This window comes from Dasypus novemcinctus, chromosome 22 (assembly GCF_030445035.2).
Source record: "Dasypus novemcinctus isolate mDasNov1 chromosome 22, mDasNov1.1.hap2, whole genome shotgun sequence".
Classification (NCBI taxonomy): domain Eukaryota; kingdom Metazoa; phylum Chordata; class Mammalia; order Cingulata; family Dasypodidae; genus Dasypus; species Dasypus novemcinctus.
Genome location: NC_080694.1, coordinates 63,780,652 through 63,851,377, shown reverse-complemented (window position 1 = coordinate 63,851,377; position 70,726 = coordinate 63,780,652). Strand labels below are relative to the sequence as shown.

The 70,726-nt window shown below is 42.3% G+C and overlaps 3 protein-coding genes, 1 long non-coding RNA gene and 1 other non-coding gene across 16 annotated transcripts in view; 3 read left to right on the top strand and 2 right to left on the bottom strand.

The window, feature by feature from the left end:
* Positions 1-16,325, top strand: part of ZSCAN23 (zinc finger and SCAN domain containing 23) — a 19,041-nt gene extending 2,716 nt beyond the window's left edge. For 2 of the 7 annotated variants that reach the window (XM_071211022.1, XM_071211023.1), the window contains exon 5: positions 14,269-16,325. The gene's annotated coding sequence lies outside the window, so the exon portion shown is untranslated. Of the gene's footprint in view, positions 1-9,444; positions 10,385-14,255 lie in introns of all 7 variants that reach the window. The other 5 variants (XM_058285390.1, XM_058285391.1, XR_011647082.1 and 2 more) reach the window with 4 other exon arrangements.
* LOC111759340 (small nucleolar RNA SNORA38) lies at positions 11,725-11,854 on the bottom strand. The gene has a single exon (XR_002793361.2). It is a non-coding gene; the product is annotated as a small nucleolar RNA SNORA38 (small nucleolar RNA).
* Positions 16,326-25,773: 9,448 nt separating the features above from the next.
* On the top strand, positions 25,774-43,567 carry ZSCAN12 (zinc finger and SCAN domain containing 12). 4 transcript variants are annotated; one of them, XM_058285385.2, is made up of 5 exons: positions 25,776-27,186; positions 27,278-27,770; positions 29,669-29,813; positions 31,911-33,063; positions 37,375-43,567. In XM_058285385.2, exons 2-5 carry the CDS (start codon positions 27,348-27,350, stop codon positions 37,490-37,492), a joined length of 1,839 nt encoding a protein of 612 aa, XP_058141368.1. In that variant the 5' UTR covers positions 25,776-27,186; positions 27,278-27,347; the 3' UTR covers positions 37,493-43,567. The 4 variants fall into 4 exon arrangements, with proteins under 4 accessions (XP_058141366.1, XP_058141365.1, XP_058141368.1 ...); XM_058285383.2 differs by lacking the exon at positions 37,375-43,567 and having other exon boundaries at positions 25,774-27,186; positions 31,911-37,070; XM_058285384.2 differs by having other exon boundaries at positions 25,776-27,770.
* Positions 43,568-53,232: 9,665 nt separating this feature from the next.
* LOC131275357 (uncharacterized) lies at positions 53,233-63,319 on the top strand. Its single transcript, XR_009182800.1, has 2 exons — positions 53,233-53,370; positions 63,124-63,319. It is a non-coding gene; the product is annotated as an uncharacterized lncRNA (long non-coding RNA).
* Positions 56,247-70,447, bottom strand: LOC101418125 (zinc finger protein with KRAB and SCAN domains 3). 3 transcript variants are annotated; one of them, XM_004474172.4, is made up of 6 exons: positions 70,394-70,447; positions 64,530-65,014; positions 63,187-63,334; positions 61,965-62,047; positions 60,486-60,609; positions 56,247-59,520 (listed from the first exon to the last, which is right to left on the bottom strand). In XM_004474172.4, the coding sequence occupies exons 2-6, from the start codon at positions 64,953-64,955 to the stop codon at positions 58,655-58,657; spliced, it is 1,647 nt and encodes a 548-aa protein (XP_004474229.1). In that variant the 5' UTR covers positions 64,956-65,014; positions 70,394-70,447; the 3' UTR covers positions 56,247-58,654. The 3 variants fall into 3 exon arrangements, with proteins under 3 accessions (XP_004474229.1, XP_023439155.1, XP_058141369.1); XM_023583387.3 differs by lacking the exon at positions 70,394-70,447 and adding an exon at positions 68,416-68,659; XM_058285386.2 differs by lacking the exon at positions 70,394-70,447 and adding an exon at positions 66,189-66,873.
* Between the last annotated feature and the right edge of the window lie 279 nt (positions 70,448-70,726).

Sequence of the window (70,726 nt, the reverse complement as noted above, 5' to 3'; positions counted from 1 at the left end):
GAGAGAATAGTAATAGTATAATCTCTAGCATAGAAGGCTCCAGGGAAGCTAGTGAAAATGCCATAAGTTTTATGCAGGAAGAAGTTTAATAATACCTTAAATGCAGTTGTTTGTCAGTGATAGCCATAGCTTTGCAATATCAAATATTCTTGTTTTGATTTGATCATAATATTTACTGTAGACATTATCACACACACACACACGTGCAAGAAGTTTTCTAAGTGTATTTCAGGAAACTGTTCTTCAACCAATTTTTTTAAACTTTACAAAAAATGCTTTTAAAAAATTACACGCAACCTGCTTATAATGTCAAAGTCTGAGAATTTTGAAGTTAATCTTAAAATAATTTTAGTAAAATCTCTAATTAAACGTCCTGACCTCTTTCCACTCTCATAAGATTTGACAGTATGCTTTATAACCTATAAAAGGAAGCAGATGAATCTTCCCATGTAAATGTACAAGAGGCTTCCCTTCTACAGCGTTTTGTAACTCAGCCTTCAGTCAGGAACCCAGGGGTTGAAGCAGCCATGTTATTAGCAGCTCAGTGACTAGTTACAACAAATATTGTTCATTATTTCAAATCTGTGCAGACTAAAACTTGGTTAAAAATCTTATATCTCACTTCAGATCTTTGTTATGAAAATATAGCCCTCTTTACATATTTCCTGTGACACAAAATGAGCATTTTTGGCTTTTATTTTTTCTTCTTCATTTAACTTTATTATGAAAAAAGTAGAGAATGGAGTTTGATGACTCTCCCATGTTAATTCCTTTTTATAAGCCCCACCCTTCTCAGCATTACTGATTGATCACCAGGGTCATACATACAAAAATTTCTTTCACTTAATATTGATTGAGACTGGTTACAAAGCGTCATACTGGGTCCAGGAGACAAAGAAATGGAAAACTGATGGTGATAGCAATCTGGTTTGAACCAAATACGTAGCAGATAAGTTAGGAATAATAGAAGAACTGTAATGACTTTATTATTTATTTTTACTTTTTTCTTTTATTAAGGGTATTTATTTGGGGTAGGAGCTTACAGATACCAGGCCATAAAGCATAAGTTACTTCCCTTACCACAGTCTATTTCCATGTATTGGAGCAAGATGGCTGCTGACATCTGCCAGCGTTCAGGCTTCTTGGCTTCCTCTCTTCCCAGGGCTGGCTTCTCTCCAGGCTCAGGGCTCCTCTTCCTGGGACTCCAGGTCAAGACTCCAGCAGCAAAACTCCAACAGCAAAACTCCAACATCCTGTAATGACTTTAGAGGTCACTTTCCCATGCCCTTATCTGACAGAAAGGGAAAGAGAGGCTCTGGAAAGTAACTATCTACCATCATGCAGCTAGTTAATAGCAGAGCTGAAAATAGAACCCTGTCTTCTAATTCCCAGTGCAATGTTCTTTCTACCAAACCACTAGAAACATTATATCACTAAATAGAAATCATAAGTATATGGACTATATAGGATTTATAAGTCATTGAGGGTTTGCTTTTTATAGTTGAATAAGCCCTCTCATCTCTGTTTTGATAAATGCACAGCCCTGTTTCATTTACAGCGGAGTTCTAGGAGACTCCCTCCTGCCACTTATCCCTCATTTGAGGTATTTTATTTACTTTTATAGTTACCATTACTGTTGTTTTTTTGTTTTTTTTTTTCCTTTTTGTTATTTCTACTTGACTTGTAAAATTTAATTTACTTAGAGAAACTTTCCTTTTTTTTTTCTTTTAGAAGGAACTAGGGATTGAACCCAGGACCTTGTCCATGGGAAGCAGGCACTCAAACCACTGAGCTACACCCCCTCCCCCTTAGAGGAACTTGAAAAAATATATATTCTTCATGTGATTCAAAAGTCAAAAGAATATTTTAAAAAGTCCCACCTTTATAGGTATACCCTGCTTACAGGCAGTCATTTTAGTAGTTTTTTAATGTATATTTCATTGTTTCTTTATATAAAGACAAGAAAATATGAATATATGATCTTATTTCCCCCATTACACAGAAATAAATAGTATACTATTTATACTCTTCTATACCTTGCTTTTCTTCACAAATCCATATAATCTGGAAAGATTTCAGCATCATTACATAGAGAGTTTCTTTGTTCTTTTTACAAGTGAACATTGTTTCTCTTGCTGATAACCTTATGGTTTAACATACCCCTATAGATACAAAATAACTTTTTAAATTTTATATTTTGTTTCATTTTTCTCCCCAATTTAGTGGAGTCAAGCTCATCTATTTAAAAGCTAACTCGTCTACATGAGATAGGAAATAGAGTTTGGCAACTAGAATTGTACGTAATTCCTATAGAGAAATGTAGAAATGATACAACTGGGTTATATTTTTCAGTTTAATGTACTTGGTTCTATTATATATTCTTTGACCTAATTTTTCAAACTATTTGTGTAAGTGCTTTTGGCTAACTGTGGATATTATAAAAAATCCTAAGTTTCCTCAAGAATATAACTATAATTTTATTGTCTCTTGAGGTTAAAATATCCCCAAGGGAAATACACAGTAACTTTATAGTGAAGTTAAGGGGGAAAATATAGATTTAAGTTTGAAAATCAACTTTTCAAGTCAATATACATTTTTTTTTTTAAAGATTTATTCCCCCTCCGCCTCCCCTTTGTCTGCTCTCTGTGTCCATTTGCTTTGTGTTCTTCTGTGTCCACTTTCATTCTTGTCAGGCAGCACCAGGAATCTGGGTTTCTTTTTTGTTGAGTCATCTTGCTGCTCTCCATGTGTGCAGTGCCACACGTGGGCAGGCTGCATTTTTCACATGGGGTGGCTCTCCTTGTGGGGTGCACTCCTTGTGCGTGGGGCACCCCTACATGGGGGGCACTCCTGTGTGGTATGGCACTCTGCTCTTTGCGCATGGCAGCACTGTGCGTGGGCCAGCTCACCATATGGTACAGGAGGCCCTGGGTATTGAACCCTGGGCCTCCCATATGGTAGGCGGACGCTCTATCAGTTGAGCTACATCTGTTTCCCTCATATACATTCTTTACAGTGATATAATACTAATACTATAATAATCTGAGTTCATAAGTATCTTAAATACCTCTCCATGTGCTGAAGAACATGTTTGGATAATTCTATTACATCAGTTCTTAAAAGATTTAAAATAAAATATGAACAGATCAAGCTTTTTAAAGGAATCCCTTATAATAGAGTGAGTTCTTGACTCCTGCAATTGAAGGCTGAAATTTTGGTTTGATTTCTGCTTGATGTTTTATAGCTTCTCAAAAACTCTGTTTTCTCAATAACTGGTAAAACATTAAGAAATAAAAGGTGTTATCTATGTTGTAGACACAGATGTATCACTTAGACTATAACAGTGATTAACATGATTTAAATAATTGACAGCTCACCAAATTTTCCATGTTATCTGTTACTAATTGTGTCAGTTCTCTTATGCTAAATTACTTTATCTGGGATACAGACTCCTCATTAGTTGAGGAATCATATTTGACCCAAGATAAACAATGGCATGTAGACCTTGCCTTTTCTATGATTATTCTAATTCTTCCTTCCCAGAAGTTCTTAATGGCCTCTCTTTCATATTTCTAAATTTTGCTCATGTCTCTCTTGTCTTTTTTCTAACCCAGCTCCTTTTATTCATCTCATGAAGTCTAGCCTTCATCTCCTTTAATGTAGTCTCTGAACCAGTATCCTCCTTGTCCTCTTGAGAAGGAGAATCAGAAAGTGTCCTTTCATGAAAGCTAAGCCTTATTCAGCAGGCCTTTAGAAACTCAGGTGTGAGGAGTGCCTTAGATGTGGTACTTAGGTGTGAGGTAGTCACCACCTCCTGGTTTGAAATAGTCTGTATTAACAGAGCTGTTGGATTGGGTTAAAAAAAAAAAAAAAAAAAGTTGAATGGCAGGGAGGATGACAGTATGCCTACAAATAAATGAAACCCGCCCCCCCACCACCACCAAAAACAAACAAACCCAGTTAACGTAGCTAGTCAACTAATGTGAAGCTGTTGTGAATGTTTCACCAGACAAAATGGATGCCATCTTGGGAGCAAAGGAGTGTTTCAATGGTATAGGGAGGGATAGAATAGTGTGGAATGCCTGTTTCTATATTGTAGAGGAAAGTGGGAAGATAGGGCACTGGATCAAAAGCTTACAGGGATAAGGCAAAGAGTGAGACCAGACATTATGCCAGTTAGTTTCATAAATATATTTAATCCACATAATTCATTGACTGTAGAGCCAGAATCTTCTTATCACTGCATGATACCAAAGAAAACTGCTAGAGCTGTCACTGCAGCCACATTTAGCAGTTATTTCAAGATGATTCATGAGGTCATTCACAAAGTAGGGGTGCATGACCACCTGTTACCATCCCTACATTCTTTCGGCTTTTTGCTAATTTAGCACCAAAGAGTATGTAGTCTGGGATCTACAAGCCCAAAATTTGCTGACTGGGCTATTCAGAGGCACCTGATTTATTTAAGGAAAGATTTAAAACAGTGAAGAACAAGCCAACACCAGCCCCTGACAAACTTTTTTTCTTTCTTTGAAGGCCCTTGATCTTCAGGTGGGGGTAGGGGACAGATTTGAGTATGCCTGTGCCGTCCCCCATCCTAGGGACTTGATTGGGCTCACATGTCCCTGTAGGGGCTGAAATGTGGAATCACCCATAAGGCCAGACAGAGACCCTGAACCATAAGGGAGGGTCTGGTGGGATAGGTCACTGTCCTCAGGAGGAGAGAAAAGATAAGCCTGAACTGATCTCTAGGTGGAGGCCCCTTTCTCCAAGCAGTCTTCACTTAGAAGAACTCCCCAACTCTGAGGAGGTATAGGCAGGTACCTTGGATATCCTGGACAGGATGCCCTATACCCCCACCCCTCCCGAGAGATCACAGGACCTGAGAGGGTCTGGCTAAGGTTCCCCTCCCGGACAAAGAACCTGTCTCTGGATCCAGACCCTTTTCCATGTCAGCCCCTTCAGACGCTTCAGAGATGCAGAGAACTGGACACAAACACTTAAAAAGCCCTGTCTAGGGAAGAGGACTTGGCCCAATGGATGGGGCGCCCGTCTACCACATGGGAGGTCCGCAATTCAAACCGCGGGCCTCCTTGACCCGTGTGGAGCTGGCCCATGTGCAGTGCTGATGCGTACAAGGAGTGCCATGCCATGCAGGGGTGTCCCTCACATAGGGGAGCCCCAAACACAAGGAATGCACCCAGTAAGGAGAGCCACGCAGCACGAAAGAAAGTGCAGCCTGCCCAAGAACGGCGCCACTTACATGGAGAGCTGACACAACAAAAAAAGAAACAGATTCCCAGTGTTGCTAATAAGGATGGAAGCAGTCACAGAAAGAGTATGCAGCGAATGGACACAGAGAGCAGACAACTGGGGGAGAAAGGGGAGAGAAATTTTTTAAAAAGCCCTGTCTATGTGGACTACCCACTTCTCAGATGCAGACACAAACTTAGCTGCGGGGAAGACCTATATGAGGTCCATCTGCAGATGAGTTCTTGGGATTAAAAGGTGGTTCCCCAGCAACAATCTGCCAAGTGCAAGGGCAAAGACTAGTGAAGAAGGATGGTCCAATGATGGGCCCTTAATTCTGATGACTATGCTTGTGAGCCCATGTGCTTGAAATTTCAACTGGGCCTAGAGCTGTAGAGTGCTTAAGAGTTACCTCCTGAGAGCCTCCATGTTGCGCAGATGTGGCCACTCTCTGGGCCAGACTCGGCATGTGACTGCATTGCCTTCCCCCTGGTGTAGGACATAGCTCCTGGGGATGAGCCTCCCTGGTGCTGAGGGATTACTACCAGTCATCAGCTGGTGATGCAACTGGAAAGAGACCTTGAATGGGGGGGGGGGGGGATGGTAAAGACAAATGAGTTTATATGGCTGGGAGACTTCAGGATGAGTTGGGAGGTCATCAGAGGGGTCACACTTGCACACGTCTCAGCGGGATCCCAGAGACAGCCAAAGTAGGTACAATCCCAGGTACTGGTGCTCCTGAGCAGTATGGAGACACACAGGTTGTATGGTCATGGCAGACGGCTCTGGAGGTCAGTGCTTTGCTGGTGGGCCCTACTTTGGAATTCATGCTCCCGAGTGTGATGGAGTTGGGACTCAGATGTGACCTTTCTACACATGCCTCTTCTGTCACATTTACTGAACCTGTGGTTGGCACTGGGGTTGTTGTATACTCAGGAGACTTGAATCTCTGGACTGCCCATGTGCCAGCTGGGCCCTGACCCTCAGCAGAGTTGCAACACCTACTCTCTGGCTCGTTGAACTTACCCAGGTCAGCTAACTGGGGTGAAGATGGTCAACCACCACACCAGGGAACCAGGAGTGTCTACAGTTGCAAGCAGGAGAATCATATCCAACAGCCATGTGGGATCTAAGCCCCCTCTCAATTCAGAGGTGCAGTGGACATCACCATCCCAGGGTCCACAGGATGGAGGAATAAAATATGGATTAGGGTGGACTTACTGGTATTCTACTATAGAATTATTGTGACTCTAGCAATGGAAAAAAAATGTGTCATTGATATGGAGACAGTGGCTATGGGAGTTACTGAAGGCAGGGAGAGGGAAGAAGAGGTGAGATGGAGGGCACTTTTGGAACTTGGAGTTGTTCTGAATGATATTACAGGGACAAATGTGGGACATTATATACCCTGCCATAACCCACTGAATGTACTGGGGGAGAGTGTAAACTATAACCCAATGGTATAGCAGTGCTCCAAAATGTATTCACCAAATGCAATGAATGTGCCACACTGATGAATGAGGTGGTTGATGTGGGAGGAGTGGAGGCAGGTGGGGGGTGGGGTATATGGGAACCTCTTATATTTTTTAATTTTGTGTGATCTATGTATCCTTAAAATAAAAGTTAAATTAAAAAACTAACAATACTATGGAGAATAATAAAAAATGATAGCATGAGAATCAAAAAGGAAAAAAGGTAGTTCCCTCATACTTTTCAAGGCCGTTTATTCTAACCAGTTTATCAGTCTTCATAAACTCCTATGAATGATCCTGATATGGCATGTTTGTACTGCAAAGGCTTAGCACTTTTTAAAAGTACTTTACCGTAAGGTGATCCTCACAGTTGCAAAGCAAAGGGAATAACTATGGCTAATAGGGTCAGAAGTTAGCACATTCATCAAATGTTTCTTGAGTACCAAATGTGTGCCAGGCTCTATGTCAGAAAAGTGGGAATAAATCAGATAAAGAGATACTCCCTACCTCCAAAATACCTTATAGTGTAATGGGGAAGACATAAGTACAGTGTAGTGTGATAAGTGCCTTCAGGAAAATTAACTGTACATAGGGGAGCCTTTAGGAAAGAGAACATGGGGAGTTGGTTTCCCTGAGTAGGCAACAGTAGAGCTGTCTCAGTGTGACTATTAGGAGTTGGGAAGCAAAGAAGAAATGGACTTTGGGTAATAGATATAATATGCGACAAAGGGATGAGAAAACAGTTTAAGAAAACTGGAAGTAGATGAAAGTGGGTGCATTGGAACTCTGGGGCAAAGAGTAAAAGTAGACAGTAACTGAAATGTGCCAAGGAATTTAGACTTTTTAGGGCAGTGTGCTTCTCCATCTTTATGTCACAGCATATAGAAGAAAGGTTTGTGTGCACAGTTATACAGAAGCGACCAGGTCAAGGGATTCAGCTGTCCTAGGTCTGCCTGGCTATGCCATAAGCCAATGAGATTAGTACTACTGGCACTTTGGTAAGCCATTTGAGGCACCCAATGAACTGTGGCATTGCACATAGATGGGAAGGAATGATCTACTGAGTGGGGATTCTCTGGATTTAAGCAGGGAAGTAATCTTACAGCTTTCTAGAAATAATGCAGAAGGAGTATGGTGAATGAATTGGAAGGGGTCAAGACTGAAAGACAAGAGTCCAGGGGGGAAAAAAAAAAAAGAACCAATACCATAAATTGGAAGTAAGGCAGTGACTATGGAAATGAAGAAAGGATGGAATGGAGCTATGTTAATGAGGTAGCTTTACCGAAAGTTGATGACTAATTTCATGGAAGAAAGGGAGAGAGAAATCAGGTAAGTGCTGAGAGCATGGCCTGGCACATACTAGGTAATAAACTGTTTTTAAAATAAAATAAATGTCAGGGGTAATTAGGCAGGTTTTTGGATTGGATGGTTAGGTGAATGTGGTGCCATTTTATAAGAGATGGGTAATATTGGAAGAGGGATTGGTTAAGAGGGAAAATTGATGAATTATCAGTTGTTTTGAGTTGATCATATGACATACAAGTGGAAAGGTCTAATATACTGCTAGATATAAAGGTCTGGACTTACAGAGAAAGACTGAGGTGAGAGATTTAGATTTCTCAGAAGAGAGCTGATGCCATAGAATGGATGAAATTGTCCAGAATGAATGGTGCATGAGAAGAAGGCTGGATCTCAACTTTGGATAACCAGACATTTCTTAGTAGGCAGAAGAAAAAGAGCCATAAATGAGGCTTAAGAAATTGTGAGACAGAAAACGGACTTTGGCCCAGTGGTTAGGGCGTCCGTCTACCATATGGGAGGTCCGCGGTTCAAGCCGCGGGCCTCCTTGACCCGTGTGGAGCTGGCCATGTGCAGCGCTGATGCGCGCAAGGAGTGCCGTGCCACGCAAGGGTGTCCCCCGCGTGGGGGAGCCCCACGCGCAAGGAGTGCGCCCGTGAGGAAAGCCGCCCAGCGTGAAAAGAAAGAGCAGCCTGCCCAGGAATGGCGCCGCCCACACTTCCCGTGCCGCTGACGACAACAGAAGCGGACAAAGAAACAAGACGCAGCAAAAAGACACAGAAAACAGACAACCAGGGGAGGGGGGGAAATTAAATAAATAAATAAATCTTTAAAAAAAAAAAAAAAAGAAATTGTGAGAGATATATATTTATTTAACAAGCACATATATAACACTTCCTTAGTGCCAACTCCTGGTCTAAGTACTTTACAAATACTAACTCACGGGAAAACAGCCAGAAGAGCGTAGTGTTCTGTGAAAGGTAGGGAATAATTAGCAGTGTTAGGTGTTGCAGGGACACCTAGTAAAAAAAACAAACTGGAAAGTACCCACTGAGTTTGTGTGCTGAGGGGGCCTTGATGGATTGACTTGGGGGCCCGTGATTTAAATGCAGGACCCCCAAATGACATGCACAGTCTTCTCTTCTAAAATTAAAATGCCTTTGAAAACACCTGGCACAGTTCTTGGCACAGAGAAGTTGAGTTGTAACTATTAATTAACTAAACTTTTGATGTACAATACAAGCAAGCAAAGCTTTTGTATTGCTGTTTGCAACTCTTCATCGTCTGAATATTTTACTGAAGTTTCTAGATCTAAAAGCTAATAGAGTCTTGTGTAATCCCAAAGTAACTGAATTATCTTGTCTTTTAATTAATTTTGTGTCATTATTCTTACGCCATTTTTTGCTTGTTTTATCTTTTGTAGAGTTTCTTTACCTTCAAATCATTGCCTGGATCCCAGCCATTCACTCTGAGTAAATATGTTCTTAGTTTGGAGGTGATCTCTGTTGTCAGTGATCTGGTACACCTTAGCATCAGCCTGAAACAGGCTCACTGCTGCACTCAGCCAGTCTTCTGGGCTGTTCCACCCATGAATGGATTCATTCGGACCCTTCTGGGCTGCAGAAAAATGGAAGGAATGTCAAATAGTTAAAGAATCTAGCCTGCACAGAAACGGAGCTTCCAGCCAGGTGTTCTTCAGATGTAATTTCCAGCAGTTCTGCTATTAGGAGTCCTCTGGGCCTTGAGGGGCCCTGAGCTGGTCCCAGGCTCTATCCGTCAGTGGCTGAGGCCAGACATACACCCCAAGGAGCACATCTTGGTACAGCTGGTGGAGTAGTTCCTGAGCATCCATTCTGAGGACTCCAGGCCTGGGTGTAGAAGCAGCCCATAATGTGGGGAGGAGGCTGATACTATACTGGAGAACTTGGAGAAGGAGCTGGCTCATCCAGGAGGAAAGGTGAGGTGAGGAAGAGATGGTCTATTATCAGAAAGCTGGCAGTATCTCCCGAGAGCCATAAGAGAGTTGATATCTTCTCACATGTAATGAGAGGAAACTGGCCAACATATGCGGACCAGAGTTATGCTCCCCTGTGTGTGTTTCCTCCTCTGTCTTTTTATTCCCTGCCCTTGCAGATTGAGATCCTTTCTGCTCTCCCATGCTGTGTCCCATGGTAATATTGAGATCTTAAGCTCCAAAACTCTCAGCAAATACCACCCAGTCAAACTGAATCTAATTGTCCCCAGGTGCCACCTGCAAATATTTTATCTGGCAGCAGCAGAGAACTCAACTGGGATCTAGCTCCAGCCAGGAAAGGCTCAGCTCAGCTCTGAATCTTGGGAGCTACACCCTGTTCAGGAGAAAGGTGAAGAGATTCCACTGGGGAGAAGTTAGGAAATGCTGGTATCTTTTTGCATTTTTCAAAATGAACTTCATCAGTAAAACCTTTGCATACTTTTCACTTCATCTCTGATGTCTGTTCCAATTTTAACCTGTTCCTCTAAGCATTTTGTTTTAACCTTGATCATAATTCTTTTCTCCCTTCACCTCTTTACATTAAAATTGTTGAAAATCCTGCTACTCTCTATCTCGTATCACGATTCAGTTTTTCCATTCTAACTACCAACTTTCTTGACCACCTATCCCAGAGGCAGCAGAACATTTTTTTATAATGAAGCCAATAGAAAACTATCCAAAAGCTACTTCATGCGATAGATAAATTTAAAATGTTCAAATGTCTCATTTTTAAAAAATGAGTTTAGAAAACATAAAAACTTAGTTTTCCATGCTCATTGGGAAAGCACACACACATACCCAAATGGAATTATACAGTACATATTGTTTACCACTTTTTTTTTTAATATATCATGGACATCTTTCCAGGACATTTATATGTAATATATACATATAACTGTCGTACATTTCACTGTATAGATATCAAATTATTATTTTTTAAAGATTTATTTATTTCTCTCCCCTACCCCCTGTTGTCTGCTCTTTGCTGTATGTTCTTCTGTATCCGCTTGCATTCTTGTCATGCAGCACTGGGAAACTGTGTCACTTTTGTTGTTGCGTCATCTTGCTGTGTCAGCTCTCCATGTGTGTGGCACCACTCCTGGGTGGGCTGTGCTTTTTTTTTAGCACAGGGCAGCTCTCCATGCGGGGCACACTCCTTGCGCATGGGGCACCCCTGTGCGGGGGACACCCCTGTGTGGCACGGCACTCCTTGAGCGCGGCAGCACTGCACATGGGCCAGCTCACCACATGGGTCAGGAGGCTCTGGGTATCAAACCGTGGACCCTCCATATGGTAGACAGACGTTCTTATCAGCTGAGCCACAACCTCTTCCCTCAAATTATTTTTAACTAGTCCTAGAGGGCTTTTAAGTTGCTCCTTGTTTTGTGTGTGTGTGTGTGTGTGTTTTAGTACTACCAACTAAAATCCACAAACTCTTTTATCATTCTTTTTTTCTTGTTTTTATTATGAGAAACAAAGTTCATATGAAAGGAGAACTGTGTAATGAACCTGTCATGCAACTTCAACATTATCAAACATGGTCAATCTTGTTTTACATATAAATACTCATTCCCCGTATCATTTTTCCATGTGATTTTGAAACTTATCTCAGGCATCATCTTTTTTAACTATAAATCTTTTTGTATAGCCCTAGAGGCACTCCTAAAATAAATGTTTTTTTTTTTTTTCCTGTGAGGGAAGGGGTGATCTTGAGCCTGTGGGGAGCAAGCCGGCTCCAGACTTCTCCAAGCCCACATCTCTTTGGCTCCAGTTTTTATGTCCAAGGATAGGAAACCACAGACATGCCTTTGTAGGAGGGTTGTATTCTTTTTTTTTAAACGTAGCCATAATGCTATTATCACACCTAAAAATTGTTAATTCCTTAATATCATCAAATTTACACTGGTCTCAAACATATCATGAAGTTTTTGGCTGTAGTTTTAGCCTATTTGAGTTAGGATCCAAAGAAGAAAACACTTTATGATTGGTTGATATGTCTCTTAGGTTTCCTTTAATATATATTTTCTCACCATCTTTTCTTTCTCACCCTTGCAATTTACTTGTAAGAAATAAGGTTGTTTGTCCTATAGAATTTCCTGCAGTCTAAATGTTGCCGCTTGCATCCTTCGATGTTGTTTATTATGTTCCATTGTCCTATTTTCTGTAAATTATAGTAAACCTAGAGGTTTAACCGAGATCAAATTGTTGTGGTTTTTTTGTTTATTCATTTGTTTTTTTACTAAGACAAATGCACTTATTTTGGCAAGGTGGCATGTTCTATCAGAAGTTTATTATTATCTAGTTGTCTCTATTTCCTGTGATGTTAGCAGCTCTTGATGGTCAATACCTAGATCTAGTAATCCATTAGGGGTTCCCCAAATGGTGATATTGTAATTTAGTCATTCTTTCTTCATTTAATCATGCTGGAATATTTCTGTAAAGAGCTACTTCCCCTGATCTACTCTTTGGTTACCCAGTATTTTTTTAAATAGAAAAGACCAGGTAAGTACTTGACTCCCTCCATTTACCCTTGTTTTTTTTTTAAATCAGTTTTCCAAAACAATGAATTAGTTTGCTATCCTCTAACAAAACAGCGGTCAATTATTAATAGTAATAGTAATATCGTTAGGAGCTCATGAACTTTTAAAGTATCTTTATTGAAGCCCATATTGTCTCATCTGTGGGCAGAAGGAATCTCTTCAGTTTGGCTCCTGAATCTTTATGATTGAGGATAGTAGTCTGATAGCTTTCTTATTCTATGGTTTGACAAGATATACCAGGCCTGTCTTAAGATTTTCCTTCCCCAGTTCTGGAGTCAGTCATTTTTCCAAGGAGCCCTGACCTGGTAAGTGGAAAATGGTATTTGAAGACCAAAAATAGGGCAATTGGAGTATTCATTGTTTAGTTGGTCATTGTTCCTAGGTCTCAGTGTTAAAATTTAAGAAAAAATATGTATCATAGGTTCACATGGTTAGTTCCAATTCAAATTCAATACTACATGGTCTTTACTTAATCTCTTATTTTTCATCTTTCTCTCTTTTTGGAGAATTCTCCTCTCTATGACACCAGAAATGAAAGAGTATCAACTAATTGGTCATTTGTTTTATCTCACAATATATGTACAATAGCCTAAGAATAATCATCTCAATATAGCCATTAACAATATGATTACTATAAACAACACAATGGTGGTGTGTGTGTGTGTGTGTGTGTGTGTGTGTGTGTGTGCTTTGCCCCATTCTTTTTTTAAGGTATGTCTCACTAAGGATATACAAAAAAATTACTGTTAAATACAATTCCTCTTTTGTGTGATTATGCCACCACATGGATACACATTTTCAACATTTAAGTTTAATTTGTTTCATTTTCAGTGCTTAGAGATGACTTTTTATGTTATTTTTTATTTTTGTTTTAAAGAGATGACTTTTTAAATTTCATTTTAATTTTATAAAATATTAAGTTGGTTTTAAATGTTAAATCTTTAAAGATATTTTCAGAGAATTTAATTCTGTTCCTGTTCCCTTCTTTCTCTTCCTGCCCATCCCCATAGGTAACCTGTTCTTGCTCTTTTTTGGTTTACCCTTTCATTGTTTGTTTTTTTAATATAATCTTACATATACGCAACCCTCCCTTTCTTAAATATCTTAAATAGATGCAAACTATAATATAAAGTCATAAGTTCTTAATATACATCTATTTTATGTAAAACATTTTTTCTTTTTTTTTTTAAGATTTATTTATTTATTCCCCCCCACCCCGTGTCTATTTGCTGACGTCTTCTTTCTCCACTTTTGTTGTTGTCAGCGGCATGGGAATCTGTGTTTCTTTTTGTTGCCTCATCTTGTTGTGTCAGCTCTCCATGTGTGCAGCACCATTCCTGGGCAGGCTGCACTTTCTTTTGCACTGGGCGGCTCTCCTTACGGGGCGCACTCCTTGCGCATGGGGCTCCCCTTCGCGGGAGACACCCCTGCGTGGCAGGGCACTCCTTGCGTGCATCAGCACTGCACATGGGCCAGCTCCACATGGGTCAAGGAGGCCCAGAGTTTGAACCGCGGACTTCCCATGTGGTAGACAGATGCCCTAACCACTGGGCCAAGTCTGCCGTCTAAAACATTTCTGTTCTCTTTATTCTAGCATGTACTTCCAGTAAGTGCTTATTGAATGAGCAATGAATGAGTGAGAGATACATGGATTGGTGAATTATGCTGACATTTTCACAGTCTCTTTTTTCAGATGATTTGTCCAAAATGGGGAATGAGAAGGTGCTTCCAAAACAGAAGAAATCTGAAGAAATAACATGCCAATCGGGAAACACTGTCAGATTTGATGTCAATACTCTGCAGAACTCTGGATAGAAGTCCAAATATATCAAGGAAGACAGAAATATATCCAGAAAAATACCACAGAGAGAGATGGCATTAAGTGTGATAAATGTGGAATGAATTTTATTCGGAATTCTGTCCTTATTCAGCATTAGAGAGCTATGCTGGTGAGAAATCCTATGAATGTGATACATCTGGGAAAGCATTTACTGAGCCTTCAGACTTCATTGGAAATATGAGAATTCACACTGGAGTTAGACCCTACAAATGTAAAAATATGGGAAAGCTTTCAGTGCAAGCACTGGGCTTATTCATTATTCTCAAGAGACCCTGAAATAAATGTGATGAGTGTGGAAATGCCCTTGGTCAGTGGTCAGACTTTAACCAGCAACAAAGACTTCACACCAGAGAAATGTTACTGGTGGAACAAATGTGGTAAAGCTTTCGGTCAGAACACAGAATATTTTTTTTATCTCATAATCTATATTGGAGAGAAACCTTTTCAGTATAATCAGTGTAGGATGAGTTTTCATCCAAACTTACTCCTTCTTAAATACTGAGAACCCATTCAAGAAAGAAGTTAGGAAGTCTTTAGCACTTCATCTGACATTGAAAACTCATAAGTGGTTAACATCCAAAATTGGCAAGACAGAATTTCTTCATACCTGACCACTGGATGGATTTGATGAAAATCGGTCTTTCATAATGTCCCAGAAAATCCTGTCAGATTTAACAGAGCAAGTCATTCACTGTTTCCTTAATAGTCTGATCAAATAAGCTGCATTATTTTAGTGAATCAAAGGGTGGCCGGTGGACCTGTTTAACAGTTCAAGTATCCAGATGTTTTCCCAGTTTCTCCAAAATACAATTCTTAGAAAAGTTTGGACTATTTAATATTTTCTAGTGAAAACTTAAGTTGTATATAAAATATAGGTAGGAATGTTAGAATATTTCAAATGTTGCTGCAGTGTATTTTGTCAAGTCAAAAAATTAATTCAACATCTTTTTAGTGACACCACAATGAATCTTTGGGCCAGTCCTAGCTATGTTTTAATATAGCAGAATAAGTAGTCCCCTAGTGAGACTACAAACAAGAAAATGCTTCTTTTTTTTTTTTTGAGGAATCTTTAGGGTAGGAGGGTAGCAAACTCAAATGCTCGGGCTAAGCAAGTAATTCTAAATGAGTGAAGCAGTCCTAGAGTCAAAAACAAAAAAAAATTATTTTGCACTGCATTAAGGATTCAAAAAAGTTGCCAGAAAATGAGCGATTTAATTGTTCGTTTTGGCCACCAAAACATACTGATCTTTTCAAATTTTTGAGTATAGTCTATTTCAAGGAAAAGTTTAGTAAACTTTACTGCTGAATCATTTAAATTGTTATCAATTCTAATATGCTTAAATCATCATGAATTTTCATATTGGTCATTAAATTGTGGCTTATGCCGTTACATAATCAGTGTTTCACAACTTGGAACCAACTCTAGCATGGAGGATCTTTAAAGTATATAAAAGGAAAAGTAAACAAGTTTCATTACCATTAGGAAGATGTTATTTTCTTAGGTGTCAGGAGCTTAAGGGAATGGAATCCTGATTTAAACAGAACATGTATTGGCTGTGAGACTAATTTTCCCTCAACTTAACAAATCTAGCCAAAGAGTAAATTTCTGATTAAAACAGGCTCCCTCTTGGTTCTTTCCAGTCCTCTGTCTTCAAACTACATCAGTGCTACAATATCGAATTTGTGAAGCCCAGGATACATTCTGTAATTATATTCTTAAACGCTTTCAGTTCATCAGTTATAATGAGAAACTCTATACTAATCTCAAAATAAAACCAAACTCATTAATTATATCCAAGTTGAAATCAATTAAAAATGAGATGTATAATTTTAAGTTTAATTTTTGAGTTGATAAAACGTGATTGCTCTTATATGGTAAACTTATTGCAAAGAAAAAGCCTATACTGAAATTTACTTCTATGTGTCAATTACTGTCTTGCAAGTAGAGCATAGGAGGGCAGAAAGTGATACAGTGGATGGAATAGGAGCACCTATGAGTTGGTGGTGGTTGGGACTGGGAGGTTCATTATACTATTCTATCTACTTTTGTGTATATTTCAAAATTCTCCATAATTCACCATTCATCAAGCATATAATATGCACTAGGTGGTGGGCATATTTAGTGTCAGGTTGGGGTATACACAGAACACACATTATTTTTCTGTTTTGAAAAAACAAATATCAAAAAAATTTTCCAACTCTGTATTTCAAAACAATCCTTACTGAATTATCACCCACATTCTATGAATACCCATCAACATGTTTGCATCCGGGGAACTGATGGACTTAAATGAGAGTAGGAAGCATGGACATGGACTTAATGGTCAAATTCATAACTTGAGTAGATACCAAACCTCAAAATCTTTTACTTTAGAAAGGAGCTCAAGGTCAGAGAGATTGGATGATTTGTTTCTCAAGGCCTCTGCACTTATGAAATGAAAATGGGTTTCTTAGCCCAGTTCCAGCTCTTAAGATGCCGTGATAATTTCTCTATCAACCCTATGAGGTAGGTACTATCATCCCTATTATACTGATGAGGAAACTAAAGCACCGAGATTAAATAACTTGCCCAAGGTCATACACCTTAAGTTATGGATCCTGGTTCTGAACCCAGGAACTTTGGATCCCAAGCCATTACTCTCAACAGGATGGACTGATGTAGGACTGTAATGGGTGATTTGGTTAATATGTCTCTCACTCTTCCTCTATATATATGTTTGGGGTGTATATGTGTGTGATGTACTGTCTAGTCTTTTAGTATCATTGTTTATAAAACTATATATATATATATATATTTTTTTTTTTAAGATACCAGGGATTGAACCTGGGATCTCATACATGAGAAGCAGGCACTCGACCACTGAACTACACCTGCTCCCCTGTTTCTAATATTTTAATGTCTAGTTGCTGATTTTTCTAGTTTTCATTTTTAGTTTGCCTAATACAGGTGATTTGTTTGCTTCTTTTACTACTATTTATGCTATTTTCTATTTCTAATTGTGTTTGAAGATGAAGCTTTCCCCTTAAAATTTTTTATTTTCAATCACTCCTTTAGAACCTCAGATTTTAAAATTTCTCTTTGCAAGATACTAACCTTTTTGTTCTCTGAGCCATAGCCTTAAAATGATGAGCCCAGTCTCCAGAAAATGTTGAAAAAAATTAGTCTCATAAAGAGCTCATTTCTCCAAATGCTTTGAATAACTTTCCTCAGGTTTACCTTAAATCGCTGCACTCTACCTCCTACCACCACCTCTTCTTAGGAACACTTTTATATGTGGGACTCGGAGAACTATTCAGTTGCAAAATTCTTCAAGATTCCTAGGAAAGGACCTAACAGTAAGCTTGAGGTTTATTTCCAGTGGAACTAAAGTTGTTGTCCAAGACTTGCCCTGCATCTGCTGCTTTCTTTTTTAAGATTTTTATTTATTTCTCTCCCCTTCCCCACCCCCCATTGTCTGCTGTGTCCATTCGCTGTGTGTTCTTCTTTGTCCGCTTGCATTTTTGTCAGCAGCACTGGGAATCTGTGTCTATTTTTGTTGTGTCATTTCTCTGTGTGTGCGTTGCCTCTCCTGGTCAGGCTGCACTTTTTTCGCACCAGGCAGCTTTCCTTGAGGGGCGAACTTCCTGCGTGTGGGGCTCTATGCGGGAGACACCCCTGTGTGGTAGGGCACTCCTTGTGCACATCAGCACTGTGCGTGGGCCAGCTCACCACACAGGCCAGGAGGCCCTGGGTTTGAACCCTGGACCTCCCATATGGTAGGTGGAGGCTGTATCAGTTGAGCAAAATCCTCTTCCCTTGTTGCTTTCTGTTAGTGAGATACTGGCCCTTGCAAGGTGTGGTGGAAGATCCCCCTCTCCTCTCTCCACAGATCCTGGAAGAAGGATCTGGATGAAGTGGCTGGGAAAGGGGAGGAGAAATGATCAAGGAAATTGCCCTATGCTTTTATTACTACACATTTCATGAGAGATCTCAAGCAGTTAATAATTACTGAGAGGCCTCAGAGGGAGCAGCCAGAAGCAGAAATCAGTGAAACCCAGAAGAGAAGGGAGAGATCAAGAGATGCCGCCATGTGACGAGCTAAGGAACAAGGATTACCAGCAGCCAGTCCCAGAGCGCCAGGCTTTGGGAAGAAAGCACCGCCTTGATAAGGCCCAGATAGCCTCAAAACGATGAGCAAACCCCAACGTAATGATTGCCAACTTCCCTGCCTCAGAGCTGTGGACTCTTTTTTTTTTTTTTTCAGTTCTGGGACTCTGGAGCAGAGAAATCAATCCTAGAAGTTATGCAGTCCCCTTAGGCCAGAAAGGATCTAATTACCCCATGATTGTAGTAATTCCACTTCATCCAATTGATCAGTAATCGCTGTAATTCCTAAACATGATTTTACATGAATACTTCATAATGCATTTGTTGTTTATACTTGAATAACCCAGGCCAATAATAAAAAAAACAACAGTAAGCAAATAAATTTCCATTGCTTAGGCTGACCCACTGCATGGTATTTGCTTAAGCAGCCAAGGAAACTAAAATGTACATGAAAATTGTTTGGTAAACTACAAAGCACAGTGAAATATTAGTGGTGAATCACAGAATGAAATAGTCAACCCAGTGGACGTGTGGTAGACAATTATTACTATTTGTTTTCTGTTCATCCTCTCTTCCTTGGGGATCTGCCCTTTCCCCATTCCATGGGATTATATTGTGCCTTCCCCATCCACCATCCTAGCGTAGACCCATGACTAAGGCTAGGAATCATGAGCAGACACCTGGATGCTGAAGGCCACTGGGGCCATGATAGTGCCCCAGAGGGTCCACTGGTTCTTGTGTACAATGTCTGAGCTACCTGGTTCCTGTGCTTCCTAAAGCCTGGGAGTTAGCCTTCCCTTCATATCTGTGAGCTGCCCATTTGTTTTTCTTTTCAACAAACTCCTTTTGCTTAAGCTAGTCATAAGCAGCTTCTGTTTCTTTCCACCAAAAATGTTAATCGATTAAGCTTCTTTCCCAAGTGGATTTTAATTAAAGAAATATCTTTTGCATCTTTGGGAGGGCGTGACAATTTATATATACAAAGATATAAGATCTATGTTTTCTTTTTCTGAGAAGCTCAGTCTCCTCTCTAACCCATCCTAGTCGGGCCTAGAAATGGTGTCACTCTCACTGCCACACATCAGTACTTCTTAGTGGAAGCATGTGACTCCCTTGGAGTGTATGGGGTCCAAACTTCTGGACCCCTCCTCAACATTGGCATCTCCTTTCCAGCTCCGTCTCTCAGTGATGTCTTCTTTGATTGCCAAAGCTCAAAGAGGCAGCTGTGCCAGCGGTACCTTCTCAAAACTGAAGCCATGGCCCTGAAACATAATCCCAAGGGAAGATGTAATAGGGACTCAAGGCAATTACTATTCAATGTCAAGTGAATGCCCATGCATTTGCATTTCTAACAAGTTCACAAGTGATTCTGCTGCTGCTGATTGGAAGACCACACTTTGAGAGCCGGAGCTCCCCAAGGATTAGGGCTTTAGGTCTGAAATGGTACCGGAAGAAAGTAATGTCACTGGAGTCCAGTGAGAGCTGGAATCTTATAGGAGACTACCTATGGTGGCCGGGAGTTATGTACCCCAGAAAAAAAAACATGTCCTTAATCCATTCCTGGTGTGAACTTATTGTAAACAAGAACTTTGGATGAGCTTAATTCAGGTAAGGTGTGGCCCAACTCAATCAGGATGGGTCTTTGCCGTATTCCTGGGGGCCTTAGAGAGAAGGCCACAGACAGAGAGAAGCCACAGGGAGCATCCAGAAGCTGGAAGTCAATGGAACCCAGAAGAGAAAGGAGAAACTTTGCCATGTGCATTGTCATGTTGTGGAAAAGCCAAGGAACCCCAAAGATGGCTGGCTAGCCAGAAGATACCAACGCTGGGAGCAATCAAGCCTCTGAAACTGTGAGCCAATGAATTCTTGTTAAGCCAAAAAAATAAAAAATTACTGAGAGGTGGATCATTTCAGAATCTGGATTTCCAGCCCAATTCTCTCCCCCAGGAAACCCAGACCCACAAATCCCTAGACCAATCAATCAACAAATGCAATATCTGCAATTTGATCCATTTAGGGTCTCAATCTTAACATCACGAAATGATCTTATCAGTCCCTTCTCAAAATGCTGCTTCCCATTTAGGTAGTCCTCTCTGGTGGAGGAGCCACCATCTTCTGATTATACTAGGCTCTTTTTGTTCTCCCCACCCCTGGCATGATCAGTTACCAAGACCTGATCCATTTCCCTATTTTTTCAATTCCATCCCCTCATATTTAGTCTTTATTGGACTCCCTATGACCAATCATTTCTGGGTTTTAACTTCTTTCTTGTCTTTCTCTGGCCTTCAGGTAAATGTTTAGTTCCTTGACATGGCTTTGAAGAGCATTCCTGTTCTTATCCTGCTTAACCTCTGACCTTATCTTACCACTTTCCACAAACTATATACTTCCAGCATGCCCTTTCAAGCGTTTGATCATCTAATTGGAAGACTTTTTCCTGCTTCTCCATCTGCATTATTTCCATACTTTCTTTATGACTCAATCCAAGTGTCAGCTCTTCCAGGAATTCCCTAGGATGCCTAATTCTTGGCCACCCCATCTCAGTACCAGAGCTCCACCAGAACCCCGACCAGACTTAGACCGTGTCATACTCCTATTTTTTTTCTCTCTCCTTTACAAGCCTAGTTCCTTGGTTTGGTACAAACGTTCATCCCTATTCCTGACTCCTTGCCTAGAGTGGAGCATCCTCTCAGACAGTTTTGTGGAATGAATGAGCGATTAATGTTGTTAACACAGTTCACTGAAGTTGTGACCTAGCAAAAGCTCACACAATGATTAACAATCCTCTATAAAATTATTTTGAGTAAAAACCATGAAACAAAAGGATGAAACAGGAAAGAAATGCAGACAGTGAAAATAATATACAAAAAATAGATTTAATACTTTTAAATTACATTAATATATTTTTTTAAATACCTTACATATTAGTCTGTACTATAATGAATAATAACATTTCTACTTGCTTCATTTATTCTTTGGATTTGAAGTAGCTAATAATGCAGCTCCTGGTGTTTCCTGGTGGCTGGTCTGCAGAGGCATGGTGCACTGCTGTTGGCAGCTATGGATTCAGCACCCAAGAAACAGCACCTCCGTGACTTGTCAGGCAAAGAGTACTGAGTGTCTTGGACCATGCTGACAGACTACTACAGACTAGGTGTGAACCTGCTTTCTGGGAGCAGGTCCCATTGCTCGAATCTGGAATCAGGGCTTCAGGTCAGCAGACGTGCCTGGCTGGTTGTGAGAGAACAGGCTGGACCCTCTTATGGTGTAGAATGATACCTGCAGGTCGATGGAAGTCCCCCCTCTGGTGTAGAAGGACACCTGCAGGTCAATGGAAAGCCCCCCTCTGGTGAAGGACACCTGCAGGTCGATGGAAAGCCCCGCCTCTGGTGTAGAAGGACACCTGCAGGTCGATGGAAGGCCCCCCTCTGGTATAGAAGGACACCTGCAGGTCGATGGAAGGCCCCCCTCTGGTGTAGAAGGACACCTGCAGGCCGATGGAAGGCCCCCCTCTGGTGTAGGACACCTGCAGGTCGATGGAAGGCCCCCCTCTGGTGTAGAAGGACACCTGCAGGTCGATGGAAGGCCCCCCTCTGGTGTAGAAGGACACCTGCAAGCCGATAGAAGGCCCCCCTCTGGTGTAGAAGGACACCTGCAAGCCGATGGAAGGCCCCCCTCTGGTGTAGAAGGACACCTGCAGGTCGATGGAAGGCCCCCCTCTGGTGTAGAAGGACACCTGCAGGTCGATGGAAGGCCCCCTTCTGGTGTAGAAGGACACCTGCAGGTCGATGGAAAGCCCCCCTCTGGTGAAGGACACCTGCAGGTCGATGGAAAGCCCCCCTCTGGTGTAGAAGGACACCTGCAGGCTGATGGAAGGCCGCCCTCTGGTGTAGAAGGACACCTGCAGGCCAGGAGGAAGAGTGGCCTATCTTCGGACTTGGTCCAAACTGAAGTTCGAAAGTGACTTTTCTTTCCCCTCTGCCTCCTGTTCTTTTCAAGCATTTAAGATATATCTTTCTTTTTTAACTTAGAAAAGATTTTTAAACACTGTACTTTTTAAAGAAAAAATTGCAATAAGGAAGTAAATTGAAAAGAAAAAAAAAAAGTCCCTGCACTTCCCCACAATTTCCCAGGAGTAACCACTGGACTCTGGAGCCAGATAGCTTGAGATTATGGCCATTATTCCTTCATTTATAAAATGGAGACAATAATAGTATTGATCTTATAGGGTTGTTATAAGAATTAAATACAGGCGGTGGACTTGGCCCAGTGGTTAGGGTGTCTGTCTACCACATGGGAGGTCCGCGGTTCAAACCCTGGGTCTCCTTGACCCATGTGCAGCTGGCCCATGCGCAGTGCTGATGCACGCAAGGAGTGCCCTGCCACGCAGGGGTGCCCCGAGTAGGGGAGCCCCACGCACAAGGAGTGCACCCCGTAAGGAGAGCCACCCAGTGCCAAAGAAAGGCAGCCTGCCTAAGAATGGCACCGCACACACGGAGAGCTGACACAACAAGATGATGCAGCAAAAAGAAACACAGATTCCCATGCCGCTGACAACAACAGAAGCAGACAAGACGCAGCAAAGACACAGAGAACAGACAACCAGGGGGGGGGGGAGGGGAGAGAAATAAATAAATCTTTTTAAAAAAAAGAATACACATCAAACACTTAGAACAGGGCTTGGCACATAGTACTACAGAATTGTTACAGACAAATGAACAAATACATTTACAAGTTTTGCTTTTTAACAAAATGGCCTCTATTTGTGAGGAAGAGGTTTCACCTAGATAGACTTCCAGATGAGATAATATTAACTTCATAACAGGCAGCCATACATGGTGTTTAAAAGCCCAGATTCTAAGGCCATGAAGTTTGGGTTCAAGTTCTAACTCTAATACCTTGTACTCGTTCAACCTTTGATAACCATTTGTGCCTCATCCATCTGCAAAGATGCTCAAATTCACTTAAAATATACAGATATGAACTAAAAACTATACTGAGGTGCCACTCGTCATCTATCAGATCTGCAAAAATTCAGAAGTTTGACAAAATACTATATGATTTTTTAAAAAATTGTACATTCCTGCTTGGAAAGCAAAAATGCAAAAACCCCTAATGTAGGAAAATCTCAATACTACATATGTAAGTTTACTATTTGTCCCTGCCATCCCACTTCCTTTTGAGTGTTTTGTAGATATTATTTATGAAGTTGGAGAGTTTTTTTATCATGAATGTTATTTTGTCAAATGCTGTTTCTGCATCAGTTAATATGATCATATGAGTTTTCTACTTTATTCTGTTAGCCTGATGACATTGCTTTTCAAATGCTGAACAATCCTTGTATATCTGGAATGAACTGCACTTGGTTGTATTGTTAATTCTTTTTATATATTGCTGGATTCAATTTGCTAATATTTTATTGGGGATTTTTGCATCTATGTTCCTCAGAAATACTAGTCTAAGATTTTCCTTTCTTTGTAATGTCTTTACTTGGTTTTGATATTAGGGTAATGCTGGCCTCATAGAATGAATTAGAGAATGTGTTCAGTGCTATTTTATGGATTACATTGTGAAGAATCAGTATCATTTCTTCCTTAAACATTTGGTAGAATTCACCATTGAAACCATCTGGGTCTGGAGCTTAGATTTTGGACACATATTTAATTATTGTTTCAATTTCCTTAAGAGTTTAGATCTATTCAGATTACCTATTTCTCCTTGTGTAAGTTTTGCTGGTTTGTGTCTTTCAAGGAATCAGTCCATTTTATCTAAATTATCACATTTGTGGGCAGAATTACTCATCCTTTATTATTCTTTAAATGCTCATGGGATCAGTGGTGATAACTCTTCCCCTTTTCTTGGCTAGCCTGGCTAGAGATTTATCGACTTTATCAATCTTTTTTTAAAAACCAGCACTTTTTCTCACTGATTTTTCTCTATATTTTTTCCATTTTCCATTTTATTGATTTCTTACCTTATCTTTATAATTTCCTTTCTTCTTCTTGATTCAAGCTTATTTTGCTCTTCCTGTCTAGGTTCTTTAAGTGCATTTAGTGCTATAAATCTCCCTCTTAGCACTGCTTTAGTTGTGTCCCACAAATTTTGATGCTTTGTTTTGTTTTCATTTTCTTTCAGTTCAATGCACTTTTAGACTTCCCTTGAGAACTTCTCTTGACCCAGTTATTATTTGGAAGTAAGTTATTTAGGTCCAATGTTTGGAGATCTTCCTGCCCTCTCTCTGCGAATGATATCTAGTATGATTCAATTATGAGCAAAACACACTCTATATGGACTTACTAAATATTAGCTATTATTATAACATACTTGCATAAGTGTAGAAAATATGTGGACAAGGATGTATATTACATCATTGATATAAGTGAAAACACTTTATATGATCATTTTAGGGAATCATTTTAAATTTTTATAGTCATTTAAGTATTTATATAGGCATTTAAAAGGTCATAGCTCTCTGTCTTGTTATCAAAACATGTCCACAAAGTGTTCATTTTAAGAGTATAGTATATACATACTATTTATTTAGTAAAAATTTATGTAGTGCTTACTGTGTGCCATATATATTACTATTCTTATTTTAAAGATGAGGAAAATGAGGGTTTGAGTCCTGCCATATGCCTGATCACCATGTGTCAAAATGCCATGATCACCAGGTTTTGGTGAGAAAGCATTTCGGACGTTGCACTGATTTGGGCATTTCATGACCTCAGAACTGTAAGCTTTTACTCCAAATAAATCCCTTATATAAAAGCCAACACATTTCTGGTACTTTGCTTGGGCAGCCCTGTGGCAAACTAAGACAGATGCCAACTTCAACGTTCACTAAATATCCATACTTACCTGGGTTTATTTCTGGGCTACTATGTTCATGCACTCGTTTAATTGAGAAGGCTTTCAAATAGATTCTAATATCTTATGCGGTTGCTGCTCACAATCATTCTTTTACAGGGGTTTCCTGCCTATTTTTATTTTCCCTAATGACCTTTATAATCCATCAGTCTAGCTCTGGAACAATATATGCTGGTATTTTACTGGTGTATTATAATTACATATATATTTAGAGAGGGTTGACATCTTTATTGAGTCTAAGAACAGACCGCTTTCTATTTAAATTTACACTTGGCCTTTCACAAGTGTTTTAAAATTTTCCCCTTATAGGGTTTGCACATTTCCAGATAAATTTATTCCTAAGTATTTTATTGTTGTTGTTGTTGTTGTTGTTGCTATTATAAATATGGAATTCTCTTCTATTATGTTATCCCTGGTTATATGGGGTTTTTTGCTTGCTTTTTGAAGGCTATCGATTTCAGTGTATTCATTTTATACTGTCATTGTACTAAATTATTCTTTAGACATAGTTTTCCCACTGAATTCCGTGGGTTTTCATACATATAAACGTGAGCATCCCGAGCACCGCTGACGGTGAAAAGCCGCCAGGAACCAGCAGGTGGACCTCTGAGGAGCGTAGAGGTAGAAGTCCCACCCTCCACCGTCGGGAGGCGCTGTTGGGTCCATGCAGGACCTCAGGAGAAGATCCCAGCTCGAACCTCAGAGATGCAGAACCCCGAATTAAAGTGGCAGTGAGGAGGAACAGGATGGGCCTACCTTCAGAATGGGTCTGCAAGCCTCAACAGCTCACCCGGCTCGCGGAAGCAGAAAGGACGGCGGGGTAAAGGAACGGCGGGAGACACGAAAGCGCCACCCTCTGGCCTCAGCCTGAGAACGCCCGGCACGCCCCTCCCGCGGCGCCAGGATACCACCGAGTTGGCCGCGTCCCTCCGCCCGCGCTTCCTAGAGCTGCCGCGGAAGTGCACGCGGCGCCACGCCCGTCCGTTTCCTGTCTTTGTGGGCTGCTCCGGGTAGTGTTGGAGGACTTATCGCTTCGTCCTCGAGGAGGGGCCGCTCGCTGGCCACTTGGCCGTGGGCAGGCCTGTGCGGCGGGCGGGCAGCCGAAGAGTTGCCGTGTTCCCGCTGCCTGGGCCGCTGCAGACCTTCGGGCGCGGGTGGGGCGGATGCGGGTGTTCCCCCGCCCGGGCGGCTCCGTGGAAAGCTCCGTCTCCTCGGAAAACAACCCCTTGCCCCTGAAGAGTGCATCAGAATCCGGGGAGGGGTTCGGTCGGGAGGCCCTAAGCCTCCCTCCACCCCTGCCTCCGCTTGTACCGCGTGTACCCCTGTCGGGTTCGGCGTCTCCCGACGTTTTTGACACTCGGGGTCACAGACGCTGACCGGCATCCTTTGGACTCTCCTGGGGATAGCATTACTTAAGATTTACAATCACACAACGCGAGGGCCAAAGGGGGCCTTAGAGAGAAACTTCTCAAGCCTTTTCGTTTTATAAATGAAAAATAAGGAGCAGAGAAATTAGGTCACTGAGGAAATAAATTCGTGTGACTTTACTGCTTTTAATGGTTTACACCAGGCATCTGGACATTAAAAAAAAATTAACCAAGGATGGCTCCACTTTATTATAATTATTTATTTTCTCTGAGTGTTTATTTTATTCAATAATTAGTCCTTTATTTAGAAGTAGATAGAAATAAGTTTCCTACTGAGTTTTTACTCTTCTTAAAGTGCTGAAACAACTTGTCACCTTTCTCTTTAACTTAGCCTATTCTTAAGTCTTTTCTCTCAGAAGAGTTCTCTGAGTATAATAAACTAACCTGGAGGTAGGCTTTCAAAGCTAATATTTAAATTCTTAGAATTTGCAATTTTTGTTTTTGATGTTGTTTGTGTTATTAATGATACCTTACTCCTTAGTTCTACCCAGGAAGAAACTTTTCAGGGGAAATCTTGCTGGAAATACTATTAAAGCTTTTTCACAGCTGCAATGGCAGCTCCTTGGACTGCCCAGGAACTCAAGGACCAGAATGAATTCTTGGAAGTAAAGATCAAGGAGGAGGAGAAAAAGGTGGAGGAGTTTAAATATACGATCAGACAGGATCAGAACCTTCAAAAGGATAGCTCCCCTAGTGGAGAGGTCTTCCGTCAGTACTTCAGGCAGTTCTGCTACCAAGAGACATCTGGACCCCGTGAGGCTTTGAGCCGACTCAGGGAACTTTGCCATCGATGGCTGAGGCCAGAGACCCACACCAAAGAGCAGATCCTGGAACTGCTGGTGCTGGAGCAATTCCTGACCATCCTTCCTGAAGAGCTACAGGCCTGGGTACGGAAGCATCACCCAGTGAGTGGAGAGGAGGCAGTGACTATGTTGGAGGATTTAGAAAGAGAGTTGGATGAGCCGGGATATCAGGTGAGAAAAAAGATAAGGTTCTGTTTAAGATCAATTGTCTGCTCCTCAGCCAGAGTGAAGTACAACAGTGTTGTTTCACAAAGCATGTTTTTAACACTTTGGCGCTTCAGAAAGGAGGCCTGAGTGTCATGGAAAATTGGTTAATGTAGTCCTACTTATTTGTACCTTTTCTGCACAGGAATCTTGTATTTCTGTACCAAGGTGAAAAATTCTGTTTAATTAATATACTGCTCAGTTTAAAAACAAGTCTTCTAGTTCAGAGAGAAGATGATAATAGAGTAGGCAGCAGCCTCTTAAAAGAGGCATCACTTCTGTTGTACAATAAAAATAATTAAGAAGTAGGTTTTGCAGATATATCCACTGCCCCCAGCTGCATTAAATTATTAAAAGATGTAAAAATCAGATTCATCTCAGCGTGATGAGATGTAGTCTCATGTTTCTTTGAGTAGTAGAAAGCCCAGTTAAACTGGAAAGCAAATTTTTAGTAGAGTTGTGAATAGAGTGTGCAGGACTTTGAATATCAACCTCAAGTTTAGATTTTATTCTGTAAAATCTTTTCTCCTTGAATCTAAATGAACTTTACTAACCTCATGATGTAAAAGAGAACCAAATTATATAGGACCTTTTTGTTTTGTTTTAATATTGATATAAGACAATGGTTCTCAACCAGTGGCAGTTTCATGTCCCAGAGGGTGTCTAGCAATGTCTTGAGACATTTTTGGGTGTCATAACTTGGGGAGGTGCTATTGGCATCTAGTGGGTAGAGGTTACAGATGCTGCTAAACATCCTACAATGCACAGGACAGCCCCATACAACAAAACTGTGTCAGAGAATTAGAGGTATTTCTATGGTTTCAATGTAGCCATTGAAAGGGGTACAGGAGTAATTTGGAGGACCTGCTGTACACCAAAGCCCTGTACTGGGTGCTTTATATACATGATGTAAATAACCTTAGAGAAATTATATAACTAGCCCAAGGTCGCAAGCCTACTAAACTAAGAAACAGTGAGTAAGTAGAGTATTTCCAAGTACTACTTTTCACAATACCATGCTGGGAAAACCTATTATTTTTCAATGCAAGAGGGAATGGGCCCATGGAGTAGTGGGAGCAACAGAGTGATCAAAATTGCCAACTAAAGGATTAGTTAAGGGAGCAAGGGCCAAAGGGAAACAAAAAGGATTGGGATTGAAGGCAAAAGTGGAAAAATGAGCCTGGTAATAGAAGGGACATTTTAATATAGACGAGAAGAAGAAAAGTAAAGGATAGATGAAGAAGTAAACTCTGCATAATTGTCATCTTAGATAAGTAGGAAATACCAGCTACCCAGAGAGAAATGAGATCAGACTTCAGAAGAGCCCAAAGTATTAAGAATAGCTTCTAAAATGAATATGGTAGAGATTTTTCTCTTCTTTTCCTTTCTCCTTCCTTCTCCCATCCTTTCTTTCTTCCTCTTTCTTCTTTGTTCCCCTCTGCTTTTATCATTTCTCTCCATCATTTTCCTGTACTTATTCCCTTTCATGTTTTTCTTTACTCTGTTTTATTTAACCTTAATTCTATCTCCTTCCCACCTGTTTTTACTTCCTTTTCGTTTTCTGTTTCATTCTCCACTTCTGTGAATATAAGACAAAGAAGTAAAAGTGGCACAATCAGCATATCTTAAGAGTTAAGAATAGGAGACTTTACTCCCAGATAGGGAAGGACGGGTTTCTGAGCAGAAGCAGCATTTATACTGGCTTTGAAGAATGGGTAGGATTATGATAGACTGATATTTGGGAGGAAGGTCGTTTCAAGCTTAAGAGAGCTGGGCATGGGTCTTTTTCCCACTGCCATGAGTTGTATGCCCTTTTATTTTCTGTTTTCAGAGCAAGTCTCTCAGCTATATTTCATTTTCCTCAGGTCTCAATCCACACTGAGGAACAGGAAATGTTCTTGCAGGAGATAGCAACTCTAGGAACAGAACAAGCACCCAGTGTGTTCCTCCAGGCCTTGAAAGCTCAGCTAAAGTGTGAATCTCCAGAACTTGAGACCCAGCAGGAACAAGGTAAAGAAAGATGTGGAGAAAGTGGCCACGGTAGTTGCCAAGGGCTGGAAGAGGGAGGAAGAAATGTGACGTGAGGGCATTTTCGGGACTTGGAGTTGTCCTGGGTGGTACTGCAGGGACAGATGCTGGACAATGTATGTCCTGCTTGGCCCACTGGGTGGATTGGGGGAGAGTGTAAACTACAATGTAAACTATTATCCATGTGGTACAGCAGTGCTCCAAAATGTATTCACCAAATGTAATGAATGTGCCACAGTGATGAAAGAGATTGTTGATGTGGAAGGAGTGGGGTAGGGGTGTATGTGGGGTATATGGGAACCTCTTATATTTTTTAATTTAACATTTTTTTTATCATCCACCACCCCCCCCACCCGCGGCTTGCTTGCTGTCTACTCTCTGTGTCCAATAGCTGCGTGCTCCTCTGTGTTTTTGTTGCGTCACCTTGCTGAGTTGGCTCTCCGCAGTGCGTGCAGGCTGGTGGCTCTAGAGCCTGCCTTTACAACCCAGGGCATCCCATATGGTAGGCAGGAGCCCAACTGATTGACTCACAGCCACTTCCCTAATGTAGCACTTTTTGAGATCTTATGTATCTTCAAAAAAATGCAATTTAAAAAATGATGGGGGTGGGGAGTGGGGTATATGGGCACCTCTTATGTTTTTTAATGTAACGTTTTGTGTGATCTATTAACTTTTAAAAAGATAATTAAAAAATAAAATTAAAAAAAAAAAGACTCAAGGGAAGAGAGGGCTAAGAGACCATTTTGGCCTCTTTTGTACTCAGTACTCTCTGTGATCACTAAAGTCAGGAAGGCCTCTAGTAAGCTAATGACTTTTACTATATCCTCAACCTGGCTTGTCACTTTTCAATTCTTTTTACTCTTTATAGTCATATTTTTCCATATTCTCACTATATTATATTTGAGACCACTGAATTTAGTCCTTCTTATAGTTATCTTCCTTTGTGCTGCCTTCCCTGCTGTTTCTAGCCTTTATCCTCAGACACAGTCACTCACTGTCTTTACTTTGATTGTAACCCTTCTCTTTCATTAGTCTTTGCCCATAATTTTTACTGCTAACTCTGAGATGTTCAGAGTAAAAAAGATGCGTGTGCAGTTATAAAACAGAAAGAGTACTAAAGCAAATATAGTAAAATGTTAAAAGTTGGTGAGTGAAAGACCCTTCCTTATATCTACTTTCTCAATATTTTTTTTCTTTTTAAGGTTTTTTAATAGGTACAAATTCATATAATTTTAAAACAAAATATTTTTAAATTATACAATGAAAAGTTAGATCACTCAGTTTCCCCAGCCGTATGGTCTTCTCCCCCTGGTTGTCACTGTTATTAGTATCTTAGGTATCTTCCCTTTTTTTAAAAAAGGATATTTTTCATAGTGAAACAAATACATTTTTCCTCTCTTCACATAGATAGTAATATCTTACATTTAAATATTTTTTTAACAGCTGCTTTATATAAAAATGTATGGGTGGGCCACACAATTTAGCTACTGATGACATTTGTCTCCAGTGTTTAACTATTACAAATAGTGCTGTGATAATAAACCATATAGCGTAAATTCTTGTATGTGGAATTATTAAGTCAAAGTTTATATACATTCATAATTTTGATAGATACTGTCAAATTATCCTCCATAGTGGTATATCAGTTTATACTCCCACCTGCAATGTGTAGTGTCCACTTCATGAACACAGTGCTCTATCAAATTGTTTATGCAACTCTGATGGATCAAATAGTCTATCTCAGAATCGTTTAATTTTGTTCTCCCATTACCATGCTATTATTATAAGTTAGAGCATCTTTTCCTAAGTTTAAGAGCTATTATATTTCCTTTCCTGGAAACCATCAATTTTTTGGTTTACCAAAAAAAGTTTGCTCAATTTCCTATTGATTTATTGGTCTTCTCCTTAACAATTTTTGGAGGACTTCATATATTTACCCTATATTCTAATGCCATTTTAGAGTCATGTTGAAACTCAGGGTTCTTATTTTACTTTTCATTTGAATAATTTTATGTCCTCTAATGAAGTTTCTGTTTACTGTCCCAAGAAAGTTAGATAACATTTGTGATCCCTTTATAGTTTCAGATGTTGAGACTGGAAATGAACACCGGAATTTAACATTAAAGCAAGAAGTTTCTGAAGAAATGGAACCATATAGGAATAAGACTAGCAGATCTGAAAATGAGATAACCCAGGGTGCCAGGCATGGAGAAACCCATGAACCTGAAGAAAATACAGAAGAACCTTCTGGGTACCCCATGGAAGATAAACAGCCTGCATGTGATGAAAATGTAGTAAGTTTGACTGAGAACTTAGATCTTGTTGGACACCAGAGAATCTGTCCAGGAGAAAAATGTTATGAATGTGATGACTGTAGGAAAACCTTCAGGCAGCACTCGTGCCTCATAGAACATCAGAGGATCCATACCGGAGACAGGCCCTACAAATGTGAAGAGTGTGGAAAAACTTTCCGTGGAAGAACGGTGCTTATTCGGCACAAAATAATTCACACTGGAGAGAAACCATATAAATGTAACGAGTGCGGCAAAACCTTCAGCCGATGGTCAGCTCTTAATCAACATCAGAGACTTCACACAGGAGAGAAACACTACCATTGTAATGAGTGTGGCAAAGCCTTTAGCCAGAAAGCAGGCCTTTTTCACCATCTTAAGATCCACTCAAGAGACAAACCTTACCAGTGTACTCAGTGTAATAAAAGTTTTAGTCGGCGTTCAGTACTTACTCAGCATCAAGGAGTTCACACTGGGGCAAAACCCTATGAGTGCAATGAGTGTGGAAAAGCCTTTGTATATAATTCATCCCTTGTTTCCCATCAGGAAATCCACCACAAGGAAAAATGCTATCAGTGTAAGGAATGTGGGAAATCCTTCAGTCAGAGTGGCCTTACTCAGCATCAGAGAATCCACACTGGAGAGAAACCCTACAAGTGTGATGTATGTGAAAAAGCCTTTATTCAGAGGACAAGCCTTATAGAACACCAGCGAATTCACACTGGAGAGAGACCCTATAAATGTGATAAGTGTGGGAAAGCCTTTACTCAAAGATCAGTCCTCACTGAACATCAGAGAATTCACACTGGAGAGAGACCCTACAAGTGTGATGAATGTGGGAGTGCCTTTCGAGGAATCACCAGTCTCGTTCAGCATCAGAGAATCCACACTGGGGAGAAACCCTACCAATGTGATGAGTGTGGCAAAGCCTTCAGACAGAGGTCAGATCTTAGTAAACACCAGAGAATCCATAATAGATATGGTACCTATAAATGTAAAGAGTGTGGGGAATCGTTTAGGCAAAACACAGCTCTCTATCAACATCAGACTATCCACAAAGGAGAAAAGTCTGTTTGTATGTGATGCCTACAGGGAAGCTGTCTCACAGGTGCAGGGCCGGAGAGAAATACTAGCTTTGTAATGATTCGGGGCAAATCTTCAGTCACATGCTATAAGGAAACCTCAGCTATTTTATAAAGAACCCACTATGTACTACCTATTATATTAGGTACAAGTGAGGAACAAGCATAATACAGATTCCTTTTCTCAGAGTTTACAACCTAATTTGAAATACATATGATCCACATATTTAAATAAATAAAACTATAGGACAGTAGAATTGATGCCCACAGTAGTGTAGAATTAAAGTTGCACTTGACAGACAATAAGTGCAAAAATTCCTAAGGACAGATCTGTTGCCTAGAGTGATCCAGAAAGATTTTACTGAAATCAGGAACCTTTGGAACAGCTTACCTGGGTGGATTTTGAAATCAACAATAATAATAGGCAGGAGGTAAAGGAAGAATATAAAAGTTAATTCCAAGGTAGGAATAACAGCCTGCTACGAGTAACTGGGTGTAAAACTCAAATGCCAAAGCATTAAGCAGCAGCTCAAAAATGTCATTAAGGTTGATAATAAGGTTGACTGGCTTCTCTTTTAATTTATTCAAGGTAAACAAGATATTGGGTTTTTAAGGCAGAAAGCATCTTGGAGAGCCAAGTTGCTAAAGCAATGAAAAGTGAAATGAGCTTGAACATGGGCTTTGGATCAAAAAGTGATTTGACAATCAAGTGGGTATTCCAGAGAATGCAGTGGAAAGGGAATGCGAAGGGAAGGAAGATGGAAAAAATTAAAAGTGTGTGATAGGAAAGGAGAATGATGGGGCAGAGCTATGAATTTGAGAGACTTCAGCTGTATGGTGAGGATGGAGGTGGAAAGTGCTGAGATAGAAGAACTTGGAAGAGCTCTGCACTCCTGTGCTCAGTACAGAAGTAGCCTTTTTCATTAATAGCCGGAACTTCTTAACAATTATACCCTGAAATTTTGGGGACTAGAGAGCATCTTAAGAAATCCAAATTTAAAAATGATGACCTGCTGGAGGGACTGTAGTAGGAGAACTTTTTGTTGTAGAAGGATGCTTATCGATTGTAGAATTGGGACAGAACAAAGCCATTATTGGACAACTTTTGAAATCTAGAAAAGGATTTTTAGTAATAATATATGATTTAACTGCTTACTAAGGACCAGGCATTCCCAATTTCATCTAGGGAAACTGAAATTGGTAAATGAAAACTGCACGTGGTCACAAAATTTGTATGTGGTAGAACCAAGATTTGAACTGAAACACCATTCCAGAGCCCACACTTTTACCCTCTGTGCTACATTTCCTCTGTTTCATTTGCACAAACCATTTGTCACAGTGGTATTGTTTATTCAGTAATTATCTGTAGAAACTTTTCAACTCTTCTGTAGTGAAACCCAGAGCACTGGGGTCCAACCAAAGGTAATATCACCCTTTCTGCCTACTAAATCTTGGATTTGGCCAGTGTAAGCATTAGCCCTAATTCATATTGTCTGCACAATGAGGGTTTCCTTAGCAGACATTCCATTTTTAAAAATAGGCTCTGTCTGAAAGGAGCACCCCCTTGGTTTAGAACCATAATCCACTCTGCAGTTTTCTGTCTGTGACAGTAGGATTTTCGGCTGCCTTGTCTAATACATATGATTTAGAAATATATCCCCCAAATGTTTATAACCCATTATGGATCTGTCTTCAACAAGTTTTTAAAAGTGATTTTATATTTGTCATCAGTATTGCTTCTTGGGTTAAAAAATAATGTAGATACTTATATAAACTAGTACTTTTATTTGCTTAAGATTTGCCTCTTATGGTTCAAATGGTGCCCCTCCTGACTCCACAAGGCTCAAATTTGAACAAGTCCTTCTCAACCTGGGGATAATATGAATTAGACAATATGAATTAGGGCTAATGCTTACACTGGCCAAATCTCATCGAAGACTTTTTGGCCTTTAATTGAATCTCTTCTCAACTTTAATCCTTTTACATTGAAAAGTTCTCATAGCCTCTCCAGAAGTTCATCGTTTTATTTAAATTTCTTTGGATCCTCTCATTCCAGATGTTTCTTGGTGTAATTGGTAGAGTTCTCACACTATTTTTATACACAGATAATATTTTAATATATTCTATGTTTATAAATTATATAGGTATGCATATACATGTGTTATGTATGATATGTAATATATTGCATATATAATTTTGATTTTATATATATAATTTGATTTTTATGAAACTGACCGTAGTAAACGTTAACTTCTCTGTTGTTTAGCTCCTCAGTTCCCATTGTAAGATTGTCATTGAGAGCCAGCAGTTTTCCCTTGATTTCATGGTAACAGTTGATTCTCATCATACACATTAAAAAAGACAGGCTCTGGGTCTGAAAATCCATCAGTCGAAGTTCCCAAAGCTTGCGCCCACCACAGTTCAAGGGGCGCTTTGGGGAACCTGGCTGCTGCCAGGCATCTTTCTAAGCCAGCTGGCCAGGTCCTGGCTGTCTAGAGAAGCACTCCTGAGTTGAGACCATTTGGAACCTCTGATTTATGTCTAGATCTTCATTATTCCTCTCTGATTAGGTAACCATGTATGCCCCACTTTTTAATCTAGTGCCTCAGTTCTGACTAATTCAAGGAAGGATTTAGGAGTAGGTATCTCCCTACTTCATCCCTGATCAAGAATGAGGCAATTTAGGGATTCTTTATAGCTTCCTGTCCAAATTCCCTATTTATTCCTGAGGCAGAGTTTAAGAACACAGCTTCTAAAGCCAACTTCTGGGTTCAAATCTCATTTTGCCACAACTAGCTGAGTGACTTTGGGCAAGCAAAGTAACCTCCTATGCCTTAGTTTCCTCATAAGTAAAATAACAGTAATGGTAGTACCTTCCTCATTGGGCATTTATGTGCACTAAATGAAATGAGATGTAAAGTGCTTGGAACAGTGCTTAGCACATGGTCAGTACTTTGTAACTGTTACTGTTGATTACCATGGGCTCTCTCAGATGCCTTGGTTCAAGATGCCTCAGCCCTTGTTCCTGTGCTACAGGTTTCCCAGGGCTGCTGCATAGTCCACCCAGCCTTGGAAAAAAGCTAACATTCAGGCTTATTTTAACTTTCTTGCCCTGGGAACTTAGGAACAGCATGGGCAGGGCACAAGTATCGCCCAAGCTGGAAGACAGAGATTTCTCTGCCTTTCATCTTTACTTCTGTCAGTTTTCAGAGATAACTAGGAACCCACTGTATTTCTCTGGAGCAACTCTTGTGAAGTTCTGCATCTTGAAGGCAGATCCCCAGCCGCACCAGGCATGTTCCAGCTTCTAAGTATTGATTCCTGGGGTTACCTGACAACACAGCCAAAGCCAGTGCTGCTCAGTAGGGGTGGGGATACTGCCAGGCAACCACAGAGAGGAGAAAACCAAGGCTGAGGCTGCTGGTAACAGCAGTGGGCCATTTCGGTCTGTGGGGTATGTTTAGAGGCAATCGTGGTCGTAGGTCTGTGGATCCCGAGTTTGAACCTGGTGTCCAGTTCCACCCAGTGAGGTTGGGGTCTGATGATTGGGAGAAGTAGGGGAAAGTTAAGAATGGCCTCCAAGTTTTGATCTGAGGTACCAGGAAGCTATTAAAAAGGAAAGTTTGGGTTCCCAGTTTGGGAAAAGGTAAGTTGAGTTCATTTGGGGGGGGATGTCATGAATTCCCAAAAGTAGGTAAGTTGGCACTAAAAGTTCAAGGAAAGATGTGGAGTCCACTTACTGGTTGTGTGATTTTGACCAAATTACTTAATCTCTCTGTGCCCCTTGTCAGTGGGAATTATGAAAGTACTTAAATGATTATGTAGTAAACTTTAAATAAATACTAGCTCTTGCTATTTTTTTCTCATTTCTCATGTTCTTCTTTTCTTTTCCCTATCATTTATATGGGATTCTCTGAGGGGGGAGAGCTGAAGGGAAAGGGTTCCTGGTCTGTGTTTCAAGTTTTGGTGACATATACATTTAGGAAGTAAAAGACTTCATCAGGTGAAGCTAGCTAACAATTTGCAAAGTCACTCTCACTATCTCCTAATTTATTTAGCTTCCTGACAGTTTCTTTTTCATTCAGTGCGTTGTGCAGGTAAGTAATTTCTTGGGTAAAAGAGCTAAACAAAATTTAGGGTTTCTCTTAATGGTATTATTTTATGCCTCAGGAAGAAGACTAGCTACAAGGAAATACTGAAAAATCAGTGTGAACCCCAAGCTGGAGTGAACCTTCTCCTGAGTTCTCTCATTCCAGAATGGCAGTCCTCTTGCAGGAAAGATCTCTAAAAGTGATGATAGAGGAAGAGGACTGTGCCTGGGACTAAGAATAAGGCTGGCAAAGAAATTGCTGTCCTTTCCCAAAACTTTCAGTTATGACTACCAGGAGATAGATACCCGGACCTCACGGGGCTCTCAGCAAACTCAGGGAGCCCCCATTTGCTGAGACCAGAAGTACATACCAAGGAGCAGGTGCTGGAGCAGGCCTGACCCTGCCTAGGAAGCTGCAGACCCGGTAGGATAATACCATCCAGAATGTGGAGAGGAGGCCCTGATCTTGCGGAAGATTTGAAGAGACAGCTTGAAGGACAAGCCATCAGGTGGGGAGGATTGAAACAATCATGTGGCTTGACTTGTGGAAAGCTTCGAGAATAGCACAGAAAGCAGCAAAACTGAACTCTAGGATACATCAGATGTATGTGCAGTCATAACCCAGTATCTCCCTCATGAGCTTTAATTCCCCAGATAATTCATGTGCACCTCTGAAACTTTCTGTACTGGAGGATTTTTTTTTTTTTTTTGGATGTTTTTACTGAATATTTAGCTTCGAATTCCAAAACCAACTTTATCCCGTTGCCTTTAGGTCCCAGGCTAAAGGATAGAAATATATGCTCATGGTAGAGATAGTACCTTGGAATCCCAAGGGTTTCAGTTTTAGCCTGTTAAGATCCAATCTCAGCGTATCTCAGAATATTGCTTTTAAAACAGATGAGATGATGAGAAAGGATCTCTGGAGAGAATGGCAGAAGAGGAGAACCTCTCAAGGGAAATTCTTTAAAACTCAGTAGTAGTGTCATCTCTGTTGAAACCCTGCCACTGCCCATCTCCTTATCATACCTGATCCTTTAGGTAGAAATTCTCACTGTATTTGTGAGGTGTTTTTTTCCCCTCTAACCTATTAAACTCCTTTAGATTAAAAAAGTATTGCCCTCTTTTTATGTTTTAGTCCTGAACATTACCTGGAAAAGTCATTTTCCACACTGCAATTTTTCTAGTTTACTGATTTTCCCCCATCAAAATAGTATGTATTTTGACATTAACCCACCTATTGCTTCAACTTAACTTTTATCATATTCCATAGTTTATTGATCACTCAACAAACATTTATTGAGCATTTCATATGTCCACAGTAGTGGCCTAGGTATGTTTCAGTAGTTGTAAATGGTTCTTTTAACTATGCTTAGCAAATTAAACTTTGTCTTGATTTCATGGCATTCCCCGTTTCTCAGTTTGGAATTCAAACTGATATCTTGACTTTTTTTTATTATACCTTCCTGATTCTTTATCACATTTTGTGAGAAAACACCCATACTCTTCCAGTATCTTTCTGTCCATTTGTCTCCTTTTTTCATTCAGACTGGATGCCCCTATCACCACCCTTAGGCACTTCACAAAATTAGGATGCCAGGTTAGAGACACAGAAAAACTACCCTTTTGGTAAAGTGAAAATTTTTTTTTCACTTTGTTCCTCATCATCTCATTATCTCAGCAGAAGAGACAACTGACATTCAAATTGTCTGCATTTTTTTAGATAGTGTTACTGAGAATGAAAATAAGAACTCCAGCACAAAAATTCTGAAGATTCTGAATCTTGTGGGCAGATTTCTATAGAACTCTATGGGTGCAGTAAGTGTAGTAAAAGTCATAGTTACTGAGAGTCATTACTCAGTATCAGAGAGTCCATGCTGAAGAGAATCTCTTTGAGAGCAGCAGGTATGTTTATAGTGGGTCCCTTCCTTCCCATCAGGAAATATGCCAGAATGAAAAATGCCATCAATGCAAAGACTGTGGGAAAGTTTTTAGCCATAGTGGCCTTCTTTTACATCACAGAATCCATGAAAGAGAGACCCTATAAATATGGTAACTGAGGAGTCCTTCATTGATCAAGGAAACCTTATAGAGCCTTGTGGGAAGAATGAAGGAAAAGCCTTTTTTCACACAAAAGTCCGGACTGTGCATCCAGAGAGAATATGCACTGAAAGAGGTCTTACCAATGTGATGCATGTGGGAATCATTTCCATAGAATCACCAGCTTTATTCAACATTTACACTGAAGAGAACCTACCAGTGTGACGAACATGGAAAAATCTTTAGGGAAGCAGATGGGGCTCAACTGATAGAGCATCTGTCTACCATATGGAGGGTCCAGGGTTCAATCCCCAGGGCCTCCTGACCCATGTGGTAAGCTGGCTATGCACAGTGCTGCCACACATAAGGAGTGCCGTGCCACACGGGCACCCCTGCATAGAGTGCCATGTGCAAGGAGTGCACCCTGTAAGGAGAGCTGCCCTGTGTGAAAAAAGCACAGCCCGCTCAGGAGTGGCACCATATACAGGGAGAGCTGACGCAGCAAGATGATGCAACAAAAAAGACAACAGTTTCCCATTTCCACAGGATAATGTAAGCAGATACAAAAGAACACAGCAAATGGGCACAGACAGCAGAGAACGGGGGGGAAGGGGAGAGAGATAAAAACCTTTTTTAAAAAAAATTTAAAGAAAAGTCTTTAGACAGAGGTTGATCATCGGAGCATCCATAATTAAGGCACTCTTATAAATGAAGATTTTGGGAAGTTGTGTAGACAAAGCTCAAACCTTGTCGCAGTTTGATATTATTTATGAATTCCAAAAAGATACATTGATTGTAAGCTGGTCAGTTCCTCTGGGCATGAAACCTGATGTATTAAATTTGAATGTTATGTTTACTTGATTAAGTTAAGATTAGGGTTTTGATTTGCCCACGTCAGTAGGGTGTTGAATCCCCACCCTCTTGGTGGGCAGGCACTCCCACAGAAAAAGATATAGCAGAGAAAGGTGGCTCATTAGACACGGCAGAGGCCCCAGGAAGAGAGATGAGCCTGGTGGTCTACAGCTGACCTTGTGAAGAGAACAGAGCAAAGAAACGAGCCCCTGTGAGAGAGATGATTCTTATGTCAGCCTACAGCTGAGGTCAGAGGAAGCTGGGACCAGGGAGCCGTAAGAGGAAGAAGGAAGGCTGAACCTCACAGACCATTGCCCTCCGTCTTGCTTGAACACATGGCCAATGACTTTGGGTGAGAGAGTACTTCTTACAGTACCTTGAGTTGTGCTCGTTACAGCCTTGTGACTGTAAGCTTCTACCTCAAATAAAATCAACAGATTTCTGGTACATTGCATCAGCACCCCTTTTGGATGACTAATACAAGCCTCAACCCCAGAATCTTTACAATATTGAAAAATTAAGGAATGTAAATGGGCAAGTTGCATAGGGAATGGGTATAATTACAAATTGCCCATATTAGCCAGGAAAAACATTCAATGAATTCCTCAGATCAGGAAAAGGAAAGGCCAGAAGTTCTTTTTCCTTTCTATGAATATAAGCAACCAAGAGTTTTGAAATAAACTGTGCCTGCATCCCTGGACTTTGGATATTGTCTGTGGGATGATTATATGTATATTGAGGGGCATACTATTTCCTCCATGCCTGCTCTAATGTCATATCTTTAATTCACTCAGCAAGCATAGTATTGGTATATACTGTTGTAAATATTATAATATTCATGGGCTAAATAGGCTTGTATGTGTACCTGAGGATACAAAAATCATATGTATAAAGTTTGAATAAGTGGTGAAAAGAACCAACATCATTAAAATGTTTAATACTTTCATCACTTTGGGACTGCCTCATAAGGTCCTTCAACACAAGACCATGTAGAATTACTTTCTTTTATAGAAAGCATGTATATAACATTGTGAAGGCTAATACTTATAAGTAACTTGCTTATTTATCCTTTTCAGTTCTAAAGCCTGTTGAATAAAAGGGGAAAATCTTTAAAAGATAACCTTAAGCAATTTGATAAAATAGCCCAATCTCTACCCTTGCATAAAAGAATGAGGCTTATATATTTTATAATAGATCACTAAATACAGAAGTTACTTAACAGTGATGATTTCAGAATCCTGGGATTTATCTGCTGTATATCCCTAAATTTTTTTGCATGGGTATTACAGTTACTTTTTAAAACAAACTACATTCTGTATATAGTTTTTTTCCCTCCAGCATTATGAAAATCACATTATTTTTTCCCTTAACTTACTATCTTGTACATAAAAGGATTTACTAATAGTGAACTAACATTGCATTACAGGAATAAATGTCCCTTGGTCATGGTGTATTCTTTTCTCAGATATGATAATGGATTCTACTTGCTAATATTTAGCATGTTTTCCATCAGTAGTCATGTGATAAGTCTTTTGTACTACATTTTCAGGTTTAGATAACAGTGTTTTACTTGCCTGATAAAAAGAATGAAGAAGTTTTTGTTCATTTTTACTGCTCTAGAACAATTAACAAAACATTGGAACTAGATTATCATCCAGATGTGAAACCTTCTGGATGCTTTTCTTTGGGCTAGTTCCTTGGTAATGTTCTCTATTTCTTCTACAAAAACTGACTTTTTCTACTTTGTCTTTATAACGGAGGTCAATTTTGGTCTTTATTTGCTTAGGATAGTATGCATTTTGTCCAGTGTGATGGTTAAGTTCATGTGTCACCTTGGCTAGGTTTTGGTGTCCACTTGTTTGGTCAAGCAAGCACTGCCCTGATTGTTATTGTGAGGATATTTTGTGGACTTAAATCATTAGTAAGTTGATTTTATCTATGACTGATTATATCTACATTCAACTGAAGGGACTGCCTTAACAATGAGAGAAGTCTTACCCAATTAGTTGAAGGATTTAAAAGGAGAAGTAGTGATTTCAGCAATCAGAAGAGAGAATTTCCACCTCTACTTCAACCAGCCAGCCTCTCTGGTAGAATTCATCAAAAATATTCATCATAGTTCCTAACTTGTGGCCTGCCCTATGGAATTTGGACTTGTGCATGCCCACAGTCGCATGAGACAATTCTTATAAAAATCTCATATTTTTTCCAGATATCTGCAGTCGATTTTATTTCCCTAGAGAACCCTGACTAATTCTGTTTTGGTACTGGGAATCATTCTTAAGAAGCAGAATCTTAAGGATGAGATATCTGAATTGGTTCTGGGGTTTTGGGAAATTGGTTCTCTAATCTGATTAGATTCAAAGACACTAGTGACTTTCTAGTAATCAGGATGGCACTGATAGCTCAAGGCATGAGTTGGCAATAGAGATAAGCAAATTATCACCATTGGATACAGCTACTCAAATGCTTATAAGAGGCAAGGCTCTGGATAGGAGTGTTTTTGACACTTGTGGAAGTTTGAGATGATTTTGTGAGTCCCAAAAAGAGAAAGATTATGTTTGTAAAGTATTCTTCTGGGTGTGATACCCTTTGATTTCATTAAATTCAGTTGAGGGAATTTTGATTAGACTACTCGCTAAGATCACTTTTTGGGGTTTTGATTAGGCTACATCAGTGAGGCATGACTCAAGTTGAGTCTCTGCCCCCCTTGCTGGATCTAATATAAATGGACACAGAGAGACAGACATGGGAGGGGGGAAGCCATGTTTGATGCTGCCATGTGAGAAAGATTTTGCCCACAGCCGAGGGAAGCCTCTGAGAGGCTCAAGAAGCTGAGACCCAGAGAGAGAGAGGCCAGGTAAGAGACAAGCCCTATATCAGGTTTGCCTATAGCTGCAGAAAGCCAGAGACCTCAACAGAGATTGGTGGCCATCTTGCTTTGCCAAGTGCCTGGACAACAGGATCAGCAGTAGCTGGCTTTGATGAGAAAGTACCCCTTATGGTGACTCAAATTTGTATATTTTATGGCCTTGGAACTGTAAGCTTTTACCCCAAATAAACCCCCTTTATAAAAGCCAACACATTTTCTGGTACTTTGCATCAGCAGCCCTTTGGCAAACTAAAACACTTTAAGAGAGTTTAATGGAGTTAAAAGGTATGATAATGGCTGGTTGTTCCTAAATATTTTGTATACAGTTATAAAAGGAATGAACTCAAGGCTTCAAATTTGCAACTTAAGCACTGCATGAAGGATGTGAATGTTTCTATGTGTGCCCAAAAAGAATCTTATTTTGTATAGCTGCAGACTTGAAATTTCTGATAAACCAGACCCAGAGTCTCCTTGTGCACATTACTGAATTATAAAATAAAGTCCCAGCCTTGCATGGTGTCTGCTCTTGAAGTGAGGGCATTGATTAGAAAGTAAAGGGATCCTGAAAATTGGAATGGGGGCATATAGGTTGATAGTGGGAGGGGGGGGGGGAGCATTTAAACCCTAGATTCTGCTGAATCTGCCTGATATGTCTGCCCTGAAGAACAAGCCACCCAACCTCCAGTCTGCCCTGAGGAATCTGCCATCCAGCCTCCACCTGAAGTGATTAACCCTGCTGTGCCTGGTAAACCTGTAACCACCTCCCCTGAGCAAACAGCCCTCTCTTCTCTGAATAGATTAACCCTGTTTCACCAGATGAAACTGCAATGCAATGAATGTCCTGAGGTAGTTGGCTTGCAAGACACTTCTAATTCTCATGACTCATCACTGCTCTTTCCTTCCAGACCTATAACTAGACTGAAGTTCCACAGGCCCCAGAAATGAGGTACAAAGTATGACTCATGAGAAGTTGTACTATACTCCAAAAGAACTTCATGATTTTTCCAGCTTATATAGACAGAAACCAGGGGATTATATGTGGGAATGGATATTAAGGGTATGGTATAATGGTGGAAGGAATATAAAGCTGGATCTGACTGAACTTACTGATATGAGTTAAAGGGCTCTTTTGGTAGTTGGCTGAAACATGGGCCAAAAGGTGGCATACATGAAGGATGATGTTGAAATGCTCAAACTGCCCTGGTATAATGTACACGAGGGGATCTGAAGGCTTACAGAGATTGGGATGTTAAAGTGGATTTATCATGTAAGACCCACTCACCCACCCCAGCAATGTCCAGGGGATACACCTTTCAGCAGGACTGTGAGGAATAAGTTTGTGAGACTAACTCCATCTTCCTTGAAGAGCTCTGTGGAATGTCTTCTCTATAGGTCAGATATTACTGTGGGAATTGCTGTCATTGAACTTGGATCCTTAAACACAATGGTGATGATCAGATCCCAGATTGGCAGAAAACAAGCGGCAGTACTTACTAGCCAAAGACAAGGTAGGCATGGCTACCACAATGGACAGCAGACAAATAGCCTGATTGGCAGAAACTATGTGTTAGCTAGTAGACCATGGGGTACCTAGAAGTAAAATAGAAGTGCCATCTAAAAATTCTTACTTGATCATTATAAGCAAAAGACTTCTAGGTCAAGAGAATGCAAGTCTAATTTGAATTACAAAAACAGAGTTATGACTCTTTAATTCCCAGACTTTAGTCAGTTTACAGATGCAGAGCCTTTTGAATGAAGGGTATGCCGGGTTCCCTTGGGGAAGGACCATGTTACACTGCCAAATACTTACACTGCTTATCTTTCTTCCAGCCATTTCCAAAGAGACCTGAGGCCTTTTACCAGGGTAACTGGATTGGGGAAAAGGAAATAATCAGACATTTTGGGGATTATTAGACATTAGTTCCAGGAAACCCAAAAGTTCACTGTGGTCCACCAAGCAGAATAGAGGCTTATGGAGGTCAGATGATAGATGGAGCTTTAACTCACATCCGTCTCACAATTGATGCCCAGGTCCATTCTGTGGTTATTTCCCCATTTCCGGAAAGCATACCTGAAATAGGCATACTCAGCAACTGGCAGTATCCCCACATTGTCCCCTGACTTGTGGAATGAGGGCTATTACAGTAGGAAAGGCCAAGTGGGACCAACTAAAACTGCTCCTACCTAGCAAAATAGTACATCAAAAGCAATACTGGATTCCTGGAGAGATTGTAGGTTGGTGCCACAATCAAGGACTTGAAGAATTGCAGGGGTGGTAATTCCCACCACATCCCCATTCAACTCTCCTATTTGGACTGTACAGAAAACATGCATCTTGGGGGAATGACACTGGATTATCATAAACTTAACTAGGTGGTGACTTAAATTTCAGCTGTCATTCCAGATGTAGTATCATTGCTTAAGCAATTAAACACATCCCCTGGTATGCAGCTATTGATCTGGTAAATGCTTTTTTCTCAATTGCTGCTGGCAAAGACCACCAGACACAGTTTTACCTGGCAAGGCCAGCAATGTGCCTTCACTGTCCTATCTCAGAAATATATCAACTCTTCAGCCCTGTGTCATAAAAGAGTCTGCAGGGACCTTGAACATCTCTCCTTCCCACAAGACATCACATTGGTCCATTTTTTTTTTTTTTTTAAGATTTATTTTATTTATTTCTCTTCCCTCCTGCCCTTCCCCCCCACCCCCAATTGTCTGTTGTCTGTGTCCATTTGCTGCATGTTCTTTGCCCGTTTCTGTTGTTGTCAGCAGCACGGGAATCTGTGTCTCTTTTTTGTTACATCATCTTGCTGCATCAGCTCTCCATGTGTGCAATGCCATTCCTAGCAGGCTGAAATTTCTTTCGTGCTGGGCGGCTCTCCTTATGGGGTGCACTCCTTGCATGTGGGGCTCCCCTACGTGGGAGGCACCACTGTGTGGTGCGGCACTCCTTAAGCACATCAGCACTGCACATAGGCCAGCTCCACACGGAACAAGGAGGCCTGGGGTTTGAACCACGGACCTCCCTTGTGGTAGACGGATGCCCTATCCACTGGGTCAAGTCCACTTCCCTGGTCCATTATTTTGATGATAAATTGATTGGACCTAGTGAGCAAGTAGTAGCAACTACTCTAGACTTATTGGTAAGACATTTATGTGTCAGAGAATGGAAGCTAAATCCAACAAAAATGCAGGGGTCTTCCAGCTCAGGGAAATTTCTAGGTATCCAGTGGTATGGGGCATATTGAGATATCCCTTTTAAGGTGAAGGATACACTGTTGCATCTGGCTCTTTCTACAGGTAAAAAAGAGTCATAATGCCTAATTGGCCTCTTCGGATTTTGGAGGCAACATATTCCTCATTTGGGCATCCTGTTCCAGCCCATACACCAGTGACCCAAAGAAGCTGGGAGTTTTGAGTAGGGACCAGGAAGAAAAGGAGGCTCTGCAACACAACCAAGCTGCTGTATAAGCTCCTCTGCCCCTTGGGCCATATGATCTAGCAGATCCAAAGGTGCTGGACATGCCAGTGGCAGATAGAGATGCTGTCTGGAGAATTTGGCAGGTCCCTATATGAGAATCACAATGCATACTCTTAGGAATTCAGAGCAAAGACTTGCAATCCTCTGTAGATAACCACTTTCCTTTGAAGAAACAGCTTTTGGTCTGTTACTGGCCCTTGGTAGATACTGAGTGCTTAACTGAGGGCCACTAAGCTACCTGAAGTCTGAGTTGCCTATCATGAGCTGGGTGTTATCTGACCCACCAAGCCATAAAGTTGGATGTACACAGCTATACTCCATCATAAATTGGAAGTAATATATACAAGATAGGGCTTGAGCAGGTCCTGAAGGTACAATTAAGTTACATGAGGAAGTGACCCAAATGCCCATGGCCTCACTTCTGCCACATTACCTTCTCTTTCCCAGCCCATTAGCTATGGTCTCTTGGGGAGTTCCTTACAATCAGTTGACCGAGGAAGAGAAAACGTACATCTGGTTTACAGATGGTTCTGCACAATAATACAGGTCCCACAACAGGACAGTTGCAGCACTACAGCCCCTTTCTGGGACATCCCTGAAGGACACTGGTGAAGGGAAATCCTTCCAGTGGGTGAAACTTTAAGCAGTGCACCTAGTTGTTTATTTTGCTTGGAAGGAGAAATGGCCAGAGGTGCATTTGTTTACTGATTCATGGGCTATTGCCAATGGTTTGGCTGTATGGTCAGGGACTTGGAAGGAACATGATTGGAAAATTGGTGACAGAGATGTCTGAGGAAGAGTTATGTGGATAGAGCTTTCTACATGGGCAAGAAACATGAAGATATTTGTGTCCCACATGAATGTTCACCAAAGGGTGACTTCAGCAGAGGAAGATCTAATCAACTGGATAAGAAGGCCTGTTCTGTGGATACCAGTTGGCCTTTTTCCCTAGTCAATTCTGGTCATTGCCCACTGGGCTCATGAACAAAATGGCCATGGTGGTAAGGATAGAGGTTATGCATGGGCTCAGCAACATGGATTTACACTTACCAAGGCCAATCTGACTACAGCTCCAACATGTAAAAATAGACTCCGGTGAGGGAAGTAACTCATGCTTTATGGCCTGGTATCTGTAAGCTCCTACCCCCAAATAAGTACCCTTTATAAAAACCAACCAGTTTCTGATATTTTGCATCAGCACCCCTTTGGCTGACTAATACATGTCTCTTCTTCTTGTGTCTCTTGTGTCAGTTTACCATGCCTGCTGCTGGCTCACTGTCTTCTTTAGGAAGCACCAGAATCTGAACCAGCAAACTCCCGTGTTGTAGGCGGGAGCCCAGTCACCTGAGCTACATCCACTTTCCCATTATTGTAGTTTTCATTTGCATTTCCTAATGACTAATTATATTGAGCATCTTTTCATGTGATTATTTGCCATTCCTATATCTCCTTTGCTCAAGTGTCCAAATTTTTGTCCATTTTCCCCTGAGATGTTTGTTGTCTTACGGAATTTATATATCCTTAAATAGAGAGAGGATTTGTGAATATTTCTCCCTGTCTGTGGCTTGTCTTTTCATTCCCTTAACAATATATTTTTTATATTTTTATTACAGAAGTTGTGAACTTACAAAACAATTATGCATATGTGTAGAATTTGCATACAATTCTTCAACACACAACACTGTTCCTTAACAATGTATTTTGGGTTTTTTTGGTTTTTTTTTTAAGATTTTTATTTTATTTCTCCCCCTCCCCCCTCAGTTGTCTGCTCTGTGTCCATTCACTGTGTGATCTTCTGTGACCACTTCTATCCTTATCAGCGGCACCAGGAATCTGTGTTTCTTTTTGTTTCATCATCTTGTTGTGTCAGCTCTCTGTGCATGCGGCGCCATTCTTGGGCAGTCTGCACTTTCTTTTGCGCTGGGTGGCTTTCCTTATAGGGCACACTCCTTGCACGTGGGGCTCCCCTACACAGGGGACACCCCTGGTGGCAGGGCACTCCTTGCACTCATCAGCACTGTGCATGGGCCAGCTCCACATGGGTCAAGAAGGCCCAGGGTTTGAACTGCAGACCTCCCATGTGGTAGACGGGGCGCCCTAACCACTGAGCCAAGTTCACTTCCTTCAGTGCACCTTTTAAGTTTTACATTTAGGCTATTCTTCCTTAGGCACCTGTATTAATCAGTAAAAGGGGTGCTGATGTAAAGTACAGGAAATCTGTTGGCCTTTATAAAGGGTATTTATTTGGAATAAAAGCTTACAGTTACAAAGTCCTAAAGAGTCCAACTCCAGGTTACAGTAAGAGGTATTTTCTCATCCAAAGTCTATTGCCACGTGTTGACACAAGATGGCAGGCAATATCTGCAAGGGTTCAGCCTTCTTCCCATCTCAGCTGTAGGCTGACATAGGTCTCAGCTGCTCTGTTCTCTTCAACTGCAAACTATCAGGTGAATGGCTTGTCTCTTTTCCCCAGGCCTCTGGATCAAAGTCATCTTCCATGTCTATGGAGCTCTCTCTCTTTTCTCCATACCTGCTTCTGTCTCCTTAACTGAGTGTCCTTTTATATAGCCTAACAAGGGGGCAGGGACTCAACCCTGTACATCCTAATGACGTGGTTGAATCAAAGCCCTAATTTTGATTTAATGAAGTAAATGTAAAGCCTTTGAATTTAAATCATTCAAAGAGTATAATGTCCAGAGAACAGACCAGTTTACAAACATAATCTATCTCTCTTTTGGAATTCATAAATCATAGCAAACTGCTACAGCACCTTTTAATACAGAGCTCATTTCTGAAATGATTTTCTTTTTCTTCCATTTCTTTCATGAGTTCAGTCAGGTTTCTTTTCATCTTATCATTTCTTTCTGGCATTTTTTGTCCATCCTTTGAGTTTCTGTTTCAAGGTGTTTTTTTTTTTTGTTTTTTTCATATTCCCAATGTTTGTTTACTTGAGATATTCAATTCACCTTTGAGTATTGTGCTTCATTTTATTTTTACTTTAAGGTTTTGGTTTTTTTTTGTTTTTTGTTTTTTGTGTATGTGTGTGTGGTGGTAGTGGTTTCAGTGATTTTTATTAGCTGAGTTGCTTTAGTTCTGATTTTCTTTTTCCCTGTAGTTACTTTGTGTAGACATATCAGTCCCTTTTCTATTTATTTTATAAATTTGAGGTGTGTACAAGATCAAACTCCAGTTCCTTTAGTGAATTTTTATTTTTTGTGCATAGTACAAAGAGAAATTGTGTGATTTCTGACTTTGAGATTTCTTTGTGTGTTAATCTTGCAGGATTATTTAAAATATTTTCTCTCTCTCATTGAGCAGTTTTAGGTTTATAGAAAAATCATGCAGAAAGTAGGAAGTTCCCATATACATCTCCCTCAGACACAGTTTTCCCTATCCCCCCTTTACTTCTTTATCCTTTTCTCTACACTTTTCCTTTCTTTTTCGCCTTCACCTCCACATCAAAAGCTATCATTTAAAGAATGCCACCTTGAATTGCATGTCCCTTTAAGCCCCTGTCTGTAATCAACACTCTCAGCCACCAGCATATTCTTCCATGTTTTCATACCTAAGGTGGACTTCCTTAATCTGGTCGTGGTTTTACAGCAGTTTTGGGAACACTGCTTAGTTCCCCTCTCCTCTCTTCTATAAACTTTTTCACACACTGCCCTTTCTCATCACAAAGGCTTGCCAGAGGAGTATTTTGGTGGTTTTTCATTTTATACTTATAGGTAACTTCAACTTTAGGCATTTTCTGTCTTCTAGTTATCTTAAGAGCCTAGTTTTTGTGTAGTTTTATTTCCTTGCTCAGTAGTCTTGGAGGATTTATTTGACAACACAGATTTAGGCAGCCACCATTATCCTCCATCACCGGGTTTTAAAAAGTGAAATAGAAGTGTTTAGAAAAGAAAATGTCAGAATTCATCACTCACAATGAGATTATGTATTGTTTCATTACTGCGACTTTAAGTATTAAGTATGTTTTTACATGTAATGGTGGCATTTGTAAAATATATTAATATTGCTAAGTCACATTCAAAACAATTTAGGGAACTTAGTACTGTATTCCTTCCCAGGACCCTCCCAACCTTTGTACACTCAATAGTTCTGAACCCTCAATCTTTACAGACTTTCTATTGCTTTATTTCTCTCTTAAGACTCTCTATTATATTCATCCTAAAGAAGCACTGTTTTGTCAGTCAGCTTTGATGGGGTGCATTATGATGTATCAGACATTCATTAGGTACAAAAGCCAAGTGGAAAAAAAAAAAAAAAACCAACCACCATTTTCTGACCTTCAAGGAACTTACTAATTGGAAAAAGAGAACTTGTAAAAAAGTTATACCTCAAGAATACCTGTAGAGCTACTGCTGTGTAGAAATAGCCCACACTCTCTAAACTCCTTTATGATATAATTTTCTTCACTGCTCTACAGATATTGAAAAGTAATTCATCACTTGGAGCCCCTGTATTTTAGTAGTTCAGTAATTTCACTATACTTTTTTTTTTTTTTTAACCATTCTCAGCCCTACAAAATGAAATAAGGTAATGCTTTCATCATAATAGCCTTCTCTTGGTTTGGGGGAAGGCCGATGTCCTTGGGCAATGCTACCAGCAATACCACTGGTGGCAGAGGAGTGCGTCATTATACTTCACGTTGAAAACGAGGTAACTAAGATTTCATATGGACATTTAGACTTTGAAAGCCCAGGAAAAAGTTTTGGCTGATTGGGCTGACTAGGTGCTAGAGGAATGGCTACACGGGGCAGATGGGTAAAGACTGCATGAAATAGATCTTTGATAAGTGTTTTCACGTTTAATTAGTATATTAAATCGGCTTGGTTTAAATCATTGGTTCTCAACCAGGGGTGATTTTGCCTCCCAGGAGACATCCAGCCATGTCTACAGACGTTTTTGGTTTTCATGTCTGAGAGATGTGGGGAAGGGGCTACAGACATCTGGTGGGTAGAAGCCAATTGATGTTGCTAAACAGTCCACAATGCACTGTATCCTTTTGTACAATAAAGGCCAGCAAATTCACCCCAATATATCATTGCTGAAGTTGAGAAAACCTTGTTAAAAATGACAGAAACTGCCCAGGAACAGGAATAGGAACGAAATAGAAGTTTTCTAAGCTGAATTTTTGTAACATTTCTAGATTAGTTTTTCAGACATGCTTTATGATTCCTTGGGCTATACTCTATTGACCTGGAAAAAAAAGGGCCAAGAAAGCTATCTTTTTCTCTGATCCAGGTGTCCACCCTGTTAGTCAACTTAATACCCCACAAAGTTTGTTTTCTCAATAGGGTAGATAAAAAAGTACCAACAGTTCTGGGTACTCATATTTCCCAGTAGCCAGACACATCCCTTGAAGATGCTCCTTGGGATCAGAGACAGCCTCATGTTGTCTTCCCATGGGAAGAGCTGCCTATGCAGCTCAGTGCCAGCCCTAAGAGGCGCACATAGAAAGCCTTATTTCTTAGCTCCTCAAACTATCACTGATATCTGGGAGGCCAGACTCCTTACTGTTTCTCTGAGTATAGCACTAGGCCTTGGTAATTTCTGGCTGCTGAATCCTCCTCTGGATCTGAAAATACAGGTTGGTTCCTTTATACTCCTTCCTGCCCCTGGTGCTGCTGAGGTTTAAGCACCCACTGACTGGCTCACTGTACTCAGAATACTCTTTCAGGATGTGATAGTGGACAGTAATGTCAGAACTCTTCCCTCAACATGCATTTTCTAAGAAATAAAAATATCCAAGTTATTTCACAAGGTATTCCATAAGGATAGGAGCACCTTTAACAACTAAGTCCAAAAAAGACCTCTAGGAATTTCCTAATTAACTACAGTTGAGTTATAAACTAAATACTTGCTAGTGACTCTGGATACCCTTAGCAAAAAAAGACTCAAAATGTAGGCAGAGGAACAATTTCACAGTTCCTTTTTTCCCCCTGTATTTGGCAGCTGTCTGGTAAGAACATGTTTATAGGAACAGATGGTTTCAGTTTCATACAAAATTGCTGTTGTTAGTTTATGAAGTCAGAACAGGAAAGAATGTCAAGGGCAAGGACAAGAATCACTCACAAGAAAGGGCAGCTACTCTTTACCCCATTCTTCAACTTCAACTTCGCCTGGAACCCTAAGATTGAAACAGGACCTTTAAACGGGGACATGTTCCTAGAGACCACCAATGGTCAATGTCCTGGTCAATGATCTGACACAGGGCACATTAGTCTCAGTAGGCTTGAAGGGAGAGGGGCGGGGAAGGTTACTGTTTTTATTTAACAAAGTATTTGCGTATACCGTGCCCTGTCTCTAAATACTATACAGATATTTATTCCTGTAAGTCAGCAAAAAAAAAAGTTGTACAAAGCATTCTGTATTTTACAGAGAAAGGGACCTGAGGTACGAAGAAGTAAATTTGCTCAAAGGCACAGAACTAGTAAGGGTGATGCTTGAGTCGGTGCTTTCCACCACCAGCCATACTGGAACTCGGTCTGTGGGGTGGGTCCGGGGTGTACAGAACCTCTCAAGGCAAGGGCAGTTAAGCCCCCTTGGTGAACAGGACCACCCCACTTCTCCAGGGCCTGCTGGGCCCACCCTGCCAGAGCCTTCAATCGTCTCAAGGGCAGCCATAGAGTCTGGGCGCCTCATATAATCCTAGAGCGTAACCGGAAGTGCATCCGGGAGGCCGGAAGCCCCGGCAACGATCTAGGGGTAGAGTTTGTGAGGACCTTCCTCTTGGGTGGTTTACCGGTTTAGGGTGTCGGAGGATCAGAAAGGACGCCGGGGTCCGCAGCCAGCCCCTCCTCTCCGTCGACCCTGAGACTCCAGGTAGGCAGGGGATGCGGAGGAAGGGGCTGCAGAGCCGGGTCCTCGGGCGGGGAAGCGTCCCTCCCGTGGCCTCTTCCCGGCTGCCTGTCGGCAGAGTCAGCCCCGGTGAGGGGCCGAGCGGGGCGCGCAGGGCCTTGCGGAGTGGGGGAGGGGCTGAGGCGAAGGGCCTTGAGGATCCAGGTCACTTTTCCGGCCGGTTTTCTCTCAGAAGGGACTCGAATGTTCCCTCAGCGAGGCCTGTCCGAACACTATTTTAAATTGCTACACACATCCCCCAGCGTTCTTACATTGTCTTTTTCTATAGTTCTCATCACCATATAACTATATACTTTATATATTTCATTGTATTTTATTGTCTATCTCTAGTATTCCACCTCACCCCACTCTAACATCAATATAAAGTCCTCAAGCATAGAAATTTGTGTGTTTTGTTTAACTCCTAATAAATATAGCATGCCTCAACATACATTGCAGCCTGGCCCGTTCTAAGAACTATGTAAGCGTTTGCTGTTATTACTTTGTTCACTGCAGTACCCTGGACCCTAAGGGCCTAAAACAGACCTGGCACATAGTGGGAACTCTATTTCTTGAATGAATGAAGGAACTAATTAATGAGTGAGGCTCTTGCAAGAACCTTGTGACAAAAGAAGGAAACTGATTTTCTGTGATTAGCTAAGCTGCATCAGTAAGTGCTTTTGAGCAGGACATTCATCCCTGGAGATACAAAGGTTGTGGAGGGAAGCGGCTGTGGCTCAAGAGATTGGGCTCCTGTCTACCATATAGGAGGTCTGGGGTTTGATTCCCAGGGGCTCCTGGTGAAGCCAAGCTGGCCTAAGCAGAGATCTGGCCCATGCGGAGTGCTGGCCCACGCAGGAGTGCTGGTGCAGCAAGACAATGCAGCAAAAAAAGACACAGAGAAGAGACAATAAGAGACACAGCAGACCAGGGAGCTGAATTGAGGGCCTATGTCACACTCCAGAAGGTCCCAGAATCGGTTCCCAGAACTGTCTAAAGAAAAGAGAAGCAGACACAAAAGAACACACAGTGAATGGACACAGAAAGCAGACACCAGGGGTGGGAAATAAATAAATAAATAAATCTTAAGGAAAGAAAGGCTAGGTAAGTTTAAAAAAAAAGTATTGCAAGAAATTACCAAATGGCTACTGCTCAGAGAAAGTACCATCTCTGTCATCTCTTTTGCTTCTTCACAGTAGGCACTCAGGGTTGTTTGGTAATGCTAACTGATATCCACTATTCAACTTCAGCCCACCCAGTGAGTTTTACATCTTCTAACGTGGCATTTTAGGCCACATCTCCCTTTCTCCCAAAAGGACATTATGAATTTACCAGTCCCATGTTTCTCGCCGAATTTGTCGAGGAAAGGCTGACAGATTTGGTGAGAAAAGAAGTCCTTTTTAGAATCAGTTTTTTATTTATATAGTGAAAGGAAAAGTAGCCAAATGTGCGTCTCGCTGTCAGGGTGGCACCTAAAGAGGCCACATGACCGCAACATGGCTGCTAGATGAGCATCTTGTTACTGAGGAGCTGATGTCATACTGCAGCTAAACAGTCTTATGACTTGCAGCTGTACCCTAAATGGGGAGAGACAGGAATTCTCATACCTCATCAAAATCTAGTAATGCAATGAGAAACTTATGACAGTCTCCCTGTTAGATAGGGAGGCTAGGGGGAAATAGCCTGTGGCTGCTCACCACAAAGCTTCCCATGCATTTATGATCTGGGATTAGCACAGGGCTTAGATCAGCTGCAGTTAAAGCCTGGTTTATGTGCATATATGGAGACATGCAGATTGCCATGTGCCCTTGAAAATGGGGTTATGAAATGGACAAAATGAGGATATTGATTTAAAAAACAAAACCAAGAAACAACCCTTACAAGAAAGTACAGAGTTTAGTCTTCAAGAATATAGAAACAATGTCTTGTTCATCTTTGATTCCTTAGTGCCTGACCTAACACAATCAGGTTCGCTTGAATGGATGATTGTGAATACATAACTTGCTTAAAAATAGAGAAGACTGTTAGTTTATAATATGAAAGAGCAAGTGTAATCAGCCAATTTCCAGAATCCTTCTTTGAATAGTGTAGCAGTTTGATATTATTGATGAATTCGAAAAAGAAATATAGGATTGATTATGTGTGTAATCTAATCTGTACCTGGACATGATTGAGTTATGATTAGGGCATTGAATCTCTACCCCATGGTGGGTGGGGACTCACAGATAAAAGGCATAGCAAAGAAGAGAGTTGAGGGTTTTTGACGTTTGAATTTTGATGTTGGAATTTGATGCTGAAGACTTAAACTGGAGCTCCAGGAAGTCAGCAGACACAGAGACAAGAGAAGCAAACCCCAGGAAGGAAGGAACCTTGAACCCAGAGAAAAGCAAGCCCCAGGAATGTAGGAACCCAGGAAGCCTGAACCTCACAGACTTTGGCAGCCATCTTGCTCCAAATAGACTTTGGTGAGGGAAGTAACTTACGCTTTATGGCCTTCTATCTGCAAGCTCCTACCCCAAATATAATACCCTTTATAAAAACTGACCAATTTCTGGTATTTTGCATCAACTCTCTGGCTGACTAATACAAATAGGAACTCTGCTAGTTGCTGAGGATAAAAATTGTCTCTTAGCCTCACACCAGCCCTTCTCTATCCTGAGCTTGAGAAGAGTAGGGAGGCTACAAATTTCATTTCCCAAACTTCTAATGCCAATGAGTAGAACTTGTGGGAGATTAAAAGGGGGAAGGATGGTTAAATGTTTTAATGCTTTAGTTAAAACCTAAAACTACAGTTGTGTTCAGGCAGTTTGGAAATCATACAATGCATTTTTTTTTAATCAGTTTAAGAATTCACTCAAACAGAAGAAATAACCATATGCTTTATTACTGTAATACAAATAATTAACAATAGGATTCCTTAGATTTCTTTCCTCCTACGTCCCTGAAAACTTTGAAGTACCAAGCCTTGAAAATTGGTATAAATTATTGTTGACTTGGATAGATTGACAAAGGATTTTGGATGATGACTCAATTTCTAGGAAACAAGACACATAGAACAATTGGAAATATTTCACAATGGCTAAACCATTAATTGTGAAAGGAGACCAGGAAACCTTGCTATATTGGAATTCCAGAGTCTTAAATTAATGTTGTAAATAGAAAGGGAATGCTGGTGCCAGAAATTAAGTTAGAAATATGAGCAGATGCAAAAATCATACTTCTATAATAAGGAAAAGTAATACACTAATAAAATGTTGGCAGGAAAGTAGTCATTCAGAACTACTTCTGTAGCAGCAACTCCATTTGAAATATACATCAAAAAATACTATTTGAATCACCGGACATTGTAAATCCTCACAGGGCCTACATGATGGAATAGAGGAGAGTATGGGCCATGATGTGAACCAATGTATATGAGGTGCAGAGGTGCCCAAAGATGTACTTACCAAATCCAGTGGATGTGTCATGATGATGGGAACGAGTGTTGTTGGGGGGGGGGAGAGGGGGGGTAGGGGGGTGGGGTTGAATGGGACCTCACATATATATTTTTAATGTAATATTATTACAAAGTCAATAAAAAATTAAAAAATTAAAAAAAAAAAAAAAAATACTATTTGTGGGAAGCGGACTTGGCCCAGTGGATAGGGCGTCTGCCTACCACAGGGCAGGTCCACAGTTTAAATCCCGGGCCTCCTTGACCCGTGTGGAGCTGGTCCATGTGCAGCGCTGATGCGCGCAAGGAGTGCCCTGCCATGCAGGGGTGCCCCCCCCCCCCCGCCTAGGGGAGCCCTACGTCCAAGGAGTGCACCCCGTAAGGAGAGCCACCCAGCGCGAAAGAAAGTGTAGCCTGCGTAGGAATGGCGCCGCACACATGGAGAACAGACATAGCAAGATGACGCAACAACAACAAAAAAGAAACACAGATTCCCATGCCACTGACAACAACAGAAGTCGACAAAAAGAAGAACACGTAGCAAATGGACACAGAGACAGCTGGGGCAGGGGGAGGAGGAAAAGGGAGAGAAATAAACAAATCTTATTTTAAAAAATACTGTTTGTATAAAGCTGACTAAAAACAAATTTCCTCACTTGAACGCAGAAGAATGAAATTTTGACTATCATGAGAACAAAAAGAAAAATCTACAGTGTGTTTACAGAAGGAGTTAATGGTACCACACAGGTGATTTAGTAATCAGTATAGAAGACCAATTTTGTCACATACTAATTTTGAAACTATAAGTGGTACTTGTTATAAATCTTTGGTGTGAATCCAGTGACCTGGAGGAATTATGAACACAGGAGACATAACAATTGATGCACAGTATGCTACACAGTGGGAGAGGAGGAAAAAGATAGTATCTGTAGCTTTAAGGGCACTTTGTTAGGCCCAAGGGTGAGAATCAAGCTGCTGAGCATCACAGAATTAAGATCAGAATTTTTAACCATTTTATTCTGACTTGATAATTGATTTTCACTCTGCCTGAATGGGATTTTCTCCCTATAAAGTAGCAAAATTAGTGTCAGGGACAGATGAACTAAAAAATGGAATTCCATGGACAGTGCACATTCACAATGACTTAATGATAAAGAAGCTGTTTAAGACATTCTTCCTAGAACTCCTAGGCTGGCAAGGAAATATGGATTCCTTCTATCACAGAGGCTCCACCCCACTTGGCAAAAAACTGCACTAGGTTGAGCCAGAATCTAGAACCTCAGACAGTAAGATACAAACACAAATAACCTTAGTTAGGAATTCCTCAAAAATCTAGACAGCATCATCTTTTTAGAACTATGACAATAATCTTACTGGTAAATTTAATACATGTTTACAAGCACCTACGTGCAAGGCACAGGGAGGGGGTGGTATATAAAAGCTCATGAATCTGACCAGCTAGTGGAGGATTCATTGTAGGCAAGATGAATGGTCACTGCAGAAGCCCCCAAATCACGGCCATACTCCCAAGGAATGTAATAAAGTGCTGGCTGAGGACAAGTAGTGGGTTTGAAAGCCCATTTAAATCCATTGGATTTAAGCAAACCATTTTAGGTTCTACCTCTTCCAGACAGTACTCTTGTTGCCCCTTATGAAAACAAGCTGCTTTTTCCAGTCACATTTCAGAATCTAGAATATACCCAGACCATATTCCCTAATACTTGATGTTTAGTGGTAAGTAAAGTCCCAGCCCATCATTTCCATAGTTTAGGAGGTGCAATGGAGTGGCTTCAGTTATTGAGGAATGAGTAGAAAGTTTGGCACATACTACATGAGTCACCAGGACAGAACTTTTTTCCCCACATGGCTTCTCTGATGTTGAACAAGGTATGAAGTTCGGGTGAAGCCTTTCCCACATGCATCACACTGATAGGGTTTCTCTCCAGTGTGAATCTTCTGATGTTCAATAAGGCCTGTATTCTGAATGAAACTTCTCTCACACTCATTACATTGATAAGACATGGAAGATTCAACATTTTGTTCCTGGATTTCCATCCTACTCTGACTTTCCCAAGCCGCTCCATGTTCAGGATTTTGAGCATTTTTATCTCCAGTATGGATCCTCTGATGTCTCAGGAGATGTGAACTCCGTCTAAAGGCTTTGCCGCACAGATTGCACTGGTACGGTTTCTCCCCAGTATGGATTCTGTGATGTTCAAGGAGGCTGCAGCTCTGGCTGAAGGTTTTCCCACAGTCGTCACACTCGTAGGGCTTCTCCCCAGTGTGGGTTCTCTGGTGTTTGATAAGGTCCGAGCTGTGACTGAATGCCTTGCTGCATTCTTCACACTCATATGGCTTCTCACCAGTGTGGACTCTCTGGTGAATGACGAGGGCAGAGCTCCCGATGAAGGCCTTGCCACACTCTTCACATTCATAGGGTTTCTCACCTGTATGGATTCTCCTGTGCTTACTCAGGCCTGAACTCTGAGCAAAACTCTTTCCACATTCGTGGCAGTAGTGCCGCCTACTCCCTGTGGCATTTTTCTGCTTTCTTTGTAACCTGCCCTGCTGTTCACCAGCCTCGGCGTGTGTGGGAATCTGGACAGTGTCTTCACCCAGGTGGCACGCTCTCTCTCCAGGCTCCTGTAGTGGATGCTCCTCAGCTGGAGGCAAGTCCCTGCTCTCAATCCGTATCTCCCCACCTGAAACAACAAATGCCCAGGACCTCTCATAATTGTGGGAGAAAAGTTCTGTGATAAGTACCAGGGATGGAAGACTTACAAAGGTCTACATATGTCAGATTATGAGGACTCAAGCGCAAGAATAAAGATGGAAGGGGAAGAACAGGACAGCTGGGATGGAGAGAGACCAGAGAATGGGAGTGGGTCCATCAGAAGAAGGGTGTAAACTATGGATGGAAGGAGTAGAGGATGGTGGCGAGGATGGGGACTGGGCGGTGATACATGTGGAGGCTTTAAGTTCTAAGACCAGGAAGACAGGACTTTACTTGTAGGATTAGATAGTAAAAGGGCCGAGCAGAAGGCAAGAGGAAACAGCAAGTAAAAGGGTTTCTGATGCATTCTGCAAGAAAGAAGAAAAGTGGGGACTCAAAAATCAGTCATTGACTGATGAAAAGGGAAGTCGTCTCTGACACTGCCTAGGCAGCGGCAGGGCTCCCAAAACAGCCGGCTTCAGCACTGGGAAACCTGAGTTGGCTCCCCCACCGTGCCACCAATGAGCTCGGTGACTCAGACAAGTCAGGGCATCTTCTGTGTCTCTGCACCCTCATCGCTAAGGCCAGTCAGACTCTAAGGTCACTTCTGGCTCCCAAATTTATGGTCCCATGGCCCACTTCCTGAAGAGACCCCTCAGCTTCTTCATCTGTCAGACCCTGGGAATGGGAAAGGAAAGGAAGGGAATCAGCATTTACTAACCATTTACTATGAGCCAGGCCTGTACCAGGGGCTGTATCTACTTCATTCCACTTAACCTGACTAGAGCACTGGCAGGGCAGAGAAGAAAGCCAGTCAGAAGGATTAAAGGAACAAGCCGCATGACAGTTCTGATTCCAAACATAATGGGGCTCAACAGCTTCTAGCAGCCCAGTAGGTTCTAGTGTGCAAAGGAAGCCAAGAAGTCTTGAGAAAGTAGTGCCCATCAGCCTTACCCAGGGAGATCAGGTTGCCAGAGTTCTCCTGCCTGTCCTCTCTGTAGAGGTTCGCCTGAGAGGAATCCATCTGCACCCACCCAGGCGTGACAGTCAGGGCCACATCTTCCATTTTCAGCAACTCCTGAAATGACAATCTTACATAGTCCCCCTTGCCTAAAAGCACTCCCAAAGCTGAGCATTATAGCGAGGGGCAATGCCAAGAACGCCCATCCCCTTAAAGGGGCTCTGCAAAAAAGAGTAAGCATGGAGCACCTGTGGGGACCCAGAGCCCCACTAACTCTTAAGCAGGTAGCCGCCTGCATGTCCTAGACATAAGTTAAAGGTTAACAACACTCCCCAGAGGGAAGAGAATGTATAGATGTTGTTAATTATGATCTTCCCAAAGCAGTAAACGTCCTTGGTAAGCATACTTCCTACGAGTGTAGTGAAACATCACCACACCCCATGTGTATGCTTCATGTGACTCTAGCAGGAACTCTGTTCTCATACTCTCTGGAACATCCTTCTTCTGAAACCCCTTCTATATCACCCCTCATTTTCTCTTCTTTTTGCAGAGCGCTATCTTCATTCTCTGAACTGCTGCCATTAGAGATTCTCTCCTGTCCATAAGTCCCAATAAAGCTTATGCCTGACTAAATGCCAGGTGTGTTCTGTTTTCATGTCTACACCAACTCATGCCCTTTAGCACCTATACCTCCTTAGCCCAGTCTTAAATAATACCTTTATCAACAAAACTGTCATTAAAATAAAGGAATATTAAAAACTGTAGGATAAGAATCTTTATAAACAAAAATTTTGTGGTGTGCCTTTTTGGAGTAGAAGGAGCAGATCTCATTTACATGAACAATTTTCAAAATACAATGAAATCTAAATCCGGGGGAGAAAATTCAGGGGTAAAAAAAAATGAATAATAAAAAGCCATAAACACTGACATCTTCAAGCAAAACAGGAAAGGCTGGGTAAGAAAATCCAGGTTAAGTAAAGATGTTCAGATCACAATATAAAGAAGTTCAGCCATAAAGGCCATGCCTAATCTGTGCCTTCAAATGTGAGCTCCTTGAGGGCAGAGTCCATGTCTTTATATCCTCACTAACTGGACAGATTTTTAAAGTTTTTAGAAAACAAAAAGTTTTTCAAATTTCTTAAATCCACCATCACATCAAAATCCTCTGTTGATATCTGCTGAATGTGCTTGTGAAGAAGGAAATTCTGTAGTGAAAGGGCTGGCCAAAGAGGTGGGGCAGGGGAGTTGTGGGAAGCACAGGCAGACCCCCAAGCTAGTAGTGAAACAGAAAAAGGCCCTTCAGTCAGCACTGAAAAGTAGGCAGACAATGATAAGCTTGGCATAGATCAGGGAACTCAAAACCTATGTGTACGTAAGGTGTGGGTGGAGCAGGTGTCAGGAGGAAGCGAACTTCCCAGGAAGTGCAACAGTAGTGGAAGTACTGGGGGGACGGACAGAGGACTCCAGCTCACCTGGGACTCTGGGGTGAATCTGGCAGCTCCAACTCCATCTTCTTTGCCACTCCCTCTCTGGGCAAGCCCAGGAATCTGGAGAACTAAGATAGAAAGAAGCTATGGATGAGATTTACCTTGGCATTGAGCCTCCTTGCCCTATGAAATCCAAGTTCAGAAATCAGGTTCATAAATTCCTGCCAAGCAAGTTTATACAGTGTGCTCCTTCCCAAAATGCTTGCTCCCTAGTAGCTCCAATCTTAGGGCCTAAGAGATCTGTGTTCTGTAGCTATATAAAAACGATTCAAAAAGGTAGGATCCTTGGTAGGAGAGGTGAGATGAAAGCAACGTAAAGGCAAAACAAAAAACATTTTCATTTGAAGGGCCTTTAATTTTGCTGGGAGGGAGAACAAGAAGCGTTTTGGTTAAAGTGGTTTTCTGCTTTGGTTTTGAAAAACTAAGAGGAGTCAGACAAGGCTGGGCCCAGAAAGGCAGAAAAGGGGGTCTGGTTGCATTGAACTTGGACAGATTCAAAACACAGTTTCCCTATAGGAGGTAAATTTTGCAAGGGTCACAAAAACAGGTTGGTCTGGGCTCAATCGTTTGTTGAGAAACAAAGATTGCATGTTGGCTGGCATATCCCAGTGTTGTGTCTTGGGAATTGCACACAGGTCCAGAGCACTTGAGAGAACATCTTGGAACATCCATCCATTCCCAATGGAGTATTTTTGTGTTGTTCTAATTAACAGTCCTTAGAAGACTTGTATTCTACAATTTACAAGAGTTCCACCATCTGTGGAATATTCTGGCTGGATTTACAGAATCTGCCTTATTTTCTTCATAGTACTTACCACTGTTGCAGTTGTATTACTGATTTATTTGCTGTCTTCTCTGCTAGAAATGTGAGCTCCGTTGAAGCAAGGATTTTGTCTCCCTGATGGCTCTATCCCAATGCCTATAACATTGGCTACCACATTGGAGGGCTCCATAAATATGTGTTATATGAGTGGAGAACCAATTATTACCAAACAAATACTGGTGAAATCTTATTTACTATATCCAGGCTTGGGAAGGAAAGCTTCTGTCATTGTGTTGGAAAATTCCCTTCTAGTTTCAGTCTCAAAATTAAGTTGATCAGTGATAGGCATATAAATTAACTGCCAATGGATCTCTCTTTTAGGTGACCCTTAAAGAAACTGGATGAAGCCTGTAGAATTCATATTGTCCAAAAGATAATCCTCACCTCTGTCTTGTAAGGGCTGGCATCCCAGGGCTTCGTGCTTGAGCAGAACCTTCGTTGGCTGCAGCTGGTTACTTTGTGACCTCTGAGCTGGAGTTCGCAGTGCCATCTTGCAATAAAGTAATTCTTGTCCCCAGTCATCGCATGGAACCTAAAAGTCATTTGTTTATTTTTATTTTCATTTATTTATCAAACACTTCTATAGCGCTATGTACCTATCATTGTTTGTAAGAGCTTTACAAGTATTAACTCATCTAACACAGACAACAAGTAGGTACTATGATTATCTTCATTTTACTGATCGGGAAACCAAGGCACAGAGGATATAAGAAACTTGCCCAGGTCACCAGCTAGTAAGTGGCAATGCTTGGATGACAGAATGACTCCAGGTCCATGCTCTTAACATTACTCTAAGCTCACTCCTTGTATATATTTTTACTTTTATGAAAATCCTTTGGGAAATGGTGCTAAATTCTCAAAAAATACTAGTATCTTTATTTTTTCCCCCTGAAAAATAAGGCTATTACTTTCTAGCTTATAGGATTTGAGGAACCAGTAAATAAGACCACAGCATGTGACCCCCTCACACAGGACCTAGCATATGGTATGTCCTCACTACACAGAAGTTTCTTTCCAGACATCTACTCTTAAATTACAGTTTTGAAGTTTCATGATCATTAGCTCATGTGCAGGTCAGATTTCCCACATCCTCTATAAAGTAAGAGGAGCCCACAGCTAAGAGACTTGACATGACTTTCCACTGTTGCAGGGCAGAGGCAGTGGAGCCAAATCTAGAACCTGTCTCCTGGTCGCTGGGTAGAAGGCTTTACTCTGCTCATACATTCCCTGAAGGAACGTGCTCAAGGGCACAGGATGACACAAAGAGAAAACAGTCGAAGCCCTAAGTGGAAGCACATTCTTCCATCATGAATGCAGGCAAAAACTAAGGTGGTTTGCCTTTGTCACTAGTAGGAATTGCTGCTGTTTTAACATCACAATACAACCAGGCAAATATCGTCAAAGTCATTAATGCTTGTGACTGCGTGGAAATTACTAGAGTTAGTAAACCTACCCCTAGATATTAATATTTAGTGCATTAATAAGAAGGCACATATAACTTTATCACAAATTTGTTTAACATTTCACTGTTTCAATATAACCGATTTTCTTTTAAACCTTTAGTTTTAGTTTTACGTATTTCACAATATTCTGAGAAGGGGTCTAAAGAGGTTCATGTTACAAAAAGATAGAGAACCCCCGGATCTAAAGGAATGCCCCTCACCCTGACCGTGAGATTTCAGGAGGAACAGACCCGAGCTCTGGGATCGCCGCCGCGGCGTCTCTACCTGCGGCGCGGGCTCCTCCAGCGGCCTCTCCAAATCCTCCAGCAGCACCACCACCTCCTCGCCGCTCTCGGGGTGCTGCTCCCGCACCCAGCTCTGCAGCGCGCCCGGCAGGATGGTCAGGAACTGCTCCAGCACCAGCAGCTCCAGGATCTGCTCCTTGGTGCGCACCTCGGGCCGCAGCCAGCGCCGGCAGAGCTCCCGCAGCCGGCCCAGCGCCTCGCGCGGCCCCGCGGCCTCGGGGTAGCGGAAGCCGCGGAAGCGCCGGCGGCAGCGCTCGGGGCCCGGCTCGGGGCTGCCCCGCAGCGCAGCGGCTTCCGCGGAGGCCGAGGCCGCCTCCTCCTCCTCCACCTTTATGACCAGAAGCCCCATCTGGTTCTCCGCAGACTGGGCCTCCAGGGCTGCGCCTTCCTTCGATTCTCTGGCCATCGGGGCCCAGGCGGTGCTCAGACTTCACTAGCTGGGAGCTGTGTTTCCGTGGAAGTTTCCTGAAAGGTGGGAAATCATTCTTAACCAGTAAACCCGCAAGCGGACCCCTCACCGCATACCCAGGCTCATCGCATACCCAGGGTGGCCTACACCCCGGGAGCGACTGCAGATCTCTGTGCATCTGCAGCTTCATACTCTGTACCACCCCAGCCCTGAACCCCAGAGTAAGCACCCTACAGGGTGTACTGGGAGTGAGGCTGACCCCACCCCCCGGACCACCAGACTAATCAGGAGAAAAGTGAGACTGGCAAGGGGGACCCTGGGTGGGGAGCCAGCCCACTTCCCGGACTCAGGAAGCCCCTCTCAATGACCAGCTCTGTCCCCCCAGCAGCCAGATCTGTGGCTGGCTGACAGATGGTCCTGACAGATTTCCTGCCCTAATGCTCAGGGTTGTGAACGAGATATTGTGCCCAGACTGCAAAGAAGGGAATTTTCCCCGCAGCCTCAGTGCTCTTGTAGCAGATGCCTCATCTTCCAGGGAAGGGCCCAGCCCACCCCACGCTTGACTCCAACCTTGGAAGACCTATGCAGAAAACTCCGCTGAGCCTGCAGAGCTGGAAAATGATTAATAAGTGGGTGCAGGTTTAAGCTGACCCATTTGTTGTGATGTAGCAATAAAACTAACGTCAGTCCCTTATGTGCGGTCAAGGGACTGCAGTGAGGGGAAGGAGAACGGAAGAGGACAGGCCCTGACTCAGAAGTAGGCCTGAATCTTCAAAGCTGACAGCGAGATTCCCAGCCCTCTCTGATGTGAGGCTTGTCCAAACAGCTGGCATAAAACTGACCTCAAATTCTGCTGGAAAGTAGGGCTTCTCCAGAGTCCTGAGTGCCAGGCTGGAGAGCAGTGCCCGCCCGGCCCTTGCCACCCTTTCCTCCCTCTAGCTGTCGACTCTAGCCCTCACCTCCCACTCATCCTTCTACCAGTGTGGGTGGCAAACGGCCAAGGTCACCGAGACTGCTCCCGCACAAGCTCCCAGAGATGCTCCCCCGATCCTCACTTTCCGTGGCCTCTCAGGCCACCAGGCTAGTTGGTGTCCACTTCCGGAAACCCTCGTCCCTGGCTTCAGGGGCCCCATTCGCTCCTGCACTCCTTCTTTGTTTTTCCCAGCCCCCCTGGGCGCACAGACCCTCAACCAGGCTGCCTGACTCCCTAAGCCTGGCCCTACTGCTCACCATCGGGTGACCCGGTAGCTGCTCAACCTCTCGGTGCCTCCCTTCCACCGTCTGCAGATGGGGACGGTAACAGCAGGTAGGGATGTTGTGCGCATTAGGTCAAATTGTGTGGCGCGCTTAGAACAGCGCCTGGCCTGTGGTAAGGGAGGGGACCGGCAGCTAGTCCCGTCGCTCACTGGCCCATCTCCTCTAAAACGTGGGTAGGCTCTCGAGTTCTATTCTTTACATTTTCTCTCTCCACATTCTGCCTCTAGAACTCTCTTTAACTGCCTACAAGATTTTAATTCACATTTCTAGAATGAAGACTCCCTACCCCTATCCAGAGCTGCCTTGCTGACAGTGCTATCTGGAGATCTTACTAACAATGTCCATGCTTCCCTCCTTATCTATGCCGTCCCCAGTAGAGCATCCTCCAGAAACAGCAGCGCCACCCACTGGGATCCCCAGAATCTTCTTTGACCCTTTCTTTACATCCAGGTGCAATACTGGATCACCTTGTTCCATCTCTTCCACCCCTGGAATCTCTCAGATCTGTTCCCTCTCCCCATTCTCAGGGATATCACCGCGGCCCAGTTTCCCTCTCTAAAGGTGGGGTAAGAAAAGTATCTCCCACATGGAGTTATATTTGGAAAGCACTTACAACACTGTCTGGCACATGGGAAATACTTAATGAATGAAATATCAGGGGATGGGACTGTACATTTGTCCCCTCCAACTTCTGGACAGACAGGTAAAAAAATTCCTCCCCAACACACCCTTAACCACCACAAAGGGGGCAGTTCGGGAAAGGGGAGGAGGGAGACACATATGCATACACGTATGACAAATGACACTTAAAATATGGAGAGTTCCCCGTCCTGTCCTCAGCAGTTCCCCGAGGCCAGGGGAGCTGGGTGGACCTGCCCACAAAGCGAGGGTAGCCCTGAGAGCCCCTCCGAACCAGGCGGGACTAGAGTTTAGACCAGAGTGACCACAGTTATATTTGACTGGTGAGATGTCAGCAAATCGTCTCTTTACCCAGTGAAATGGAGGGGCTAGAAATGCAAGGTTGATGGTGGCTACGAGGGGAAAAACAATTCCAAAACGGGATCTTCCTGAGTTTCCATTCCCCGGTCCAACCCTCTCCCCAGTTCAGAGGATGAGGGGAGGGTTGGAACTTAGGAAATCGAGACCACATTATTATAAGTGAAAAATACCAGAAAATACTTCCCCTAATGAGCTGCCACAGGAGATCTGGGCACTGTACCTGAAGGCAGGCTATCAAAATAAGTGATCCTGTCTCCTCAAGTCTCTAGAGCCAAATACCAATGTACAGGTGAAACACGGGAGCAAATTGAATGAAAGGTTTTCAAACTTCCACTTGAACGTTCTACCTTGTAGCACATTAGAATTCTCAGGACGCTTTTAAAATACCCTGGTACTGCAACCAAGATTAAAGAAATCAGAATCTCTGGTGGGGGACTCAGGCAACAACTTTAAAATCCCCTAGGGGATTCCGCTGTTGCCGAGTTTGGGAATAAGTTAGATGATACTAAAAAGAAGCAATCAGCCAAATCCAGAATGTGAGACATTTCATGGGACAGAAGACCTGGAAGTAAATGGCATTAAAAAAAAAAAAAAAAAGGAGGAGGGAATGGGGAAACAGAGAATAGATTTATCAACCAAATGCAGTGGTAAACCTTAGCTGCATCCTGATTGGGGTTAAAAACAAACTTTAAAATGACATATTTGGGATGAACGGGAAACTTGAACACAGTTATATTAAAGAATTGCTGTCAGTTTTGTTGAATATAATAATGACACTGATTATGTTAAGAAGTAGAAGTACTTGTGGATGACCTCCTATGATGTCAGATTTGCTTTAAAATACTCCAGTAGAAAGAAAAAGGGAGGAAGGGATGGAAGATAAGATGAAGATAATTTGAAGATAAGATGATGAAGGGAAGGGAAGGAAGAATGAAAGAAAATGCCCACTGAAACTGAGTTAATGGGCATATTGGAGTTCACCACAATGGTCTCTCTATACTTTTATATATTAAAATATTTCCAAATATTAAAATTAAATAAAATCCTACAGTCCTTCCTTCCTGAATAACCCCATCAAAGGGGCCAGGGGAGGTGAGACAAAGGGCGATGCCCCAGTGCATGGGGAGTCTGAAGCACCAGTGAGGAGGGAGCCCACAGCGCAGAGGCTGCAGCAGGAAAATTAACCCGGATACATTATTACCTTCTATTCCACAGACTGTTCCCGTTTCATCACCTGAGCCCAGCTGTGTGGCATGAAAGGCACCAGACTGAAAGTTACTTTACAAACAGGAAAGGTAATTAAATAAGAAACTATATTGATGATAATGGGAGCCAGGTTTCTTACTGTCAGAGAACAGAGTTACAAATATTGACAAGAGAAGGCTAGAATGAAATCTGTAGTGTCGGACTGGAATTAAGACTGTTGGCGTGAACTCACGGTTTCCAATATTTAAGAAATAAATATGGATGTAGGAATGGATTCATACATACATGTATATATACATGAACATACACCTGATTCAGGCTAGGAGCTTCCTGGAGGCTTTAAAAAACTGACAGGTGTAAAGCTCTGTGCAGGCCTGATAGCTCCTGTTAAAAACCTCTCATGCCTCCTGAATCAGAGGAGAGAAGGAAAAGGCCTTTCCAGGTCTTGAAGCTCCTGTGAGTTTGAGCAGCACAACACAATACAACCCAGCTTGAGATAGGCTCTTCTTAAAAATTCCTTATTTTTCCCTCCAAAAACATAGGAAATCATCCATTACAAAGATAACTCGATAAATGACACTTAAAAATCTGAGAAACACAGTAACAAGAGCCAGCCAAGACCACCCACTAATGATAGTACATAGTTAGAAATAATAGTAATAAAAATCACAATAGCAAATGTGTCATTTGTGCGAACTCTGTGCCTAGTTAAGTGCCTTACACATATTCATTCATTCAATCCTCACAATTCAATGAGTTAGGTGACATTATCCCCATTATACAAAGCAGTAAAATGAGGCCCAGAGAGGCTAAGGGACTAGCCAGAGTTCACACAGCCAGTAAGCAACATAAGAAAGATCCAAACAAGACCCTCTGGCTCCAAAGTCCCAGCTTCTGTCCAGTACCACAATAGTAATTTAAAGATCTCAGTACTGACTTTGTTTCCCAGGGGGGGAAAAAGTTAACGGCTCCCATTTTCAAGGCTTGTCTGACCCAAGAGCCCCCAGACTCAAAGCCCTGAGGTACTGACCCAAACAGCTGAAAATATCCCTGGGCAGGGGACACCCATAGAGGGGCCTCCGCTGGCACCCCCAGACCAACTCCCTGTGGCCAGAGAGAGCTCTCTCCTCTAGCTCAGCCCCACGTGTGGACCTCCTCCCAGGGAGCAGGGGCGGCAGGGGCCCCGCGCGTGGACCTCCTCCGGGGAGCCGGGGCGGCAGGGGACCCGCACGTGGACCTCCTCCGAGGAGCCGGGGCGGCAGGGGCCCCGCGCATGGACCTCCTCCGGGAAGCCGGGGCGGCGGGGGCTCCGCGCGTGGACCTCCTCCGGGAAGCCCGGGCGGCAGGGGCTCCGCGCGTGGACCGCCTCCCGGGGAGCCGGGGCGGCCGGGGCCCCGCGCGTGGACCTCCTCCCGGGGAGCAGGGGCGGCAGGGTCCCCGCGCGTGGACCTCCTCCCGGGGAGCCGGGGCCCCGCGCGTGGACCTCCTCCCGGGGAGCCGGGGCTGCAGGGGCCCCGCGCGTGGACCTCCTCCCGGGGAGCCGGGGCGGCCGGGGCCCCGCGCGTGGACCTCCTCCCGGGGAGCCGGGGCGGCCGGGGCCCCGCGCGTGGACCTCCTCCCGGGGAGCCGGGGCGGCCGGGGCCCCGCGCGTGGACCTCCTCCCGGGGAGCCGGGGCGGCCGGGGCCCCGCGCGTGGACCTCCTCCCGGGGAGCCGGGGCGGCCGGGGCCCCGCGCGTGGACCTCCTCCCGGGGAGCCGGGGCTGCAGGGGCCCCGCGCGTGGACCTCCTCCCGGGGAGCCGGGGCGGCAGGGGCCCGCGCGTGGACCTCCTCCCGGGGAGCCGGGGCTGCAGGGGCCCCGCGCGTGGACCTCCTCCCGGGGAGCCGGGGCTGCAGGGGCCCCGCGCGTGGACCTCCTCCCGGGGAGCCCCGCGGGTCGGCTAACCGCCGCCGGAGCGCGCGGCCCGCACTCACCCGAGACTGCGATACCCCCCGCGCTCAGCGGCCCCGGCGGCTTCCGGCCGCTCTAGCCCGCCCGCCGCACTCGTTGGCCAGCGCCCGCCGCGGCCCCGCCCCTCGGCTCCCGAGTATGGAAAGGTTATTTTCGCAGCTGCAGGCAGGGGGAAAGCCAGGTTCCCAACACTGTTCAGAGCTGGCTGCATCTGCGGAAAGATGGAAGGGCGTAATACGAGTTTAAATTATATTTGCTTGTATGTTCACAACAAAACCCTGGAACTGTACGAGCGAATTAACAGCGGTTACCTGTGGCAGGTGAACGGTCAGAAGCAGGGTGAAAGGGACAAGGCT

Bases quoted from the DNA above. Each gene is read 5' to 3' on its own strand.
- ZSCAN12 (XM_058285383.2), top strand. From the start codon at position 27,348: ATGGCAGCTCCTTGGACTGCCCAGGAACTCAAGGACCAGAATGAATTC. The intron at 27,771-29,668 runs GTGAGAAAAAAG...CATTTTCCTCAG, and splicing joins TGGATGAGCCGGGATATCAG to GTCTCAATCCACACTGAGGA. The intron at 29,814-31,910 runs GTAAAGAAAGAT...ATCCCTTTATAG, and splicing joins TGAGACCCAGCAGGAACAAG to TTTCAGATGTTGAGACTGGA.
- LOC101418125 (XM_004474172.4), bottom strand. From the start codon at position 64,955: ATGGCCAGAGAATCGAAGGAAGGCGCAGCCCTGGAGGCCCAGTCTGCG. The intron at 62,048-63,186 runs GTGAGGATTATC...TTTCTATCTTAG, and splicing joins CCAGCCCTTACAAGACAGAG to TTCTCCAGATTCCTGGGCTT. The intron at 59,521-60,485 runs GTAAGGCTGATG...TTGTTGTTTCAG, and splicing joins TGGCAACCTGATCTCCCTGG to GTGGGGAGATACGGATTGAG.